The following is a 72089-nucleotide window of genomic DNA, read 5'->3' on the forward strand; positions in this document are numbered from 1 at the left end:
TATCTGAAGATTACAAAAAAAAACTTTTTGTGAGCATAGACACAAGGCAGGTGAAAGTGTGTGTGACTATATTGCTGAGTTAAGTACTTATTTTCATAGATGGGTGAGTGGGTGTCAGGTCACCATTTTTGAAGAGCTGGCAGACCTTTGGGGAGGGAACAAGCCCTTAGCACTTTGCCTGAGGACATGACAATCTGGTTGACAGACTGAGAGTGTAATTCTTTAGATGAGCTGGGGAAAAAGGGTGATCTATTCTTAGCAAGCAGGGCATCACTGCACAGGAAGGGGATACCCAGTGCTGCACATGGATATAAAGGAACCCATGGTGGGCAGCCTAAATCACCCCAACAGAGTCCACCAATAACAAGGGAAGCCACTAGTTCAGGTACATGGACAGGATCAAGGGTTGGACAGGATCAAGGGTTAAATGTTTTAAATGTAACCAGTGGAGCCATGTATCATTATAGATGTCCATGGAAGCAAGGTGGGGAACAAAAGGCAGGGGAGCCAGCAAGTGTAAATAGCAGTATACCAGTGTTAAGTTGTCTATAGACAAGAGGGGTACCAAACTATCACCAGAGTTCATAGCCAATCTTAATGGATGGAAAACAGACCACTGCTAAGAGAGACACAGCCTCTGATATAATCATTTTGAAGCTTGTAGTGGTTAATGAAGAGCAGTACTTGTTTGGGCAGTCCACTTTAGTCAGATATTTAGGAGGGACCCCATTCCAAATGCCTTTGGCCAGGGTTCACCTTAAATGTGAGGGTGGAAAAGGAAGTAAGAAAGTAAGTATGTTTGAGGATATCCCTGCAGATATCTTGACAGGGAATGATTTTGATAATGAAGTACATTCTGTGCATGCAATTACATGCAGTCAGGCTTTAAGACAGGCATGTGGGGCTGGTAGCCTGGGGAGGCCAAAACAGACTCTACACCTGAAGCCAGGGCTGGTGAGGTAGCTATTTCAGAAAGGGGGTTACAATGCAGCAGTGAGCCTGAAGGTGAGCCAAAGCTGCTGGTAGGTACTGATGTTCCTTTGGACAGAGTGACTGTAAGGACAGAAGTTAGTGGTAGTACTGAGGCTCACATTGAGACACCACTGTTAGAGGATACCAGACTTCCTGTGGAAGGGAAGCTGGGCAGAGTCACACATATAGAGTTGAGACAGGCTTGGCTGTCAGACCCTACACTAGGAGGCTTGAGGGAGGTAGCTAGGGAGGCATTTGATTCTCATAGAAAAGGGAAGTCTGTATAGTGGAACAAAGGGTTAGTGTACAGGAAGTGGACACCTGATGGAAGGCTAGAGGGTAAGGTAATACAGCAGTTGGTGGTGCCTATAGCCTATCATCTGACACTTCTAGCCATAGCCCATGACATTCCTTTTGCAGGTCATATGGGCATAAAGTGTACCAAGAGACGTATTATGTAGAACTTTTATTGGCCTAGGATTGCAAGGGATGTAACAGGGCACTGCAGGATCTGTGAGCAGTGCCAAAAATAGGAAAGGCAGGAGACAAGGTCAAGGCTCCTTTGATGCCTTTGCCTGTGATTGAGGAGCCATTTCAGAGGGGAGCTATGGATATTGTGGGTCCTCTGAATACCTCAAGTTCCACAGGGAAGAAGTATACCCTGGTGGTAGTAGATTATGCTACTAGATACCCTGAGGCAGTGACTCTGTCCTCCATTAAAGCAGAGAAGGTGGCAAATGCTTTGTTAGAGATTTTCAGCAGGGTAGGTTTCCTGAGAGAATTACTGACTGACAGAGGTGCCAAATTCATGTCATACCTGCTGGCTTGTCTGTGGGGCCACTGTGGGGTGAAGCACCTAAAGACCACCCCCTACTACCCCCAGACTAATGATCTTGTGGAGAGGTTAAACTCTACACTAAAGTCCATGCTACTGACATTTGCAGACCAGTTTAAGAGAGAATGGACAAATGTTTGCTCTATCTGTGTTTGCAACAGAGGGGCACCCCAAGAATACACAGTTTTTTCACCCTTTGAGTTGCTGTATGGGCATAGGGTGAAAGGGCCTTTAGATTTGATTCATGATGAGTGGGAGGGTAAGTGTGAATCCCACAAGGAGTCTGTTGTGGCATATGCCCTAAACCTCAGAACAAGACTCAGGGAGCTCATAGGCTTTGCCCAGGAGAACCTAGCATGAGCCCAGTAGCAGAAAAAGGTCTGGTATGACAGGAATGCTCAAGCCTGAGAGTATGCTGTGCGACAGTGGGTTATGTTTCTCATTCCTGTCAGACACAATAAGCTGCAGACAGCTTGGGAGAGAACCTTCAAAGTGATATGGAAGGTCAGTGATGTAAACTACATGGTAGAACTGCTAATCTTAGGATGGGGCACAAATTGTACCCTGTTAACATGATGAAGCCTTACCATAACAGGGAGGCCCTTGTGCTAAGTATTTGTGCAGTAGATGGCAGGAGGAGTCTGGGGGGGGGGGGGTCTATGGCTACATCGAGCCAGCAAGCAAAATGCCCAGTTATTAAGGTAGAGCCTAGGGTCGCAGGCATATGATATGACAGTGCAGCACCATAGTGGGGTTAGCAATGCCAATGCAGATGGGCTGTCAAGACAGGGTATGAGTTAATTTACTTTATTTATTTTATTTATAGTTTGTTTTCCAGGATAGTCCACTGGGCCACAAAGAACCCATTTTCAATGGAGTCCTGGGGAGAAAACCTCCAGAGAATACGAATACATAGTACAGAAAAATACAAGTCCATATTACACATTTCAAATAAACATTTCTGACTACAGAAATAAATATGATAATAAAAATAAAAAAAATGTTTCCATTTACTAAATACATTGATTAATTCAAATAAAAGCAGAAATAAAAAAATGCATTTTCCCCTGAAATAATAATATAAGGTAACTGTTTTAGTAGTTGGTCTAATACATCACTAGGGATGTAGAACTATAGGAGGCTGTGAAAGGCACAAAATATGTTTGGGAGACTAGGAAGAAAGTGTAGTAAGAATTAGGTAGGATGGGAACAGGAGCACTTCCATTGTGAAGTAAGGTGTGAGTGCAATGAGGCTTTAAACAAGGAGAGACTGCTAATGATTCCCAGCTATTTGTGGGTTTATGCAATTTAATTAGTTTTTGGGAACTGGATCTTAGGAGTCAATCTGGTTTGTGCATTTCAAAGGTATTAGCTAGGGAGGGGCAGAGAGAGGGATTGTGAATGAGGCTGTGTGCTTGGATGAGTTGGGTATAAGTGAGGAAGGTAGGTTGGGTTGATGTATTCCCAGACAGACTCATTCCTCTCAAGCAACGTTTCTTGAAAAACAAGCTTGAGTCTTCAAGGGGAGGGGGTTAGAGATGTGATGATGTGAGATATTGCCAGCTATGCCAGGAGAAGTAGGGCAATGGATGTGTAACATATGCCAACAAGCTAGCTGGAATTTTATAAAGAATTATATGTCATTTGTATATCGAACTGATTTGTACAGATGAGTGTGTTGAAAATTTTATTTGTAAAGTTGCTTGTGTTAAAAATGTACCAACAGTGGGTCCTGACTGTATTGTAACTGATTAAATGTATTTGTTTTAACAGAGGATACTGGCAGAGAACAGGTTAATCTCAGTCCAGCTAACTTTGAAAAATAGTAAGAAATTAAATTACTTAATTTAGGCCATAAAGATTTTATCTTAAAGTTCTGATTGCAGCCAGATACTAAATATATATGCCAGAGAATGGTTTATTAGCTCCTGTAGGAAGAGTGGAAGTATTTTAGGGTTTTATAGTTTCCAGATGCTATAACACATCTCAGCAAAGCTCTGCCTATGTGTATGGTAACACATGTGCTAAATTCTGGTTCAGTTTCTAGCAATAGGGTTAGCATGGGAATCAGAAGTCAGATGACCAGATGTAGGTGATGTCATTCTGTAATCTAGTGCAAAAATGATGTTTTAATACCAGATGAGAGAGAAGTCTCAGTGCAGTCTGTTTCTTGGAACCTGACATAGAAGGATATCTGATCCACTTCATCTTGTCTTGCTCTACTACGTGAACCAGGGAATTGTAATTTTTTAGATCAGTCAGAAAAATTTAGTGACTACAGATTTTCTGTATCTGTGTGAATCTATTCATCTGTGCTATTTTAATATTTCCTGTAATTGAAACTCTGGTGTTTATTGTAACTAGATATTCTGTATTTTCATGTTCTTTTATTATTTATTATTAAATATATTTAAACTTTTCATTGTGGCTGGTCATTTAGAGAATATTTTAACTTTGGAGAGTACTCATATCTATTTGTTGACTCTGTGGCCATTCCTGAAAGCCTTACTGCATTGACCAAAATACTACCATTTGTACTAATATTAATTTCACTTAGTATAATTGGGTACCCTTGTAAGAGCCTTAGAATAGATGGCTTTGGAGTGTCTGGTGGCAATAACTACCTTATAGTCTAGCAAAAGAGGGCATAGCTAGTAAATCTGTGCCAGCCCTTTCCAGGTATGTCTGCATGTGTGAAAATCAAATCTCAAAGAGTGTGTGTGTTTCAGCTGCTTGGAGCAGGGACACAAAGCACTGGTTTCGCATAGAGGGTGCTAGAGGACTTGGCTTGGAGACTTGGATGAGGACTCAACTCTATAGCTGTCCCAGTGGAGAATCTTACTGGGGACCCGGAAGAAGACAGAGAAATCCAGACCCAGACAGAATGTGTTCCCCATGTGCTTTTAAGGGAAATTGTGCTTCATGCAGAGACCTGCATCTGGAAATACTATGTGTATCCATTTTTGTTCCAAGTGAATGTCCCTCTCCAGTGTCAGTGGTGAGGATTTTGGCTCCTTGATTACAGGCCCAGACAGGGGACATCACAGCCCATGTGGTTGTTAATGACTTGAGACATAAATCCCTTGACTATATGAAGCAAGACATGGTTGAGCTCATTGATTATGTGTCTCAGGCAGGCATGAGACTAGCGCTGAGCAGGACGCTACCTTCTCCAAGGATGATGCCACAGTACCAACAGAAAATTATTGATTTTAACAACTGGCTTATTTCTTGGTGTCAATCCAAGGGGGTACAATATTTAATAACTTGGGAGGACATGGTTGACAGACCATGCAGCTTTGCCAGGAATGGTTTGCACTTATTCCCCTTAGGCTTTTGGATATTGGCAAATAACTTTTCTACCTCCATAGTGCCTTTTTTAGTGAATGCCAAACTGATAAACCTCCTGACCTAACTGAACCTATGAAGGAATAACTGAAGGTAGTACTGTTCAGTGCTAGAAGTCTTAACAAGAAACTCCACTCCCTGCAAGCCTTCCTTTCTCTGGAGAGTGTAGACATCTGTGTAGTAACACAGACATGGTTTAAAGTCATGGAGAGTACCCCAGCAGTGCAAGGTTATAATGCCTTTCACACCTTTAGACCAGCTACTGCACAAGGGGGAACTAAACAACCTCACATCCAGACTACTTAAAGTTTTTGACCCACTGGAACTCATACATATGCAACTAACCATAAACAAGGTCTTGTACCATATCATTGCAAATTATAGGTCCCCCTCCATGTCCCAGGAAACCCATACTACCTAGGTCATGTACCTTCACTATTCAACCCAATAAAATCATCATGGGAGTTCTCAACTATCCCTCCATAGACTGTGAATCCTACACCACTTCTAATGCACAAGCCCAGTGATTCTTAAACTGCATTAATACTAACACCCCAGAACAATTCGTCCATTCTCCTACCAGGGGTACAAACATCCTTCACCTTGTACTCATGAATGTGGGGGAGCAATGTTCCTCACCCAATGTAGTGCTTTCACCCATCAGCTATAACCAGAAGGCAGTATTGTTTGAAATAAAAATTAAATCCGGGGACCCATCAAAACCAAAAACCTTTAGGAACTATTCCAAAGCTAACCTCTCTCTACTAAGTGATGCCTTAGCTAAATTCCAAACACCACCAAACCCAGTCAACACCATAGCATATGCTGAGCTATTTACAAAATCCCTGTGCAGCCATATTGATAGCTGTATACAGTGAGCTGTGCCCACTCATATTAAGAATGAGACAAGCTCAAAAGATAAGCTACACTTTTGGAATCACAATATCAAATGGTTATACAACAGAAAAAAAATAATCTTGGCCAAACATAGGAAGATCAGAGCCCAACATGCTAAAAGATCCTAAACAATATAAACAGGCAGCTGAGAGGGTTAATTCATGCTTCAAAGATTAATTTGAAGAAAAAATAATGTCTCAGGCAAAGAACAACCACAAAGCTTTCTATAGCTATGTCCATAACCTCAATGGAAATACACAACAATGTGTAGAACATATTGTATGTAGCTCCCACTGTATTTCATTGTAGAAGTAATAGACAGTAGTTTTTCATTACACCACATGGTGGAGCTTTTTTCAGGAATATAAAAGACAATTTCGAAAATGAAGGAGGAGACTGAAACATTAGCTGAAGGAGGGAAGACTGAAACAGGGAGCTGAAGGGAAAAAGGGCATTGCATCACGACTGGATTTTCTTTTATAGTGCTTTGTGGACAGGGAAGTAAAGTAGCAGATTTTGTCTGTCTTTTGCTGAAATCCTGGGTGATGGTATTTTGTGGAATCAGGAGAGAAGTCTGAAACCAGTAGTTCCATACCTGCATATGATTCAGCAAGAAAGGAGTTCCTTTGGGACTAGTACAGAGAAGCCATAGATGATTACCAGAGTTCTGGAAGGTGATTTTTCTACTTTTCTCATCAGAGGAACCACGGTGCTTGGTCTCTAGGATTTTCTGGATGGATTGGCCGTCATTTTATATTTTTTTAAGATTGTGGATCCCCCCCCCCCAAATGCTTTGAGAATTACAAATAACTGGGATCCATATGAGCTACAACTTGGGCCCCATCATGCCGGCAGCAAGACTGTAATTAGCCACTGGCCAGTGAACAGGGTATAATAGAGTGTTTCATAGTTGGTCTTTTTAAAATTGATCAAGGGGGTTGAAGGTGTTAGTACTGCTCAATGACATTGCATTTTCTCATATCTGTATTGCTGTATTATAACTCTTTTATTGCTTAATGACATTGCATTTTTCTCCCGTGTTTGTATTGCTGCATTATAAAGCTTTACTGCTCATTGATATTGCCTTCTTTGTGCATGTTTGAATATCAAGACCTTTTTCTGTTGAGTTCTGGGGAAGAGGGTGGATGTATGGTTTTATTGCAAGCATATCTCACCTTACCTTATTGCTAACTGGTGCACTGATGAAATAATTTGTTTGTGGATGTGCTATTGCCCTTTAAACTAGATGTGTCACCTAGAAAAAAATCTGTCATTATTGCCACCTTGGTGTGTTGGGCCTAATAGGGGTGTCACCAGAGTCAGGTAGGAAGGAACCCATATCTACTTCAGCTACACCTGCAGGTGTGCTACATGTAGATGGCATTACCCACACTGAACTGAAGGCCCTTGACAACCTTTTCGCTGATAGGTTTGCTTCAAATTGCTCCTCTCACTCCCCCACCCCCACCAGTCCAATGAAGTGTCTCCCCAACCATTACTAGGGAGTAGGTTATCAATGCACTTTCTAAGGCCAAAAATACTACACCAAAGGGCTCTGATAGCAGCCCATAACGCTTACTAAATAGCATGAAACATGACCTTTCTGGACTGCTTAAATCACTTTTCAACTGGAGCCTACAGTCAGGTTTTGTGACAAAGGAATGGAAGATAAAAAGAAAACCCACTGGGCTGGAGTTACCATGACCAGTTAAAACTTTATTTAACACACAGATAAGTGTTTTCCAGCATTAGCTCTTCATCAGATCTAAAAAAACCCAGTTAAAATCAACCATATTTAAACAAATAACAAGCAATTAGAATCAATAGCAGAACCTACACCCTTTCAATAAGGGGTTTAAAGGCATACAAGCATTTAATCCAGGTGTAGGTTAGCTTGCAATTCAGCTATCCATCTTAACTCAGCTAATTCAGTACTGTGTACAATGTCACCCTCCTCATACTCACTTGTTGAATGTATAACACCATAAACTGAAATTTATGATCTTTATTTATTTCAGTATGTTGATATAGAGCATTACTTCAAAAACATAATCTGATGTCACTCATATGTTGCAATATATGTTGTTTTAACATTCTATTAGTCTTCCCAACATAAAATGCTTGACATGATGTGCACTGAGCTAAATATACCACATTTTTAGTTCTGCAGTCTGTATGTAATCTAGATATATACTTCCTACCTGACATAGGGTGAACAAAGATGTTATTTTCTTTGAACTATTGACATGCCTTGCATTTCTTACATTTAAAAGTTCCCAACTTCTTCCTATGTGTTGTGGACTTGTTGGGAAGTATGTATGACAAGCTCACTAAATTAGGAATAAACCCTTTTATCACCCACCGAATTGCCAACTGTCTCAATGATAGTATCCATGAGGTCAAAATAGGTGAGGCCACCTCCACCAAGAGGCCAGTCAGTGGTGTAGTACCCCAGGGCTTGGTATTAGGCCCACTCCTTTTTGACATCTATTTCTCTGAAGTGAAATCAAACACTGAAGGTTTATGGTTGACTAAGTTTGCAGATGATTGCAAGCTGGGTGGTATCATCGACTCCCCTACAGACACTAGCATTCTTCAAGAAGGCCTAGCTCTAAAAATGGTGCCAAAGCCATGGTGTTAAACACAATGCTAAGAAATGCATAATTGTACCCTTTGAAGAGTCAATTATCCTGTCTAAATACCACATTGATAATATGCCCTTAAGAGTCAACTTGGTGGTCAGGGATCTGGGTAAGCACATAGATATTAGCCTTACCTTTCGACCACCACGTGACCACAGTAGTGAGGAAATCCTTTTATGTTGCACAGCTTATAAGTATGGACATGGTATCTAGGTCCAAAGAGGTCATTATCCCACTGAACTTTGCCCTAATCAGACCAATCATAGAGTACAATGCTACCTTCAGTATGTACCTGCCCACCATATGCAGCAACTAGAGTGACCTCAGAAGCTCCTTACAAAACGAATCCATGGAGTAACAAACCTACATTGCACAGAGTGCCTTAAAGCACTTTCCCTCTATTCAGTCTCCTATAGGTTGCTAAGGGGTGATCTATGCCTGACTTACAAGGTATCTGCAAACCCCACACTTATGAATCTCCTGCATATTTGTAAGCCAAACAGTACCAGAAATACAAGGTCGAGGGACCTGAATTTTGTCTGTGAATTAAACAGAACATGCTGGATGGAGGCAGATATGTGTTCTAGAGACTGCCCTTCCTATGGAACAGGTATCACATCTATGTGAAGCTGAGTTCATCTATTAACCAATTTAAGCACAACCTTGAACAGTGGATGGGGACTAGGGAATGTACACTGGACCTAGTGCCCATGTCCCTTATAGACAAAGGTAGCTTATAAATGCCTGCCCCTCAAAGTCCTGTTTGGCTACAGGACATCATTATTATTTTGAAAAAAAAGTTGGTTAGGTTTAAAAAGTGCCCCCAAGGTCATTAGCCTAGCAACAATCTATGAATCTATTTTGTTGACTGGGTTAGGCCCACTAGGCTAGTGGTCTCTTTTCAAGGGAGACTCAAGGTGGCATTTATACTACTACGGAAAATTTGACCAGGGCATTGTGGAGCTCCTCTTCTCCTGTTGTTTTCTATAGGTGCTGTGGGATCTTTTACATCCACCTGAGGTATCACCAACGGAAGTAGATGGGACCTCATTTTAACATCTCATCTGAAAGACTGGACGCTTAGGAGTACAGACCCCCCCTCCCCCCAGTGCTGTACTGAAGTGTCAGCAATTAGTAAAAATTAATCACTTGAAATGCGACTAGAACCTACAGCCTTCTGACTTCCAGTGCCAAAAGCAAGTATACTACCTTTTGAGCCACTGGCGCAGCATTGAGATTCTCCCCATTTCATTTGACAAAGGTTCTGTCTTCTGTTTGTACCGTGTACAACCTCAGTTCATTAATTTTCTGCACAACAACACCTACTTTGTCCCACTTATTCTCTCTCTTCTAACTTTAGGTGGTTGCTTTGATCTGGTTTAAGGATAGTTATTAGTTGTGCAGAGTCGAATTTGTCAAGAAATGTTTTGTGTGAAGCTTTGGCTCATTGATTATTTTGTTTAACTGAGTTGTATACAATAGTTTTACTTTTAAGTTTTGACTCTCCCAGTCTGACATTATTTGTCTGCCAAGTATAAGCTGAGAAGGGCTTACTCCTGCGACATTGTATATATCAGATTGATATCAAATGAGAGCTCTTTGAGGATCTGGTTCCCTTTTTAGTTGTTTGCACTGCCCTCTCTGCAGTTGCATTCATCTACGGATAGTGAGGACTTGACGTGTGAGTAAAACCATAGTTGTCAACAAACTGGCGGAAGTCAGTTGACAGAAATTGTGTATCATTGCCTGTTCATAGACTCATAGGTAGGTGCTAGTCTATTGGCACCAGGGCCTATATAAGCCTAGCCAAAAAGGTACCCTGCCTTTCGCCACCCAAGAAAATTATTTTCCTGTGCCCCTGTCAAGCAGAGTCACAGAAGTGATCCAAAGGGTGAATTTCCTATCTCCCATCCAATCATTAAGATTTTTCTTGAAGAGTGCTAACAAGGAGCTTTGTTTGATATAGATAAGTAGTTTGTTCCAGAGTATGGGAAGTCTCTGGGACAGGAATCTATCCCTCCAGCATGTTCTGTTTATTGTGGTGACAATGTTTAGGTCCCTAGAGCGTGTAGCTCAGAGGGATTAGGATTTCTTTAAGTGGAGCATGTCCAACAGCTCTGGGTTTGCCATAGCTTTGTATGTTAGGCAGAGATCGCCTCTGAGTAGGCAGTAAGCGATGGAGTAAAGCTGGAGTTTTTTGAGACAGCCTGCATAGGGCATCTGTTTGAGGCCGATAATCCTCTTTGTGAGGTATTTCTGCGGCCTGTCCAGTTGTTGTAAATGTCTTGTGAGGTACATACCAAAAGGGGCATTGTACTCTATAATGGGTCTAATGAGTGATGAGTAGAGGGGAACAATGACCTAATTTTTCCTGGATGAGAAACCTTTTGTGATGAGGTGTGTCATGTAGAAGGATTTCCTGACTACTATGACAATGTGATTATCAAAGGAGAGACTACTGACCATCTGTGTCCCAAGGTCTTTTATCACACTTTCGGTGTTAAGTAGAATACCACCTATGTGGTAGCTCATGGGTACAGAGTTTTTACCAAAGGGGACGACTATGCACTTTTTGGGATTGAGCTTGAGGCCATGGCTTTGACACCAGGCTTCTGTCTCAGTGAGGCCTTTTTGTAGGATGCCCACATCATTAGGAGTTAAGATTATGGCACCTAGTTTGTAGTCATCTGCGAACTTCGTTAGCCAAAGACCTTCTGTGTTAGCCTGTACTTCAGAAAAGTAGATATCAAACAGGAGAGGACCCAGGACTGAACCCTGTGGTATTCCACTTGTCACTTGTCTGAAGTCAGATTTGGAGTCTGCTACTTTCACAGTGTGGGTTCTGTCAGTAAGTCATTTGGCAACCCATCTTGTGACATAGGGATGTATAGTTTACCTATAATTCCAGAGTGAGGGATGGTGTCAAAAGCCTTGGTGAGATCTAGATAGGCTGTGTGAACCACCTTACCCTCGTCTACGGATTTGGTGACTGCTTCCAAGAAGTCAATCAGGTTTAGGAGACATGATCTGCCTTTTACAAACCTGAACTGGGTGGATTCCAGAGTTTGGAGATTACCAATGTCTTTGTTTATAAGTTCCATGATGATACATTCCATGGCCTTGCAGACCAGGCTTGTTAGGATAATGGGGTGGTAGTTTCTGGGGTCCATGGTGGCTCCCCCTTTGTGGAGTGGGATAACCATTGCTGTGTGCCATTCAGTGGGCACAAAGCGTGAGGTGAGGTTATGATTGAACATGGTGCTTAGGTGGGGTGCCAATTCATTCTGTATTTCATGTAGAATGCAGCCTGTGATGTTGTCAGGTCCCATGGATGCTGTGTTCTTGACTTTGGAAAGTGTGGTTTTTACCTGTGCAGCCGTGATTACAGGAACTTTGCATTCTTCCGGTATACAGATGGGCCCTTTAGGGGGTGAGAAGGGGGTAAAGTTAGCACTGAACCTATCTGCCAGGATGTTGGCAATATCAGTTGGTTCTGTATATTTAGTGCCATTGTGCTGTGACTCAGAGGGACGGCCGCGGTGGTGCAGTGGTTAGCATTGCCACCTCACATCAAGAGGTTCTCCTGTTCGAACCTCAGCTGGGGTTCCTTCTGTGCGGAGTCTGCATGTCCTCCCTGTGGTTGCGTGGATTTCCTCCGGGTGCTCCAGTTTCCTCCCACATCCCAAAGACATGCTAAATTGACCCTAGGTGTGAGTGCGTACATGTGTGTCCCTTCTGTGGAAGGTTGGGCACTGGGATGGCAACTTGACACCGTAAAAACTCCACTGCCAATCATGAGCAGACAGGTGATCCGCTGTGGCAACCCCTAACTAACTGGGAAAAGCCAAAAGAAGAAGTGCTGTAACTCAGAGCAGATCTGAGTGTTGCCATTGAGATTCTTGACATAGCTATAGAATGCTTTGTGGTTGTCTTTAGAATCAGTGGCAATGTTTTCGTAACTAGCTTTGGAGGATTTTATGAGGGATCTCAGCTTCTTACAGAGGCTGACCAGGGAGTTCCTTCAATCATGGGATTTTACTCTTTCTTGCAACAGTTTATTTCTTCATTTGTGGAGTTTCTTTAACCAGATTGGCTGCCTTTTTTTTGGAGGATAGCATCTTGGTTCTGTTAGGGATAGCACAATCCATGCACTCATGTAAGTGTTTATAAAGTGCATTTGTGTAGGATTCAGCAGTCGTACCTCTATTGTCCATCTGCATGGGTATTGTGAAGTTTGGTATTCTGTCTTAAGAAGCGTGAAGCTGGCTTTGGAGACATTTTTTACGGTGGTTTCCCTAAGGGGGGGGGTATGGGTGGGATATGGATGTCTAGGGTGATTAGCTTGTGGTTGGATCTGACCAATGAGGAACTGACCTCTGGTGTGAGACATCAGTCTCTCATGTTGGTAATGACCAGGTCTAGGATATTGCTGCCCCTATTGGGGGTTTGGATAAGTTGATCCAAGGCATTGGAATTTATGAATTCCAGAAAACGTTGAGCAAAAGAGTTGGTACATGAGTAGTTTTCCCAGTTAATGGTGGGGTAGTTGAAATCACCCATTATTAGGGTGTTGGGTTGTACCCTAATGTTTTCCAGTGTATCAAGAAATGAGGAGTGGGAATCCTGGGGCATGGTGGGGGATCTGTAGCAAGTTACAATTTGAATTGTGGTCTTGCCCAGAGTTAGTTGCACTTGGATAATCTCAGATAGAGTATGCTGAGCAACTAGCCTGAAGGTGTTGATATCCTTAATGAATATGGACACGCCTCCACCTGTAGTGTTTCAGTCCAGGTTAGGTGGCCGAAAAGTGTGGTATGAATTATAGCCTGGTAATGCAGGGGTGCTCTCTGAAACCTTGAACCAGGTCTCTGCGACCGCACAGATGTCGATGTTCTCCATTTTAAGGAGTGCCTCGAGTGAATGCATTTTGAGGTTTAGACTTCTAGCATTGAGTAGCATCACCCTCAGATTTTGTATACTTGTACCTGTTACAGTGGTGAATGTGTCATTTGAACCTTGCCTAAAAAAGGCACTATAGGGGTAGGAAGAGCCTTAGCCAGTATCCAGAATCCCAAGGGCAACAGGTGCAGGCCATCACTGGCAAAGCATCGTGGTCTGTCGGTCATGTCATCCCAGGCAGACATATACTGGATCCCCTTTTTTGTCCTTGTACTGTGGTATCATTCTGGGTGATGGCAGGATGCTACCTAGGGCTAGGGTCATACTTGTCTGGGCTACAAGATTGGAGAGCTCCTCCATATCTCTTTTTATGTAGTCCAGAGAGGTACGTCTCAGGTCATTCACACCAACATGGATAATGACAGTGTCATATTTGTACTTGTTGTGGAGTGACCTGAGTGCATGCATTATGTGCTGGATCCTGGCACCCGACAGGCAGCTGACAGTAACTTTGTCCTTGTTTAGCCTGGTGAGTGGAACATCAGTGTGCCTGACTATAGAGTCACCTATGAATAGAGTGTTGGGTACGTTGTTATGCCTTATGAGCTGTGGTTGAGTGGCACACTGAGTTTGTGGGCTATGTGCCATTTGAGTTGTGTTGGGGGGGTGGAGGTTGTTTGTGTTTCTGCTTTGCAGGTCTGTGTTGCTTGAGCATATTTTTATTGAGAATCTCTGCAAATGTAGGTGTGTGTTTTATGTTGCTATGTGTGTGTTTTGGTGGTGTAGGTTTTGAGGGACTATGTGATGACTGTGGTGTGGTGCAAGTGTTTACCTTCTCCTCCTGACTGTCTAGTCCAGTCTTGGGTGAAGAGAGCTTTTCTTCCAGTTTGGCTATATAAGTGCATCTCTCACAGGTTGTAGTATTGGGTGGTAGGAGGAGAGGGTTGTCTGTGTAGATGAGGCAATTGTTGCATTGCCCCAAGATGCCCAGATTCATCAGGTAGACAGGAGAAAACACCGGTAGCTGACTCTTAGACATGCCTGGATAAGTGCTTATTTATTAAGTACTAAAAACTGTTTTCCTTTAGACAAGTGAGGAAAGTTGAGTGCTGTAGTAATTTGTAGCTTATTTAGTGCTTACAGTGAGTTCCTAACAAGTGCTGAGCTCAAAGAAACAGATATGAGTGCTAAAACTAAAAAAATGGCTAGTTCTCAGGGAAAATTTGAAGAGCAGACTTTATGGCACTGGGAATACTTTAACCCTAATGAAGTGTATTTTTTTAATGTAACAGTAGCAAATGAGCAAACAGATTTAAACAAATTAACAAATTAACCATAAAAAGCTAAAAACTGAGCCCTGTTTCAGCAGTCTTCGATTAGACAAGTTCTAACTGCATACTCCTGCCACTAGGGTGCAGGGGAACCTTCTCCACAAAAGATGGTCTGGATTAGTGCTCAAGTTATACAAACAAAGCTATATTCAGCAGGCCTGAATTTAGTCTATGCTACTGCAAACAAGCTGTATCAATTTCAGAAAGAAACAGTTCAAATAAGCAGGCACAATAAGCCTTTAACCAGAAACTCCCAGCTCAGAAGGGCAAAATCTACCCTCTCATCCCACAAGAGTGCAGAGCACACTTTCTTAATGTAAAATAACTAGCCCGAAGGCCAAGTGCTTAAACCAGAACTAATAAACTTTTAGAATAACAGACACTAAGCCTTCAATCATCTCCCAACTTAGAAGGATGTAAGCTACCTCTTCTGCCACAACAGTGCAGACCACAAACCGTCTTAATGTAAAACAACTGTCTGAAACCCAAGTGCTTCAACCAAAGGCTTAGAATAACATTTACAATTTAGTCAGGTTACTGACAAGCAGTAATAAATGCAGCAGAATAAATGCAATAAAGTAGGAAGAAACACAAATACAGTAAAAGCTGATGAATAAAGTGCATTTTTTATATAACAATAGAAAACTAGCAAACTGATTTAAACAAATTATGGTACGGCAGTAGCGTTGTTACCTCACAGCAAGAGGTTCTCCCATTCGATTCTTGGCATGGCTTGGGAGTGCCTTCTGTGTGGAGTCTGCATGTCCTCCCCGTGGTTGGGTAGTGTTCGAAAGACATGCGTGTGTAAATGGGCATGTCTTCTTTGAAGGTTGAGCGTCGAGCTGGCACCTCGGCATTTCGTAAAAATCTACTGCCAATCATTAGCGGACCGGAGTTCCGCTGTGGCGACCCCTTACAGGGAAAAAGCCGAAAGACAAACAACAACAGCAACAACAACAACCCAATTAACTAGTAAAAAAGCTCAAAACTGAGCCTTGTTCCAGCAGTCTTCAATCAAACAAGTTCTAACTGCACACTCCTACCAGTTCTGTGTAAGTGTTCTATGTCTTCTGGATGTTGTCTTGAACCTGGCTATTATTTGTTGGCTAGTCATAGTTGGTACATGCATTATTTCTATGTCAGGAGAGTAACAGTCCACATCTATGAGGTAACTTTTGCCTTCAAACTCACACAAGTCAGTAGCAGCGATCCTTTGACAAGGACCTTGTGGTAAGCGTGTCAGTATTTTGAGATGGTTTACATATAATACAAAACTGGCACTTTGACATAAGCTCTCGGATGTCTTGGTTGACCTTTGGCCACCATACTGACTGCTTATCTCTTTCTCAACACTTTCTGAGACCTTAATGCCTGTTGATTTTTTGACATGACATCTTGCCACATTGTGATAGGGGTACTATTATTCTGCCTTGATAGAGCAGCAGGCCTTCATGCTCTGATAGTTGCACTCTTACTGTGTAGGACTCACATATAAGACATTTTGCTTGTGTCTGACAATTTGACTATCCATCTCTGACATCCAAAACAACAGTTTGTAGCTCACTATTACTTCTGGTATCTTGATTTTACTTTTCTAGTCTCGTGGTAGTCACAGATCTGATTGCCATGATACTCTGCACATAGGTGGCAGTTGGTCATATGTAGGATTCCTGATTAACATATCTAATACTACCAATTGTTTTTTAGGTACAGGTATCACTCTGGCATTGAGCCTTCTTAGTCTCATTAACAGTATTTTGCACCTGAGTGGCACTTTGTCTAAATCATAAGACATAATCAGTATAACCAATAGCTTCTGGTCAGTCTGAAGTTGGAAACTCTTGAGCCCTACCAAATATCTAGAGCATCATTCACATGCCAACACACTTATAAGGCAGTCCTTTTTGATCTGTGAATATCCCTGTTCAGCATCAGATAGCATTCTGGAGCAATACGTAGCAGGACATAACACTTTTTCATCTGTTTAGAGTATTTTGGAGCAATAAGTAGCAGGACATAACACTTTTTCATCTGTTTACAGTAATGTTGCACCCAATCTACAGTTACTACCATCAGTACTCACAGTTGTTAGTTTAGTAGCATCATAGTATGCCAGTACTGGAATTGGCATACCACGATGTTTCAGCATGCCAGTACTGGAGCTGGCATACTATGATGTCACATTATGCCAGTACCGGAGCTAGTATACAGTGATGTCACAGCATGGCAGGACTGGAGATGGCATACTATGATGTCACATATGTCAGTATTGGAGCTGGCATACTATGATGTCACATATGTCAGTACTGGAGCTGGCATACTATGATGTGGCAGTATGCCAGTACTGGAGCTGGCATACCATGAAGTCATAGCATGGCAGTACTGGAGCTGGCATACTATGATGTCACATTATGTCAGTACCAGAGCTAGTATCAGTGATGTCACATCATGGCAGTACTGGAGATGGCATACTATGATGTCACATATGCCAGTACTGGAGCTGGCCTACAATGATGTCACATATGCCAGTACTGGAGCTGGCATACTATGATGTGACAGTATGCCAGTACTGGAGCTGGCATACCATGAAGTCATAGCATGGCAGTACTGGAGATGGCATACTATGATGTCACATATGTCAGTACTGGAGCTGGCATACTATGATGTCACATATGCCAGTACTGGAGCTGGCATACTATGATGTGACAGTATGCCAGTACTGGAGCTGGCATACCATGAAGTCATAGCATGCCAGTACTGGAGATGGCATACTATGATGTCACATATGTCAGTACTGGAGCTGGCATACTATGATGTCACATATGCCAATATTGGAGCTGGCATACTATGATGTCATGGCATGCCAGTACTGGAGCTGTTGATAGAATTTTCTTTTACTCTCCTGAAAGTTTGGGCTTGAGCATTTTCCAGTGACCATGGTACATCTTTTTTTTAACAGGTTGGTTAATGGAAATAATAAAGTTGAACTTGCCCAATAAGTTAATCATGCCTAGGGCCTGTATTAATTCAGTAACACTAGATGGATTTTGTAAGTTGGCTGTTGCTCTTTTGGTTCCACTAGCACTTATGATGTGACCAAAGTAATGGAGCTTAAGGTCTTTTTAAAACATCAGTTGCTTTGGTTTAACTTTAGGCTAGAATTCTTAATAGTTTGGGGATCATCACCTCAACTCATGCATCTATTCATCTGGACGAAATATCAGGATGTCATCCATAGCAACACCAATACCATCATGTTCTTTTAGCAAGACAGTTATTTAATACTGAAAGATTTCAGGTGCTGAGGATATACTGAATGACAACCTCTTGAAACAGAACCTTCCCACTGGAGTTATGAAGGTTGCTAGCTTTTAGCTTTTTTCCTCAAGGAATATTTGCAAAAACCCATTGGAGGCATCTAATGTGGAAAATCCTTTAGCACTAACTAACCTGGGTGCTATGTCTTCTAGTGTAGGCAGAATGTACCTTTCTATCACAACATCTTCATTTAGCCTCTTTAAATGAATACCTACTCATACACTGCCATTTGTCTTTATTACTAGGACCATGGGTTCATACCATTCATTTGGTTTAGTTACATTTTCTATCACACCAAGACTTAGCATTCTTTTGAGTTCTCCTTATACACTATACACATTAGGAAATGGCAGGCACTTGGGTGTAGTCAAGGCATTCAGAATAACATTCAGTTTTAATTTCATCTTTACTGGTTCACTGTTAAGCAGACCACCTTCACCAAACACACACACACTAACTTCATTTTATTCTGGCAAACAGGCCCATCTCACATGCCACAACTCTGCTGAGCAGATTATTTTTGTACAGACTATCCAGCACACAAACATAGAACTCAAACTTGTGTCCTTCCCACTCAGATGTGGTTAGACATTTACTAATGCACTTGAGTTTACTTGCCTGATGGAATACATATTTCTGTAATGTCTGCCTCTGCTTCATGCAGCTGTGGATGCTTAAAAACATATATATAGGTAGCATGTGGCATCACAGTAATACAGGCCCCTGTATCAATCTTGGAACTCATTTGAGTTCTGTGAATAGGAGGTCTCACTTGTCAATGAATAGGCAGTCTTACTTGTCAATCTCCTTCTGTATCAGACATCAGTCTCCTTCTGTATCAGACATCAAACATTGTAGCCACTGAATCTAGGAAAGATGCTTTCTAAACATTATTTTTGTTTTTATTGTCAGAAGCCACTTTTATAATTTTGTCTAACAAATAGCACCAAAATCAGCCCATCCTTTTCCATCTCTTATACCTTCTGCCTTGTGCTGCACACTGTTCTGACTCATGCATTTGCCAAGCTTATACTTACTTACTCATGTTATGCTTACTTTGACCAGCATTATAACTCGTTTTTAAATCTGACATAATGAAATTAACATTTTACTTTTTTACCACTTTTACCTTTCTGGCAATTGGTATATGGCCTTTTCTAAGGTTAAATTCACTACAAGCTGTAGCCTTTGAAACACCTTTACTTCTGCCATTCCAGTAACTCTTGTCTTTATTTTGCTTATTATTTGTGCCATTAAAACCAGAATTTTTAGCCAGATCATAGAAACACCTTACAAAATCTTCAACACATTTACCTTTGGCTTATAGAGATTTGTAGAATCATGCCCTTTCATGTATAATATTTCTTTTTGACACAAAATGTTCATTGAGTTTACTAATTACTGACTTGTATGTAATACTCACGCCCTCTGAGTATGAGATGGAACTATATATTGCCTCCACATCCTTGCATATGAGGTACAACAAAGTGAGTTTCTGAATTTATTCTCTCTCTCTCTCTCATTGTCTAACTTAATTGCTCCATACTGGCTAGGTAAATGCCTTCAAGAAGCCAAATGGCACTGGTGGGTTAAATTCTGTAATTTCTGACAAAGAAATAAAAAATTAGTTTTCTAGGCCTGAAAGAATTGAAGTAGTACAATGGCTCTTGGATTATTGTTTTGTCTAAAGTAGTACAATGACTACTCTGAGAGATAAAAAACTACTTGTTTTCTGCAAAACATCTTATTTTCAGCTTGGTGGGTACTACTTGGCTTTTGGCACAGTTTTCTGATAAGAGTGATGCTCTGTTTTTTATTGCTTGAAGAAGATAGCCTGACGAGCCTGATCTGCAAGGCCATGGAACGTATCATCATGGAACTCATAAACAAAAACATTGGTAATCTCCAGACTCTGGACCCTACCCAGTTTGGGTTTGTAAAAGGCAGATCATGTCTCCTAAACCTGATTGACTTCTTTGAAGCAGTCACCAAAGCCATAGATGAAGGTAAGGTGGTTCACACAGCTTATCTAGATCTCACCAAGGCTTTTGACACCATCCCCCACTCTATAATTATAGATAAGCTCACTAAACTAGGTATAAATCCCTATGTCACAAGATGGGTTGCCAACTGGCTCACGGATAGAACCCACACTGTGAAAGTAGCAGACTCCAAATCTGACTTCAGACCAGTGACAAGTGGAGTACCACAGGGTTCAGTCCTGGGTCCTCTCCTGTTTGGTATCTACTTCTCTGAAGTACAGGCTAACACAGAAGGTCTTTGGCTAACAAAGTTTGCAGATGACTGCAAACTAGGAGCCATAAATCAAAACTCCTAATGATGTGGATATACTACAAAAGGGCCTCACTGAGACAGATGCCTGGTGTCAAAGCCATGGCCTGAAGCTCAGTGCCAAAAAGTGTATTGTCATCCCCTTTGGTAAAAACTCTGTACCCATGAACTACCACATAAGTGATAGTCTACTTAACATCGAAAGTGTGATAAGAGACCTTGGGACACAGGTGGACAGTAATCTTTCCTTTGATAATCACATTGCCACAGTGGTCAGGAAATCCTTCTACGTGGCACACCTCATCACAAAATGTTTCTCATCCAGAAAAAAAGAGGTCATTGTTCCCCTCTACTCATCACTCATTAGACCCATTATAGAGTACAGCACCCCTTTTGGTATGTACCTCACAAAACATCTACAACAACTGGAAAGGCCACAGAAATACCTTACAAAGAGGATTACTGGCCTCAAACAGATGCCCTATGCAGACCGTCTCAAAAAACTCCAGCTTTACTCCGTCGCATATCGCCTACTCAGAGGCGATCTCTGCCTAACATACAAAGCTATGTCAAACCCAGAGCTGTTGGACATGCTCCACTTAAAGAAATCCCAATCCCTCCAAGCTACATGCTCTAGGGACCTAAACCTTGTCACCACAATAAACAGAACATGCTGGAGGGATAGATTCCTGTCCCAGAGACTTCCCATACTCTGGAACAGACTACCTGTCTATGTCAAACAGAGCTCCTCATTAGCACTCTTCTAGAAAAGTCTTGATGATTGGATGGGAAATAGGAAATTCACTCCAGGGATCACTTCTGTGGCTCTGCTCAACAGGGGCACAGGAAAATAATTTTCTTGGGTGGCGAAAGCCAGGGTACCTTTTTGGCTAGGCTTATATAGGCCCTAGGGCTAATAGACTAGTACCTACCTATGAACCTATGATCCCTCCCCCAGTTCTGACACCATGTTATGATGCATAGCTCTGGTTATCCAGTCTTGTTGAACAGCAATGCAAGTAATTTCATGATACAACACCATTTCAATAAAAACAGTAACTTTTACTCTGTACAAATAGGCAGCACTTATGGTAACAGTTCACTCATCACAAATACCCTGACCACTGGCACTAGACTCAATCCATTATGGGATACAGTACTTCTAAAAATGGCAACTCTATACATTTGTCTTAAAGTGACAATGTTATATGCATATTTATAATCTATCCAGAAACTTATAGGAGCTCTACACACTTATCATCACAATGTTTGAATAAAAAGGGGGGAGGGGTTCTAGCTGTGAATTTAATTGTATTTATTTCAATGCTACACATACATAAAGACCAGAAAAGGCTGTACTGCAGACATTAGAGCCAGGAAAACAACGTTTATTACAAAATGCCATCTTAGCTCCCCCAGTGAAGTATTGAAACAAATGATTTGTAATTGATCAGTACCCCAAGAACAACTCTTTCCAGAAAATGAAGGCAAAAGACACATGCAGTATATACATATAGTGTGTGATCCGTGTTCACAGCATAATAGTGCTTGAAATAAATTTATGATAACACCTGTCAGTGAATGTTTATGCAGCCATAATCTAGACTAGCAATACAGGCAATATATTTTTTCCCTTTTTTTTCATGGTATTATGAGATCAATGCATGGGTACACAAAAGTGCTCTACATTACTCCTGATAGAGATATAGCTAGTGAAATTATTAGGTAGTCCATTGACTAAAACAGGCATGGTGATAAAGTTTGGATAGGGTCCTAATGCCTGATTCATATATATTAAGAGCCACAGTTTTTAGTGATTAATTATATTTATAACTCAAACTCATTTCTGCTTATTTTACGATTTCATTAATTAAAAAAGCAGACATTCACACTTAAGTCATTTATGCATCATGCATTCATATTGCACTGTGTGTATCAACTATGTACAATCCTGCTGACTAATCAAACTTTGGCTAAAAATGGTTTAACTTTGTATTCCTGCTGGTGGCATCCCTTGATGCAAACAGCTTCACCTCTTCACCTTCTTTGATAATATATTCAACACCAGGGTTCTTGCATCTTGTGGAAATAATAGTTTATTCCATTCATCCTTGTAGTGAGACCTTGTTCAAAAATGCCGTCCATGTTCTAACTTGTCTACATTTCATATGCATACTTTAGATTTGGTATCATAGTCTTGAATTAATAGCAAATAGTATACTGATATAGAATCTGCAGCCTGTAGTGGAAACAATTTTTTGTACTATTAGATTTGTGAAATTTAAATGAGATAGAAAGGACAAGAAATAATGACTGATGCTAAAATCTAGGAGGCTGTGGAAGGGGAGGGCAAAGGGAACAGTAAGAAATGATCCACATTAATGGAATGTGTTATCGGTGAGTATCTTTCTTTTATGGGCAGATTGTTAGCTTTGGTAGACCATCTGCTGTTAAACATGCATAAACTTTTGGCACACCTCCCTTATAGACTGCTAACCAAAATACTGTCTGAATATTTGGATGTATATTTAGATCTTAACCAACACTTACCAGAGCCAAGGAAGTTTAAGCCATAGCAAGACGGAGGAAGGATGGTTATTTGCCACCATGAATGCAACCTCTTAATGTGGCAGATTACAGGCCCTGTACAATCAATGGAATTACTAAATTCACCTTTAGTCATTATGAAACAAACTCTCACCAAAAATGCATCTGTATTGTGTGGTAACAATAAACCAGAGGTACTGCCATTAACTCTTCTCTACCATAATTTTGTATATGTTGAATTGTACATGGAGTGTTTGGTGGAATGTTTAATTTATCATGGCCAAGTGAAGGGTTTCATGGAATGACTAGAATTACTGAGTTGCTTCATGAGTGATATTTTTTTCCTGGAATGACACTGCAGCTAATCTAAAGCAATTTGTTGATCGTGTAAATTTTGATGTTCACTGCTCTTTATAACAGAAATTGATTAATGTTCTTGACATTAGGCAGAAGTACAATGTAATGGCACACTAGGAGTTGTTTAGAAAAAATACAGACCCACAAAACGTGCAGAAGGTTGATAGCTACCTACCACCCATGCAGCTGGGTAAAATAATCTCATATCTGTTTCTAAAATAGGAAGAATATTTTACCATAAAGAAGATATGAAAAACATGCTGGGATCCTGAAACAAAATATTTTTATACATGGGCTAGGAGGCAGTCCTTAAATATTCCAGCAGATGGCAGTAAAATCATAGAAAATATGGCTCAACAGAACACGTTTAACACTCAGTGTCTCAATTCATTCCAATTTTTTTTTTTTTTTTTGCTCAGAATCCATTTAAAGCAATTCTGTTATTTATAGATAATTGTTTTCAAATAAGGATAATTTAAATTAAAAAATGTGTTAACTGGGAGACACAGAGCCTACAGTCTAAAGAGGAAATAATAATAAAAGTACATCAGGCAAAGAGTTCTGCTTCTGTTTCATTTGATAACTGGAAATTTCTCCTGGGAACTGGAAATGTCACCAGGGAAATCCCTTTTTCAGTGTCTGGGTATGTAATACAAAAGAATATAATAATAGTAAAGTAGTTTTAACTGTACAATACATAAGTTCAGTTCCATGACAAACTAAACTGGTTTCACATTACTAGAAATAAAATAACATCTATAATATAAGTATAAACATATGAATATATTGTAAACTAACTTCACTCAGACTGGGAAACAGAAATAGATACATAATTTGAAATTACAGTAGTTTTTGTTTAGAGATAGTATGGAATAATGGAGATTGCTATAGCATATTCTGGTGCATTTACAAAGTATGATTTAGAACTTGTAGAGATATATTCAAGTCTGTTTGGAGTTGTAAGTACTCTATACGATGAAAAATTATTTGTGTGAAGAGTAGGAGAGTTTATGTAATGGTAATGCCACAGTTGCATAACTTGCGTTTGCAAACAGTTATTAGCAGGGATTTGAATTAATACTTGCCTTTTGTATTTCTTTTTTTCTGGAGACAGTTTAGACTAGAGTTTTTCTACAGACGCTAACAATGAGGAGTCATCATGCCTGTTGACTGCTACTTGGATGTGAACTTCGTGACATGAAGATTCTATGAACACACGAGGCGGGGCTCTTCAGGTTATTGTGCTAGCTATAGGATGGATAGACGGGTTTGGACCAAACATCATAGAATAGATGTAAAAAAGTGGTGAAATTCACCCAAACTAATGTTTTGAAATGAGATGCAGTGGTAGGTTTGACTGTTGTCTCCTGAAGCAAATCAGGCTATTATGTTATAATATTGTTTGACCTTCTTTATTTTGAAGCCACAGTGGTGCAGCGTAGCATTGTCACCTCACAGCAAGAGGTTCTCCCGTTTGATTCTCGACTGGAGCGCCTTCTGTATGGAGTCTGTGTGTCCCCCCCGCAGTTCAGTGGCGTTCAAAAGACATGCGTGAATGGGCGTGCCTTTGTTGAAGGTTGTGCGTCGGGCTGGCACCTCGGCACCGTAAAAATCTACTGCTAAACATTACCGGACCAGAGTTTCGCTGTGGTGACTCCTAACCAGGAAAAGCCGAAAGAAGAGGTAAAAATTGTTTGACCTTCTTTAGAAGAGGAGAGGAAAGATTAGTCCAGAGGTAGGAGGTGTACAGGAAATGGAAGGAATTAAGATATGGGTGTAACAAGTCTTATTTGTATGTTAGGAATTTTTCTCTTGTGTTGATTCCTCACATTGTGAGCATGTCAGTCTAAAACTGTTTAGCTCTGTACTGCTGTGCGAGTCCCTTCCATATTTAACAATTCACAAACTGTAATATATTTTCATAGGTTCATAGGTTCATAGGTTCATACTAGGCTATCTGCCCAAGGGCATTTATAAGCCTAGCCCATAGTTATGTGGCTTTCGCCACCCCTTTAGTTTGAATAAAAACTATGCCTATCATTTTTCTGTGCCTCTGTCAAGCAGTGACACTGAAGTAATCCCTGGGGTATATCTGCGATCTCCCATCCATTGGTCAAGATTCCTCTTGAACAAGGCCAGCGAGGTGCTCTGCCTCACATGTACCGGGATTTTGTTCCACAGCATAGGGAGTCTCTGGGTGATGAATCTGTCCCTCCAGCACGTTCTATTTATAACCGTGTCAAGGTTTAAGTCTCCGCCCTTGTGGTTCTGAGGATCTAGATTTTTGAGGTGAAGCATATTCATCAAATCTGGGTTTGACATGGCCTTATATGTCAGGCACAGGTCACCTCTGAGCAAGCGGTATGAGACTGAATAAAGCTGGAGTTCTTTCAGTCGGGCAGCATAAGACATATTTTTGCGACCCTTTATCCTTTTGGTGAGGAACTTTTGGGGCCTTTCAAGCTGCATCAGGTGTCTGGTCAGATACATTCGAGCGGGCATTGTACTCAATCATAGGTCTAATGAGTGATGAGTACAGGGGACGATGACCTCCCTTGATCTAGATGTGAATCCCTTCATGATCAGGTGGGCGATATAGAAGGTTTTCCTAACTACTTTAGCAACATGAGTGTCAAGCGAAGACTACTGTCAACTTGGGTCCCCAGATCCCTGATGACTTTTCTGTGCTCAGTGGATTGTCACCTATATGGTAGCTAGGGGTAACCTTGTTTTTCCCGAAGGGTATGACTATGCATTTTTGGCGTTTAACTTCAGGCCATGGCTCTGGCACCAGTTATCCATTTCTGTGAGGCCCTTCTGGAGGATATCTGTGTCAGATGTGTTTTCGACTATGGCGCCCAGTTTGCAGTCATCTGCAAACTTTGTCAGCCATAACCCTCCTGTGTTTGCTTGTACTTCAGAAAAGTAGATGCCGAACAAGAGTGGACCCAGGACTGAGCCCTGTGGGACACCACTTGTGACAGGCTTTGAGTCTGACATGGCTCCAGCAACTCTGACCCTGTGGGTTCTGTCACTTAGCCAGTTTGCAACCCATCTTGTGATGTATGGGTTTACATTCAAGCTGATGAGTTTTTCGATGATACCTGAGTGGGGTATTGTGTCGAAGGCCTTTGCCAGGTCGAGGTAGGCTGTATGGACTGCCTTTCCTCATCAATGGCCTTGGTGACTGTCTCGAAAAAGTCAACCAAGTTTAAGAGGCAGGATCTGCCTTTGACAAAGCCAAACTGGGTTGGATCCAAAGTCTGCAAGTTCCCTATGTCTTTATTTATGAGTTCCATTATGATCCTCTCCATGGCTTTGCAGATAAGGCTTGTCAAGCTAATGGGCGGTAATTTCCAGGGTCTGTGGAGGCACCGCCCTTATGAAGTGGGACCACAGTCGCCGTCGCCACTCCTTGGGTACGTATCCTGAGGTGAGGCTAAGATTAAACAGCTGTCCTAACTGTGGGTTTAATTCCTCGTTGAGTTCATGAAGCACACAGCCGGGGACACCATCCGGTCCCATGGATGCTGTGTTTTTGCCTTAGTGAGGGCAGTTCTCACCTGGGCGTTGGAGATGTTTGGGGGCTACAATCCTCTGGAATAGATATCTCTCCTTTGGGGGAGGGGAGAAGTTTGCACTGAACCTGTCAGCCAGTATGTTAGCAATGTGTGTAGGTTCAGTAATTTTCACATCATTTTGAACTAATTCTGAGCATATCTGGGAGTTTCCTCCTAGGTTTCTAACATAGCTAAAGAAGGCCTTATGATTGTCTTTAGAGTCCTTGGCGATTTTTCTCTCAAAATTTGCCTTGGATGATTTTATGAGAGCTCTTAGTTTTTTACTTATAATGATCAAAGGTGTCTTACCTTTCAAGGCTTTTGCTCTATCTTGTAGTAGCTTCCTCCTTTTGTTGTAGAGCTTGTTTATGGCTGGGGTCCACCAGACTGGACGCTTGCCTTTGGTACAGAGAGTCTTAGTTTTGTTTGGGATTGCCTGATCCATGCAGTCCTGTAGGTGCTGGTAGAAGGCATTTGTAAGTGATTCAGCGGTTTGAGTAATGTTTACCACTGGCTCAGGGGCCTTAAAGGAGACCACACTAGTTTTTAGAAGTGTGAAATCGGCTTTTGAGAAGTTTTCACTGTGGTCTTTTTTGTTTCAGGTGGGGGCGGGATGAGGACCTCCAGCGAGATTAGTTTATGATCTGATCTCACCAGTGAGGGGTATACTTCCGGTGTTGAACATTTTGATCCCATGTTCGTGATGATGAGATCAAGTATGTTTTCACCTCTTGTGGGGATGGTGACTAGTTGTTCCATGGCATTTGAGTTTATGAACTCCAGGAATCTTTGGGTTAGAGTGTTCGGGCTTGAGTAGTGTTCCCAGTCTATATTATTATTGTTTAGATGGCAATAGCCCTTTGTGGTGTATTAATTTTAGACAAAACAAAAGAGATTCAGCATCTAAATTAATGAGCATTATCTGACATTAAACCAAAAAGGAAAAATGTATTACATTGTATTTAAAGTTGGGTTTCAAAGACTGCAGCTCCAAAAGGCCAACGCACTGAGAATTTATATGTAGACATTCACTTAATAGGCTGGAAAATACACTTAAAAGGGGCAACCTATTTATTTATTTATGTGTGTATTTATGTATTTACTTGTTTGTTTGCTTGCTTGTCTGTTTGTTGGGAAAGTCCAACTGGGGAGAGCCTATTATTCAGGGCAGCCCAGGAAGAACAGCTCCATAGGTTCATAGATTTACAGGTAAGTAATAGGTTAGCTGTCACATGGGCCATTTTAAGGCTAGCCAGTTTCTCTTTTGGTGCTTGAATGAACCTATCCCATTTGGTGTTAGGGTGGCCTTACCCATCCCATGGTCGGTAATTATATATTACCCCTAGTTCGAATAACTGGAATTGCAGAGCAGATAATTTGAGATGCATGGGATAAAGCATTTAGGAGCTGTCTCAGTCCATTAATAGTACAGGAGGCAGTCCTGGGGTAATTTTTTTTATTATTCAGCCATAGATCCAAATTGTGCTTGAATATGGACAGGGATGAACTTTGTTTTATGTGGATGGAGAGTCTGTTCCAGAGCAGTGGAATCCTTTGTGAGATATACCTGTCCCTCCAAACCATTCAGTTGGTGTTGCAGAAGAGGTTTAGATCTTTAGGCTAAGTATTTCTGATGCAATTTGACTTGTTGATGTGCAGTAGGTCAGTTAGTACTGGGTTGGAGGATGCCCTGTATGCCAGACATAGGTCACCTATTAGCAGTCTGTAGGATACCGAGTATAATGACAGGCCTTTGAATTGGTCAATGTAGGACATATTATTTAGGCCTTGTATCCTTTTAATAAAGTTTCTCTGTGGGCATTCCAATTGTTGCATGCATCTGGACAGATTCATGCCAACAGGGGCATTATACTCAATGACTGGCCTAATGAGGGCTGAGTAAAGGGGGACAATGACATTCTTAGATCTAGACACAATCCCTTTGTTTATAAACTGCACAGTATAGAAGGGCTTTCTTATGACAGTGGACATATGTTGGTCAAAAGTTAGGGCACTGTCCACATAAGTTTCCATATCCAGTGTATTGTCAATGGGGTAGCTTCTCAGGGTAGATGACTTCCCAAAGTGTATAATGATGTATTGTTTGACATTTAGTTTCAGTCCATGATTTTGGCACCAGTTATTTATTTGGGGCAAGCCTACCTACAGGATCGCTATGTAATTTGGGGAATCATCTGCAAACTTAGTCAGCTAGAGCCTTTTAGTACTGACATTTACTTCAGAGAAGTTAATGGTAAATAGGAAAAGTCCCAGCACAAAGCCCTGAGGGACTCCATTGGTGCCTGGTCTCTTTGTGAAGGTAGCTTCCCTTATTTTGATCTTCTGTGTCCTATCTGTGAGCCACTTGGCAAGCTAGTGGGTGATGTTGGGGTTTATTCCCAGTTTAGTTAGCTTTTCTGTTACACCAGAGTGGGGGATTGTGTCAAAAGCTTTGGCCAGGTCGAGGCATGTGGTATGTACCATTTTGCCTTCATCCATTGCTTTGGTATCCTTTTCAAAAAAAGTCCCCCAGGTTGAATAAGCATGACCTGCCCTTGATGAGTCCAAACTGAGAAGCAACCAGTGTTTGGAAGTTCCTTATGTCCATATTGAATGGTTCCATGATAAGTCTTTCCATGACTTTGCATATGAGGTCGGTTAGACTTATGGGCCTGTGGGAGGTCCTTCCTTATGCAGGGGAATGACACTAGCTATTCTCCATTCACTTGGTGCAAAACCTGTCTGGAAGCTGAGGTTGAACAGTGTTGTTACAGCGGTGGCTAAATTATGCTTCATGCTATTTAAGATGCATCCAGGGATATTGCCAGGACCCATACATAATAAAGAACACCCACATTTATTGAATATATTACAACAATCATAGATAAAGATATAGACATTTACAATAACAACAAAATTAGAAAAATAGGTTAATACAATGTAAAATTATGCAAATACAAATGCAGCTTATAGAAATAAGAAGTAGAGTTTCAGATATTAGAAATATTTCTAAAGGAAAACAAATCATTCAATAACCAGATATTAGGGTGACGTTACATTCTTCTAAAAGTATACAATATGCATTGAATATAACTGATGGCAGAGTATATTACATGCAGCAATACAATAAACCCATGCAATGAAATATAAACATGAAAATGTATATTGTATACTACAGATAGTATATATAGCAGATGAAGAGAGATAGGGGAGAGTAGGGAAGGAATTAAAAAAAAACAGGAAGGGGAAAGGGAAAGCCAAATTCCAAGGGGAAAGCATGAGGAACAGTAACACTCAGAGAGGAGTCGATGTAAATAAAACGTGAGTATAAACAACAAAGAGAAATAGTGAAGAGGGAAAACTGAAGAAGAGAATCGATGGAGGTGGAAAAGAATGGATGGAGGTGGGAAGTGGGATTAGAAGTCAAGGTTCAGGTAACCACGCAGCTACTTTTACAGTCATGTTGGAAGTCATCATAGCTGGTTGAACTCATAGCAAGATGAAGTTTATCTGTTGTGAGCCAGCAGATTATTCATTAGGTTTGTGACAAAAGGAGAAAGCAAGGTCCTTATACCATGTAAAGGGGTTACAGGAGATTGGCAAGGTCCTTATACCATGTAAAGGGGTTACAGGAGATTGGCAAGGTCCTTATACCATGTAAAGGGGTTACAGGAGATTGGCAAGGTCCTTATACCATGTAAAGGGGTTACAGGAGAAAGCAAGGTCCTTATACCATGTAAAGGGGTTACAGGAGATTGGCAAGGTCCTTATACCATGTAAAGGGGTTACAGGAGATTGGCAAGGTCCTTATACCATGTAAAGGGGTTACAGGAGATTGGCAAGGTCCTTATACCATGTAAAGGGGTTACAGGAGATTGGCAAGGTCCTTATACCATGTAAAGGGGTTACAGGAGATTGGCAAGGTCCTTATACCATGTAAAGGGGTTACAGGAGATTGGCAAGGTCCTTATACCATGTAAAGGGGTTACAGGAGATTGGCAAGGTCCTTATACCATGTAAAGGGGTTACAGGAGATTGGCAAGGTCCTTATACCATGTAAAGGGGTTACAGGAGATTGGCAAGGTCCTTATACCATGTAAAGGGGTTACAGGAGATTGGCAAGGTCCTTATACCATGTAAAGGGGTTACAGGAGATTGGCAAGGTCCTTATACCATGTAAAGGGGTTACAGGAGATTGGCAAGGTCCTTATACCATGTAAAGGGGTTACAGGAGATTGGCAAGGTCCTTATACCATGTAAAGGGGTTACAGGAGAAAGCAAGGTCCTTATACCATGTAAAGGGGTTACAGGAGATTGGCAAGGTCCTTATACCATGTAAAGGGGTTACAGTAGATTGGCAAGGTCCTTATACCATGTAAAGGGGTTACAGGAGATTGGCAAGGTCCTTATACCATGTAAAGGGGTTACAGGAGATTGGCAAGGTCCTTATACCATGTAAAGGGGTTACAGGAGATTGGCAAGGTCCTTATACCATGTAAAGTGGTTACAGGAGATTGGCAAGGTCCTTATACCATGTAAAGGGGTTACAGGAGATTGGCAAGGTCCTTATACCATGTAAAGGGGTTACAGGAGATTGGCAAGGTCCTTATACCATGTAAAGGGGTTACAGGAGATTGGCAAGGTCCTTATACCATGTAAAGGGGTTACAGGAGATTGGCAAGGTCCTTATACCATGTAAAGGGGTTACAGGAGATTGGCAAGGTCCTTATACCATGTAAAGGGGTTACAGGAGAAAGCAAGGTCCTTATACCATGTAAAGGGGTTACAGGAGATTGGCAAGGTCCTTATACCATGTAAAGGGGTTACAGGAGATTGGCAAGGTCCTTATACCATGTAAAGGGGTTACAGGAGATTGGCAAGGTCCTTATACCATGTAAAGGGGTTACAGGAGATTGGCAAGGTCCTTATACCATGTAAAGGGGTTACAGGAGATTGGCAAGGTCCTTATACCATGTAAAGGGGTTACAGGAGATTGGCAAGGTCCTTATACCATGTAAAGGGGTTACAGGAGATTGGCAAGGTCCTTATACCATGTAAAGGGGTTACAGGAGATTGGCAAGGTCCTTATACCATGTAAAGGGGTTACAGGAGATTGGCAAGGTCCTTATACCATGTAAAGGGGTTACAGGAGATTGGCAAGGTCCTTATACCATGTAAAGGGGTTACAGGAGATTGGCAAGGTCCTTATACCATGTAAAGGGGTTACAGGAGATTGGCAAGGTCCTTATACCATGTAAAGGGGTTACAGGAGATTGGCAAGGTCCTTATACCATGTAAAGGGGTTACAGGAGATTGGCAAGGTCCTTATACCATGTAAAGGGGTTACAGGAGATTGGCAAGGTCCTTATACCATGTAAAGGGGTTACAGGAGATTGGCAAGGTCCTTATACCATGTAAAGGGGTTACAGGAGATTGGCAAGGTCCTTATACCATGTAAAGGGGTTACAGGAGAAAGCAAGGTCCTTATACCATGTAAAGGGGTTACAGGAGATTGGCAAGGTCCTTATACCATGTAAAGGGGTTACAGGAGATTGGCAAGGTCCTTATACCATGTAAAGGGGTTACAGGAGATTGGCAAGGTCCTTATACCATGTAAAGGGGTTACAGGAGATTGGCAAGGTCCTTATACCATGTAAAGGGGTTACAGGAGATTGGCAAGGTCCTTATACCATGTAAAGGGGTTACAGGAGATTGGCAAGGTCCTTATACCATGTAAAGGGGTTACAGGAGATTGGCAAGGTCCTTATACCATGTAAAGGGGTTACAGGAGATTGGCAAGGTCCTTATACCATGTAAAGGGGTTACAGGAGATTGGCAAGGTCCTTATACCATGTAAAGGGGTTACAGGAGATTGGCAAGGTCCTTATACCATGTAAAGGGGTTACAGGAGATTGGCAAGGTCCTTATACCATGTAAAGGGGTTACAGGAGATTGGCAAGGTCCTTATACCATGTAAAGGGGTTACAGGAGATTGGCAAGGTCCTTATACCATGTAAAGGGGTTACAGGAGATTGGCAAGGTCCTTATACCATGTAAAGGGGTTACAGGAGATTGGCAAGGTCCTTATACCATGTAAAGGGGTTACAGGAGATTGGCAAGGTCCTTATACCATGTAAAGGGGTTACAGGAGATTGGCAAGGTCCTTATACCATGTAAAGGGGTTACAGGAGATTGGCAAGGTCCTTATACCATGTAAAGGGGTTACAGGAGATTGGCAAGGTCCTTATACCATGTAAAGGGGTTACAGGAGATTGGCAAGGTCCTTATACCATGTAAAGGGGTTACAGGAGATTGGCAAGGTCCTTATACCATGTAAAGGGGTTACAGGAGATTGGCAAGGTCCTTATACCATGTAAAGGGGTTACAGGAGATTGGCAAGGTCCTTATACCATGTAAAGGGGTTACAGGAGATTGGCAAGGTCCTTATACCATGTAAAGGGGTTACAGGAGATTGGCAAGGTCCTTATACCATGTAAAGGGGTTACAGGAGATTGGCAAGGTCCTTATACCATGTAAAGGGGTTACAGGAGATTGGCAAGGTCCTTATACCATGTAAAGGGGTTACAGGAGATTGGCAAGGTCCTTATACCATGTAAAGGGGTTACAGGAGATTGGCAAGGTCCTTATACCATGTAAAGGGGTTACAGGAGATTGGCAAGGTCCTTATACCATGTAAAGGGGTTACAGGAGATTGGCAAGGTCCTTATACCATGTAAAGGGGTTACAGGAGATTGGCAAGGTCCTTATACCATGTAAAGGGGTTACAGGAGATTGGTAAGGTCCTTATACCATGTAAAGGGGTTACAGGAGATTAGCAAGGTCCTTATACCATGTAAAGGGGTTACAGGAGATTGGCAAGGTCCTTATACCATGTAAAGGGGTTACAGGAGATTAGCAAGGTCCTTATACCATGTAAAGGGGTTACAGGAGATTAGCAAGGTCCTTATACCATGTAAAGGGGTTACAGGAGATTGGCAAGGTCCTTATACCATGTAAAGGGGTTACAGGAGATTGGCAAGGTCCTTATACCATGTAAAGGGGTTACAGGAGATTGGCAAGGTCCTTATACCATGTAAAGGGGTTACAGGAGATTGGCAAGGTCCTTATACCATGTAAAGGGGTTACAGGAGAAAGCAAGGTCCTTATACCATGTAAAGGGGTTACAGGAGATTGGCAAGGTCCTTATACCATGTAAAGGGGTTACAGGAGATTGGCAAGGTCCTTATACCATGTAAAGGGGTTACAGGAGATTGGCAAGGTCCTTATACCATGTAAAGGGGTTACAGGAGATTGGCAAGGTCCTTATACCATGTAAAGGGGTTACAGGAGATTGTGTACAAGGCTGGGTGCTTTTGAAATAAAGATCTAGTTAACCAAAAGCACAAAGTCATTAGCAATGGTAGAAGTATGAAGGAAGACTGGAGTCAATGACTCAATTTGTTAGAAGCAGAGTTTAATCTAAAATGAAGGCTGTGCAATTAACCAGCAACCACAAGATTATACTTAGCATTGCTATACATGCTTGATGACTTCATATTCGCCTTTATATCATGGGTAGATGACCCTTGGCAACAATGTCACACATGTACTGTAATGTTAAAATGTACACAGTGCCTACAAGCATACACATTAAAGCCTTAAAATAAATAAATAAATAAAAAAACACAAAACTAGTCACCTCTGGCCCTGTCACTCATATATTGTTGAGCAATTAGTTTGTTTTCCTTTTAAAGAAAGCAGCTTGCAAATGGCAATCCACACGGAAGTATATACACATCTATAGCTATTTTCTCAAATAATTAAATCTTTAAGATGCTCTAAGACCTACCACAAATGTTTTGGCTTATATACTGAAACAAGCTTCAGTTGTTCTAGATCTCAATAAGAAGGTTATTACTATTGCATGCAGGGACATATGTATATGTTTTGATCACAGTTTTTAGATGATAAAATGGTTTAAAAGTGATTTAAAACATATTGTTTTAGTATGTGCGGTATACATTTTAAATAACAGATACTATTTGCCACATCTGTTAATAATCTATGTCTCATTTGAGACTGTCATCTTAACAAAAATATATAAATTAAATCGAAGAGTCAACAGTCCACTTTCAGTTGTATATATTTTGGGGCTTAAGGTTCAGTCAGAACAAAGTGAGTCCAAATATTTGATCTCTCATTAAATATTATGTCATTCTCAGCTGGAAGCAACAATACAATATTTTTTTTCATGTGTGGCTTACAAACTCTATTAACTATGCAGGACTGAAGGACTGAGTGCCAATTTTAAACACAGTTTCAGAGAGATCCAAAACATGCTGGAAAGACCCATTTCATTTAGGTGCCGAGCTTAGCTGTGAGTAAGTTCTGACTGACACGCTAGTGCATTCCTTTTGTTTTTAAAAAGTGAGACCGCAGTACCTCAGTAAATTCAATTTTCTTCAAGATGCACTAAACTAGATAATTGGAGCCATATGAGCATTTGATTAAATTATTTCTCTGCATCAATTTATAGAAATGAATGTTAACTCTTTACATCACTGATTTAGAAATTTGTTTCTACATTACAGTGTTTAACTGAATGACTTGACTATGGCACTTCTCTCCTGTTCTTTTATGTTTCTTTAACATATACCATTATTTATTTATATATTAACTTTTGTTTACCAGGAAAGTTCATCTCAGCACAGGTACCTCTTTTCAGCAGAGGCTAAGGGTAAAAAGCTCCAGGATAACAGTGTAAAACAATCTATATTTACAATAACAAATTTTATAATGCAGTTTCAGTGAATTCATAAAATAACAGTCTGTATAATAACATTTATGTTGATATTCACAAACATTAATATGCAAGCATTGTACTGAGAATTTATAGATAGAAGAGGTATATAAGCTAGGTGGGAGTAATTTAAGAAATACATTAGAGTTTTGTTTGCAATGTATCCTCCGAGTATCTAGATTCCATATTTGTACTCCTGACAACAATCAGTAATGTTGTGAATGGAATAATTTATGTAAAATGCTGGATAACTCTAAACTTTCTCTGGTTTCATTTTCTGTAAAGAAAAGCTCACAAGACAGCTAGATGGAATAAGGGTCATTGGACCAGTGTACTTATCCAGTTACCAAATGTGAAATAAATAAACCATCATAATTAATGAAAGACCATATACATGTCGAACCCTGGTAACTGAAGCACCAGAAAGGGCCATATTCACTGAAGGAACCTGTCTTCGAACACTCACACTCATCATCTGATACAAAAATATGTAAAAAAAAATTCTGCAGAAGGTCAGCTCCCCCCCTGTACTCCCTGTGTGGGGATGCTGATCCCCCACACCCCTTCTACTTAATATATATTAATTCCATATGGTCACACAAGCATAAAAAATGTGAAACTGTGTCTAGCATGTTAGACTGTTTCCCCTTCTCTATGCTTGCATATTCTGCAAGGCAGGAAGCAAACTGTGTAAGAGACAACAGTGTATTCAGTGCCATGGAGCTCGACTAAAGAAACTCCAGCTGTACTCGGTTGCATACCGCTTACTCAGAGGTGATCTCTGCTTGACATACAAGGCCATGTCCAACCCAGAATTGATGGATATGCTCCACCTAACAAAAAACAAATCCCTGAGAGCCACACACTCTAGGGATATAAACCTTACCACAATGATAAATAAGATGTGCTGGAGGGATAGATTCCTGACCCAGAGACTCCCCATGCTTTGGAACAAGATTCCAATATACATCAGGCAGAGCCCCTCACTAGCACTCTTCAAGAGAAACCTTGATGGGTGGGTGGGAAACAGAAAATTTACCCTGGGGATCACTGCAGTGGTTCTGCTGGACAGAGGCGCAGGGAACTAATGGCTCTGCTGGTCAGAGGAACAGGGAACTAATCTAAGGGGGTGGTGAATGCCAACACACTCTGGCTAGGCTTATAAATGCCCTTGGGTAGATAGCACAGTACTTACCTATGAACCTATGGACCCAATTAATTATCCTTTACTCAGTGTCAGTGGTGCAACAGGTAGTATACTTGCCTTTGGTATAGAAGGCTGTGGGTTCTATTCCCACAGCAGGTAGGTTGATTACTGACACTGCAGTGTAGCATAATGGGGTGCTGCACTGCTGAGCATGCTGTCCTTTGGATGAGATGTTGAATTGAGGCCCATCTGTTTGAGCTGCTGGAAGTCAGGTGGATGTAAAAGATCCTGTGGCATCTATTGAAAAGAGTAAGGTAAGTTCGTCAACGCCCTGGCCAAATCCCCCCCTAGCAGTATAGATACTGCTTTAGGTCTCCCCTGAAAAGAGGCTACTAGCCTAGTGGAAATAACTTGGTCAACAACGATAAATAAATAAATAAAAATTTGTCTGCAACTGAGTGTCATGGCCCCCCTCTCAGTTTCTGTAACTGGATGTTATGATCCTCTACAAATACAAATACCTGATCATAGGGGATCTAAATACTAATACTGCAGCCCATATGATCGAAGCCCAGCTCACTGGTAATACTGTCCCACCGCCTGACTAAAATCCTGCAATAAAGATTTAAATGGATTCAGTTTTAAAGCACCTTTGCAGGAAGCTACGCATTTGGCAATCTCACAATGTGAGAAACCCGTCCTGCACTATCAGTTTATAAATATATATCTTTGTGGTCGCATCAGCTTGGAAAAAAAAGGAAAATGTATCTTGGTGATCTAATGGGCTGCAGCAAACTCATTTTTCATATATGGTTTGCTTTAGTAGGTTGAAGTAGACCCTTTAAATGTTGATTATGCCACTTGCTTGTTTCTGACAGTCACTTTATGGTTATTACATGTACTATTGCACTCTGCTGTGTCTTAAGTACATAATTATATGGCTGCCCATGGATGTTAGAATAAAAAATGTGTCTATTATTATTGAAGCACATTACTTTTTGCTTTATAATATTTATTTGCTTGTCCTGTCATTACAGCTTCAGTTTCTTTTTTATACTTTTATTTATACTTTAATTTTATTTTAATTGGTTAATCAAAGTGGAATGTTGAACCAGATGGACCATTTGCAGGTTAACCCTGGAAGTATACAATAAACAGAATTGCTGTATCAAACAAGCTAAGATAAGATAATATTGCTGAAACAAGAATTACAAAGATCCACAACTTATCATGATGCACAAAGCCATGCAGGTGAAGATATATAGCGTGGCCCACAAAACGTACTGGTGTCATTGCAGTACTTTGCAGAGAATTTCAAATGTTCATCATAATTACAATATTTACACCAGTGCTTCTATAGGAATATATACTAACTAGTAGAAATGAGGAACAGCAGAAAGGTGAATTAAGTTACTTTGGGTAAATAGTTATCGATGGGGGGTTAACGTGAATTATGAGCTGTCAGGAGTTATTGTGATAAAGTAATGTGAGAGTGTGTGTTTTATGGCATGCTGCCCACTACAAGGAATTTACATAAGGCTTCATTAAATATAAATTATTCTTTGAGTTGAGTATGGAATTTTTTGGAATGAAGAGATGGATTTAAAATGCACCAGTAATGATTCCCATAAGCATGGGACCATTGCTAAAAATGTGTGGTTTACACTGTGAAGTTTGATTAGAATGGTGTTCAAAGATGGGTGGCAGTTTAGTGGGATCTCACATTATAGGTGGCAGTCTATTTTGTCTGCCTAATTGTAGAAAAGGGGAAAGATTGCAAGTTTATCAGTTTGTACATTAGAGACGCTTGCAATATGTGTGCAGCTTTGCTTTACTGATAGCATTTTTTTTAGTTAGTTAATTCTGAGTTGTGATACTGTCCTTGAAGGGTCAGATGAAAAATCTACAGATGTTGTTGGCAGTTGCTTGATTTAGGCCATTTTTTTCTTAGCTATATTACTTCCATGGGGTAGGCCATATACAAGCTGGGTGAGCAGAACCCCGGTCCTTCTAGGGATAGGACGTTTGAAAATGTTTTTTGCCTCAGAATGTAAATTTTTGATTTTTGGAATTAGTTAAATTGAAATGGTGTTGGAAACGGGTGGAATGTCCAAGGCATATCCCATGATATTTTAATTGTGGGCAAGTTCCAATTCTCTCTCCCTACTGTTGCATAGTATGCCCTGTGCTGGGGGAACTAATGAAAGATTTTGTCTGGTCCCAAAGGTCACAGAGATGCTTTTCTCTATATTTAGAACAAATTTGTTTTGTGTAAGCCATTGGTCTAGCTGGAAGAGATCATCCTCTAGTTTGTTCATGATGGAGAAATCAGACGTCTTCGCTCTATATATGGCCATATCATCTGCGTATAAGGCAATGGTGTTTTGTGGCAAGTCTGCAAGAAGTTTGTTGAGAAACCGTGTGAATAGTAGGAGTGGCATAAAGAAAACAGTGTGAATAGTAGGAGTGGCATAAAGAAAACAGTGTGAATAGTAGGAGTGGCATAAAGAAAACAGTGTGAATAGTAGGAGTGGCATAAAGAAAACTGTGAATAGTAGGAGTGGCATAAAGAAAACAGTGCGAATAGTAGGAGTGGCATAAAGAAAACAGTGTGAATAGTAGGAGTGGCATAAAGCAAACAGTGTGAATAGTAGGAGTGGCATAAAAATGATCCTTGAGTGACACCTTTAGCGAAGGTGGAAGAAAGAGAAGTAGTGGTTCGTGATTGAACTGTGAAGCGTCTCTTACTAAGGGAAGTTTTGAATGAAGACAGGGAGTCTGCACTTATTTTTATCCCAACTAGTGAGTTCAGCAACAATTCACAATCTCTGAAATTGAAGGCCTTTGTGTCTTCCCATTAGGAGATCATTTTGCATATTTTGAACTATGTCATCAGTAGGAATGTAAAGGGCTGTCATTATGCTGTGGCCTGGCCAAAATCCACAGTGATGTAGTAATAGGATATTGCATTTCTTAATGTATTTTGTGAGTTGTTTGAAGACAAATTTTTCAAAAACCTTTTACAGAGTTTGTTCTGAAGTCTTTTGCATATTTTGGTTTGGCAGGCTTCAGAACTGGCTTAACTGTGGCTTACTTCATTCTTCGGGCATTATGTTTTTGGTGAATTGTAGAGGTAGCAGATGGTGAGAATAATATGTTCTTTGCACAATACAATAAGCTGGAGCAATAACCTTCTTGCTCTGCGGGAGCATTTGGTGGTGTGCCCACCATCATTTCCATGTGTTTGGTTTTAATTGTTCTGCAGTAGAATGGAAGTGTGTACAGAAGTGGCTCTGTTTGTGGGATGGTTGACAGTGACAGATAGAAGTGTGGAAAATAAAAAGTCTAATGAGGAAAAGATGTCAGATGAGGTGTTAATTCATCCCTTTTAGTGAGTCTTTACATTGCCAATGGCCAGTGATATGGTTAGCAAAGTCCCAGACCTGTTTCTGATATTTTTAACTTTATGGTGATTGAAGGAAGCTGTATTTATGCCTTCTAGTAGCTTTTTCACAATTTTTTTAAGCGGGGGAATGAATTTCTCTCTTTTTGTCAGCTGTAGGGAGATGCTTCCCTTGATGCCAGGCTGCAGTTCCTATGTCAGTATAACAGTCATGAGTCATCAATCTCCCATCTATCAAGTTAAATATAAAAAAATACATAAACTGTTTCTGCATGAGGACTTGCCCCCAGCATTCCCACATCCCTGCAACTTTAAATATATTAATTCTGATATCACACAAAGGGAGGGTGGCATAATTTTAGATCTTAACCTAACAGATACATAATACATGGTTTGATTCTGACCTGTGGTTATAGGCTAGGCTTGTAATAGTCTACAGATTAATAGCATAATATTTACCTATGAACCTATGAAAAACAGTGGGGATAAGCAAACATTTCTTTATTGCCACTATTTGTTTTCACTATGGAAGACTAATGCATTCCGATGTACTATACAACATGGTCAGATCCTAGTGGTGATGCATATAGACAGCATATTATGGTAGAAAAGTAGTAGCTCTATATAAAGTGACATGGTAATGTATTATTTAAAAGTAAGGCATGTAGCCCAAAATGGCAGAGATATTGTGACTGTCTTGGAGAGGGACCTTTTAGGACAAGGAGTAAAGACTTGTGGTGGAGAACTAAACAGAAGAATCATGAACTACTGGTAGCCTAATTATGGAATTCTAACCCCGCTATTTTCATAGCCCAGAAATAGGAAGTGAAATATTCTCACTGAGAAACAAATTATTTTTCTGAGCTTCAAGGCAGATCAAATTTAATGCAGCATCATACTGAAACTGTATCTGGAGAGAAGGTAAACCTACAGCTATACAGGGTACCAGATTGGCAACAAAAAGCAATGAATGGGGAGGTACAGAAAATGCTTAAGTTTTGAGTTATTAAGGAACATCAAAGTGAATGGAAGAGTCTAAATATACTGCTCTCCAAGTCAGACTGCTCCATAAGATTTTGTAATTATTTCTGGAAACTGAATCACTGCTGTGATCAAATGATACCAACTCTGGGTAAATTCTGCATTTCCCACAGCTGAACATGAGCTATTGCTAAACAGTATTGTTTAAAATGATATCTTCTAAATAATACTGTAAATATTGCTGTATAGAAAATATTGTGCATTCTTTTCAGAAAGACAGATATGCTGCTGGATTACAAGGTCCTTTAAGTGGTGCTGGTAATAAACACATACCTTGATCATATGTTCATAGATTTATAGGAGGTTACTAGGCTAGCGGCCCTAGAGCCTTTATAAGCCTAGCCAATTTAATCCCAAGTATCCCCATTTGTTCTTTTTTGGGTAGTTCGCAGAACAAATTTATGAAGAGAGCGAGTCTGTGATCAACACAGGCTACCCCTGTCTATGAGGGACATGGGTACCACCCTGGGGTGAATTTGCAGTCTCCCATCAAATTATCTAGGTTGTATTTGAATTGGGTCAATGAGGAGCTCTGTTTTACGTGAAAAGGGAGGCTATTCCAGAGAAGCGACAGTCTCTGGGAGACACATCTGTCTCTCCAGCATGCTCTGTTAATGTCACAAGCTAGGTTGAGATCCCTAGAGCGAGTGACTCTTGAGCCATTTGACTTGCGGATATGCAGCATTTCCTTTAGGGCAGGGTTGGAGATTGCCCTATGGGCCAGGCACAAGTCACCTCTCAGCAGCCTATAAGATACAGAGTAAAGTGAAAGTGCTTTCAGCTTGTCCATGTAGGTCATGGTTTGGAGTCCCTGTATTTTCTTAGTGAGAAACCTCTGAGGTCTCTCCAGCTGCTGCAGATGTCTGGTGATATACATGCAAAAGGGTGCATTATACTCTAGTAGTATAATGCATAAAACAGGAGGGCTATGACCCTGGGGATCAGGGGGAGTTTGTCCTTGGAAGTGTGCTGTGGAAGAGAAGAGACAACCTTGAGGAGTCTGGATGTAGTGGTCTGAATTTATTTTAGGAGTTGACCTGAGCTGGTATGAAAGGTCACAGAGTGTGTTTTTATTGCATTTCCTGTTACATAGAAGAGTTTGCCCTACTACACTGTTATTTTGCCTCCTATTTTAATAAGACCCATTATTTTACAACCAAAATGCCTCCGGTGCCTTAAATTGGCAAAACTCCGACACATTAAGACCTCCATTTCTCCTTACTCCTAGTTCCACCATCATTACCACTCACCACGGTGTATCCCAGGGGTGGTATATTGAAGGTATAGGTAGTTGCCGTCCCAGAAGCTATGGCAGCTATAGCTCTCCCATCCCCATTGTTTAACCTGTAGTAATGTCAGTGGCACATGTAGATGTTTTTTGCTTGTACGTTCATCCATTCAGTGTGCTGCATGCACTTACCGTTCATGCATTCAGTGTGCTGCATGCACTTACCATTCATCCATTCAGTGTGCTGCATGCACTTACTGTTCATGCATTCAGTGTGCTGCATGCACTTACTGTTCATGCATTCAGTGTGCTGCATGCACTTACCGTTCATGCATTCAGTGTGCTGCATGCACTTACCGTTCATGCATTCAGTGTGCTGCATGCACTTACTGTTCATCCATTCAGTGTGCTGCATGCACTTACCGTTCATGTATTCAGTGTGCTGCATGCACTTACCGTTCATGCATTCAGTGTGCTGCATGCACTTACTGTTCATGCATTTAGTGTGCTGCATGCACATACTCATTTATCAGTCATGCACACCTTTTGTCACGCTTCCACCAGAAGGTGATAATGCACAGGCATATGGAATAAAGCTATCCTCCATTGGTGAGGAAGGTCCTTGGGGGTACTCAACTCTCACATTGCAGTCAGGCTCCCAGCTTCCCATGCTTAATTAGAACTCTAGGGCATCAGTGACAGTGATGGGTGCTAAGTTGGGTTGTTTATGTAGTTTTTGTTTGTTTGTTCATCGAATACATGAAATGATTCACTGATGATCCCTTTCAGTCATTACCTAGACCACCAATGCAAGTGATGCAATGGTCACAATCACTGCAATACACACACACACACACACACACACACACACACACACACACACACACACACACACACACACACACACACACACACCCTGTATATATAGTCAGTTTAGCTATGTATCATATTTTGGGAGATGTGACAGAAAGTATGACTAGATGGAGAAAGTCAGAAAGTAACAGGGAGAAAATGTCAACTTCACTCTGTCAGCCACCAGGAGTTAGGCCTGAATAAAGATTTTGCAGCTGTAAAGTAGGAACCTTAGCTACTGGGTTGTCATGCTGTCCACCTGGCTGGATTAGCTAATGGAATAGTAACCAATAAAAGTCAACTTGATTTAAAGAGCACTCTTAAATTAAGAAAAAAATGTAAATATTTGGAAAAAACACAGTTAAGTTAGCCAGACAAGCATGCACACACACCATTTTGAGTATAGCTGTTTTCTTGTTAATATTTAAGCTGTAGCTGATTGATAATTTTATTATTTTTTGCAGATGTGTAACTCACGCAGTTCTTCCTCCATTACAGTTCAAGGGTAGGTACCATGCCAGACATTAGTAAGAGATGACCTGCAGCAGATTTCAACAGGACAGCTGTTCTAAGGATGACATTACACATCTTTGAGCAAAGCTTAGGCTCACAGGGCAGAATCACTTTTCTGGCATTCTTGCTTGATGATCAACTGATACCTACCAAGCTGTTTTGCTGAGACTGGATAAAAAGGGACTATATACCATCTTCCACAATCCCAGAGTGTATTACAATTTCCTCAGTGAAAGTGGTACCGTTTTGCACAGCAGTATAACTATGCTGGATTAGTATTTGGACAACAGTAAGGTACATCAGACTCAGGTATCCTGAGGCAGCAGCAAGGAATCAGGATGGCTTACTGCTACTGAACTAGAAGTAAAATTGAAAAACAATAAAATGATTACATATTTTATTTCTTAAAGCTTCCTCTAAGGAATCATTTTATGTAAAATCTCTGCTTTAAAGATAAAAATTGCTCAGCCTGTTCCCATATCAACAGTGAGGTACTTGGAAATCAAGGACGTCTGAAACAGGTAGATAATGTCTGTATACCTGTTCTTACTTAGTTTGCTATTTGCTAAACTTGTGATCTGGGATCATGAGTGATAGAGAAGACAGCAAGGTTAGATAACTGAGAACTGACACATTTTGGGCGTACAGACAGCCATAGCCTACACTAGAGCTGTAGAAAAGGCATGCAGCTGTGATCCTCACATCATATGCTCAAAACCTCTACAAATCTGGAATGTTGGGACCACCATAATGGGTGAGATATTGTTCCTATTTATCTTACAGAAAGACATTTACTTAACTCAGTCTTGGGGCAAGGCTGGAATTTGAACACTGTAGCAGAAAACTTCTGACATACACAAGAGATTTCGAGACTACAGTTCTATAATTTTAACATTTTCAGCAGCTCCATGATGTATTATTGCCTTAGAAAAAGGCTACTCAGTACATTTTACTTCAGTGTTAGGAATAAACAGTACCTTAAATTGCACAGAACTATTTTCAAACACAATTTTTTTTATTGTATTCTCATGCAGACCAGTAATTTCTGCCTTAGAAAAGATTTAGGAATGATGCAAGGAAGATGGAACTTCTGATATTCTCCATAGTTCATTTTCTCAAGGACATACAATCTGCTCTGATGGAGACCATGCTCTGTGGAACAGTACAGGAGCTTTTCTGATTTTCCATTCAAATCCCCCATTGCCCCAATATTCCAGGTCAGTGCTGAAAAATGGAGCCATGAGTGTTGCATAACCAAATGCAAATAAAATTAAAAAATATAAGATGCAAGGAAATGGACTACAATTGATTCAAGGTTGTGACAGCATATTTGTAGCATGATACGGTTAGACACAAAGTATAAGAAGAAATTATAGCAAAAATGGGGAAGGATAGAATACTCTGGTAACTACTAGTGGAGAGTAGGTGGGCCTGGTAGGCCTTATTCAACACAATAACCTTTGTTTCTCGTTCTGTATCTGAAACTATTGTTTAGTACCACTGTCATACCTCTCACCCTCTTAGAACAAGAAATCTGGACAAAGCCATAAATAAAAGTGGGACAAAGGTCCAAAAATATTGACAATTTTTAACTATTACTCTTACAAGCTTAAAAAGTTGAAAGAATAACAGGTTTTGTTTAGCATGAATTTTCTGAAGGGTATGAAATCTGAAACTCAAATGTCTGCCATTATTTTCTAACTTCAGTCTTTAATGATTTGCCACTAATTTGCCAGAAAAACCACAATTTTATGAAAAACGGACCAAAAATATGAGGCAAAAATCTAGGCATTCTGCGAAAATCTGTACAGTTGAGAGGTACTGACACATGGAGCACAGGAATAAGAACATCAGCACAGCATGCTATGAATGAAATCTCTGAGTCCACAGTTCTGCTACATATCTCACTAATGTAGGGAAAACTAACTTGTAACAAGCAAAGAGAAGGGCACGTTAGACTTACATTTGTGTCTATTAATCAAAATACTCTATATAATTCCTGCGTTTGCAGTTTTGATCACAATACACTTTTAATTGAAGTAGGTGTGTTTTGCAAAAAAAAAAATAATTTGGATGAATGTTAACACTGCGATACCAATGTAGCTGATTAGTGTAAGCATGTGTGTACATGTGTGTGGATAAGGGAGGGGACGGAGTGGTTTCTGTAGATATCATGAACTTGCTTTCTTAGGTATAAATGATTTTTTTTTTGTAAAGAACCATCTGTTTGTTCTGGCAGCTGGCCAGCTGAGAAACAAACATTTCACTCTATAATGAAATAAGGGCGAGGAGGGAAGGAATGGTTCACAGGGTAGTTATAATAAGCTGCTGAACGTGTCTTCCTAGATTTATAAAAATGGTTTCTTCACTCATCACCAAGCTCTCAACTTGCATTTAGCAATGCAAAGTCAAACACTGAACAGCTGCTGTAGAAGTTATGACCCGAAACAAAACATGCACTTTGAGAAAGTTGGTCAAACACAAAGACACAGGATGGTCACAATTTCTTTTTGTAATACTAATCTAATTTTATATTTGTACCTGTTAGCACAACTTAGCATTTTTTTTCAAACAGAAACAGTAGACTCAGACAATTTTGAGAAATTAGATTTTCTCAAAACCTGATCAAGTCACAAATATACCAATTTTTTTTCTCTGCTTTAAAGATACACATTGTTCAACTAATGTGCCTCATTCATGCTGTGCCATAGTTCATCAGTGATTGGCTGCTGCATTTATTCCCCTATCCCTATACCCCCTCCCTCTTGTTTTCTCTTTTTGTTCACATTGCCCTTCATCTTAGCATGATTTTTTTACTGTTGTGGTATTCTATTCCTCTTTCTGTTGTGTTTTTTTTTTTCATTTTCCCCTCCCCTCCTTTCCTCATTCTAGATGGGAAGGATCCCCTTGATCATCACCAGAGCACGTCTCCTTTGGAGACATTTTGGAGATATTGAAGCAAATAGGTGGTTTGTCAGCCCATACTTCTTCTCCTGAGGAGGCTGTGTTTTTGGAAGCTTTCAAGGCGGGCCCATCTACATCTTGGGTGATCCCCCCAGCGGACGAACTCATCGACCTTGTGTCCTGCCAGGCCTGGAAGGAACCACACATGATAGAACATATCCTGAAAAAAACGGACAAATTTGTCTTCCCCCAAACACTAACCACATTGGACAAAAGGTATACCAGTTGATGCCATGGTTGTAGTGGCAGCTACCAAGAAGGACAGAGAGTCCAGTACAATGGACAGATTTGGGAAGTGTGTTTACGCCTCAGCCACCTATTCACTGACAGCATTAAATTATCTGACACAGTTTACCTGGTTGCAGAGAGACCTGGTCAAAGAGCTATCAGAGGCTGTAGCAGAAACCATGTCAACAGAGAACTTTGAGAAAGTATCTCCCTGATTGGCTACTGTTTCCTCCCCATCTAATTCCTCCATGAGGCTCATCTCCCGTTCCTCAGAGCATCATTTGTTAATGCCTCCTTTGATGGCTCTTCTTTGTTTGGGCCTTCCATTAAAGATACCCTTACCTGCAGTGAGCAAGAAGGGAACACCCTGTCTCCTGTTGGGGTCATGTTTTCTAGCTCTCAGTGTACCTTCTCCAGAATTCAGCGAGGTGGCAAGAAAACCTGGTTCTAGAAATCCAAAGGGTCTTTCCAGGATCGACGTGGAGACACTTCCTCTAGAAGCAGAGGGAAAGGTTTTAATGGGAGATGTCACCCTAGGGCAGAGGGGGACCACAAAATCAGGGCTTCAGAGAACCTTTCTCTGATTACCCTTTTCAGCACTTCTGAAATGCTGCCTGATTGCTTAACTCTGGAGGCAGTCTGGTTTTGTTTTTCTTTGCACCTAGATGCCTGGACGACTCTAACAAAAACAATTTGGTGCTAAGAATCATATCCAGAGGTTATTATATTACCTTCTTCCTTCAACCACCAAAGACTCAAAAGAAACTAGATGTGTGCAGAACAACATAGCTTTCAAGTATTCAACTTAAAGACATTAATATGAGACTTGAACTATACAAAATAATAATAATAAATGAAAATAGGAGGAAAAAATAAAAATGAACAAAATAAATACAGATAAAAAGACATTACTGGGGTCTGCATAACATCCAAGATAGCATAATAAATAAAAAGTCATAAACCATACCCACTGTGTGACTGACCAGGAACTAAAGCAAATGGAAGCTATGGGTATAATCATTAAATAAGTACAGACAACCAAATAAATGAATATCACAGCAACAGCAGTCAAGCAAGACAAGCTTAGAATGTGTACAGATCACGAAGACTTACACAAAAAGTTGATATTATCAGTTTCAAACAATCAAATAAGTTGTTGCAGTAATACATAATGCTAAGTTGCTCTCTATGCTTGATGCCAGTCAAGGACTGGGCAAACTGGGCTTGACAAAGCACATTTGAAGCTTTGTACATTCAGTGCCCTACTGTAAAGAGACAGGTTTCTATCTGTCTTTTGGAATATCATCCATCTCAAAAGTGTTTCAAAGAGAATTAGATAAAGTGACTGAAATGCTAAAAGTTGTTAGTGTAAATGATGATCATCTAATTTGAGGAGCTATTAAACAGGAACATAATTCCTGACTTATCAAGTTACTGAACAGAGTGAGGTATGAATGCTTGAAAATGAATAAAACTAAATTTTACATTTCTGTGTCTACTCTCAAGTACATGGCATATAATTTGACTTCTGAAGATATCACATCAGTCTTTGATAAGGTCAGTGCCATAGAGAATGTGCAGAAACCTCATTTGTCAGTCATAATAGTACCACATAGCATACCTCTCAGCCTCTTAGAACAAGAAATAAGGACAAAACTATAAATAATAGGGGGGACAAATGCTCAAAAATAGGGACATTTTTAAATATTGCTCTTACAAGCATAGAAAGCTGATAGAAGAACATGTTTTGAATTAGCACACATTTTCTGAAGGGTATGAAATCTGAAATTCATATCTGTCATTATTTTCTGACTTTGGTCCTCAATGATTTGCCAGAAAACTAAAATGTTATGAGGAACAGACCAAAAACTGAGACAAAAATCTGGACATTCTGTGAAAATCTGGACAGTTGAGAAGTATGCCACACAGCAAGCTACTACAGTGTGATGTTACTTATGCCTACTGACAGGAACAAGATAAAACAAGAGTTTCAACTATGCTAAACAAAGTTATTTACTCAGGCAGCTATTTAGAAGTTCTGTAGTAGATACTAGCCAAAAGGGCTGAGAGCAGATTAGCAGAGCACAGGCCAATGGCTTTGACTAATGTTTGACATAATATGCTGAAACAGACAAATAAATGATACACATATGCTGTAGTTGTCAACATTTCCACTATAATGTCTGTGGTAAATTAGGTAATGGTGGAGTCAGATCATAAGCGACTACACATTATATTCAAAAAGTATTTTCACAAAGCACTGGCTGGAATTCAAATAATGTTAGTGAACCTTAGAAAAGTATAAATGGGCATGTCACTACACACCAGGTAAATTGATGTATGCGGTTGATACACCTGGCAGAGAATAGTTGCAAAAGTGCAAAGGAGACTTACTGTAGAATGATTTGGAAGTTCCCTGGATTACCTCCCAATCTGCCTATGTTTCTGGAGAAGAGCAAAGAATCTATATAAGAAATAAAAACGGAAATGCAACAACTGCTATGAGATGTAATCATGAATGAGTGAGCAGACAGTGTCATGCTACTGTATAAATGCAGCAGAGTACACTTTCCATATCATGATGACCATTCATATACAGAAGGCTAAAGGTTTAAATATGGCAGATGCCATTCCTACTCAGCTAAGCACTGCAATGTAATACAAGATCCAGAGTCATTTCTAGGAATAAGCAAATGTAGAGAGAGATCACATGATATTATTTATTTGCTAATATGTCTGAGTAGATTGAACAGATGCTTCACAGAGTTGTGAATGTTAAAATATGTTCATAAATCAAAATGAAAAAGAAGAAATGTTACCACATGTAATGCCAGATCTTCCTCGGGTGAAATAAATAGACTTGATTTCATTTTAAAGATGTCTGTTATGTTTTTCCTTGACTGTTGTTAAAAGTACCTCAAAGTAGTGGAGTTGCATTATACTAGTAGTTATAGTGTTATTAATCTGAAATCTGTCTTTGCTGGAGATAGTACACCCAAACTGGTAGAATTAAGCAGATAGTACACCCAAACTGGTAGAATTAAGCAGATAGTGCACCCAAACTGGTAGAATTAAGCAGATAGTGCACCCAAACTGGTCGAATTAAGCAGATAGTACACCCAAACTGGTAGAATTAAGCAATGGTTTTCAGTTTTAGAGTAAGGAATTCTGTACTTTAGCTTTTTTTTTCCCTTTAACGTCCATCAAGCCCTGCCCTGTCATCACTCTATAGTAGAAGCAAACGAAAACTGGATAACGCTGATTAAAAGAAACTGTTTACTGAATCACTCTATAGTCTCATTCTTTTCTCCCGTGGTAACAGCCTTATGGCCTATTCATTGCCTTGAGTCAAGAGCCAAGTATTCCATGAGTAGGTGTCATCAATCAGGTGCTAGAGGCGGGGGTTTGTAGCTGATCTCTAATGTCTTGTATGCATGCCTGAAGCATCTGAGGGGTTGCCATGAAACAGGTCGCCTCAATATATATACACGCCTGTGCATGTAATGTAATTAAATGGCCTTGTCCTCTTTCTGGACAACATCTCCACATGATCAGATTGTATCACAAAAAATTCCTCAGGCATATGCCTCATCCCCTCCCCCCAGACAGAGGTGATCAAGCTTATTCTTGTCATTCCTTTCCTTCCACACAAGGCCTAAGAGGTACATGGCTCACTAATCGATCAACAATCACCTGCTGTCATAGTCAGGGCTTTCTCCCGCTATACCAGTGGAAATGACAAAAATTCTGTACTTGTGCAACAATGAGAATTTAAGCTTACTTCTTCAGGTATTAGATATCCACAAAGCAATGGAAATTTGACAATTCTGAAAGCTCAGATTGCCATCTTTTATTTCTGGAATACAGACATATCTTTACAATCTGGTTGACTTTCACCAGCACAGTTCCTAATGGGAAGATGTCATAAAAGCTGAACCACCTACGTTAGATTCATCATTAGTCCATGCAAATAAGAAAAACTGAATTGATTAATGAAAGGAAAGCAGTACAGATAGAAATGTTACTATGAAAGTTTATGAAGGACTTTTGCTGAATTGCAAAGAGGGGAAAGAGGGAAGATAGGTGAAGTTTTTGATCTTAATTTTTAGAAAAGGAATATACCCACTACAGTAATAGATCATGTGGATTAGCCAAGATCATACAAAGTTCAAGGTTCAGATATGCAGATGTAGAGAAGAAATAGAAACCATTTAATCAATCAATCAATCAATCAAGATTTGGATAGCAAGGTAGATGTACATATTGATTATGATCCTAGTGTGACTTTTGATATTTCAGCCAGTTGCTTCTCATACCAGAGGCATAGTTCCTTCCTAAACCAGTATGATTCAGTATTGGAGCTATAGAAGGTTGATTACAAAGTCAGAGCAGTGCAGTAACTCAGGTTCATATCACGTTATCGAAAGCCGATAACGTCGAATGCCACAATGTTGAACACTATGCATCGAATGTTAAAAATAGCGAAGCTGCAGAACATCTAATTTTTTCATAGGCCAATAATTTGGTTGTCCGTTTCTGTGGCTTCACTATTTTTAGCACTGTGGTGGAAAGTTACGGGTGTGTGATTGTGTGGACGTTAGGTTTAGGTTGCGGGTTACGTGAGTTAGGGTTAGGGTGCTGATGAGGTGAGTGTGCGATAGTGACAGAGTTTAGGGTTAGGGGTGGGTTAAGTGAGTTAGGGTTAGGGTGCGGGTAATGTGAGTGTGCGATAGTGACGGACCTTAGGGTTAGGGTTGGGTTAAGGTAAGTGGATAGATAGTAGTGTTTGTATAGTTTAGTGTAGGGTTAGACGTATGATTTTAAGTGTAAGTGTGTGGATTGCTGTTTTTTTGGTGTGCCTGTGTTGTGTGAATGTGTTTCAGAATAGCAAATTTTTTTCCCTGGGAAAAAATTTGCTGTTATGAATGTTCGATATTGTGTGCTTTAGATTATTTAGGTTCGATTAAATGGTGTTTGGTGTTTTCGGCTTTCGATAATGTGATATAAACGCCAGTAACTCTACTTTTTATGTATAGATTCTTTTTGAATTTTGAGTTATGTATATCACCTCACATGCACAATATGATATATATATATATATATATATATATATATATATATATATATATATATATATATATATATATATATATATATATATATATATATATATATATATATATATATATATATATATATATATATATATATATATATATATATATATATACATATATACATATATACATATATATATATATATATATATATATATATATATATAAAATATATATATATATATATATATATATATATATATATTTTTTTTTTTATATATATAAAGGTTTACTTCACAAACCCAAAATCTCACTTACCCGACTTTTGAAAGACCGAGATGACAAAACCAAAACACCAGAATACCAACATCCCAAAACACCAACATTTCATTCCATGTAAGTAACCACTTGGCCAACATGTTGACCTTTGCCCCTTACCCCCGAGGTAGTGCAATCTCAGAGTTGGTATATTTAGTTGGGGGGGTGTGGGGAGTGTGGGTGGCAAAGCTCCCCACATGGGTAGGTTTTCTTTGCTTCAGTTTTGACTTGTTTTCCAGGTTGGCCAAGCGGTTACTTGCCTGAAGTTGAAAGTCGGTGTACTGGGCAGTTGGTTTTCTGCATTCTTGGCTTTGTCGTCTTAGTCTTTTAAAAGCAGGGTAAATGAGATTTTGGGTTTGTGAAGTAGACCCATACATATATATATATATATATATATATATATATATGGGTCCACTATGTAATTTTGAAATATTGAAATCCCGAAATTCAGTATTTTGAAATTAGATAGCTGAAAACCCAAGCACAACTCACAATTCCGAAAACACACAACCGCGAAATTCAAAATGCTGAAACTACTCTACACATACAGTACACACATAAACAAACTCAATACTCCCCCCACAATCAAATAAATGCATCTACACTATAGATAAGCAGGGGGGAAAGCCCCCCCCACACCCTCCTACTTATATATTCTAACTCCGAGATCACACAACAGAAACACAAACAAAAATCACACACACATCTTACAGTCCTTCACACACACACATCACAGTCACAACACACACTTACACACACTAAAGCTCCTAACCAACACATTTACACAAACAAACTTACCTAAATTCAACCAAAATATCCACACATCGCACCAGCGGAAGCAGAAATTCAACATCTCCGTACTTCGGGATTTTGAATTTCGCACTTCTGCCGGTTTTGTAATTTCAAAATAGTGGACCTCTCTCTCTCTCTCTCTATATATATATATATATATATATATATATATATATATATATATATAGTCTTTGTATTAATTGCAGCTTAAACATATTTATTGCAATTTAGGGGGTGATATGTTGTGATGTCGTTATAACACTGTAACTGTATCTTTAAGGGGTAGTTATCAGTTATTGGTCTGTGTGCCATGAGATGAACTCTTCATGGATGCACGTCGTGTAGAAGGCCTCTTCATTTCATCATCCTGACTATATGCATGCTTTCAGGTATATTTATGCTACAAGGAGAATTTAAAAATATCTCCTAAATCCTATCAGATGAAGACCATAATCACTGGTTCTTGTCTCCCTTTCCAGTTGTTCTAGGATGCTGAGGCTCAGCAGAGAAAAAGGACTAATAGAGAATTGGGGCCTGATGGTTGCAGTGTTAGCTGGGACAAATTAATTATTAAATACAATAAAATGCAGTTGTATAAGTTGGACTTACCATAATAGCAGATGTTTGAATGGTCACTGTTGCTGTAGCCTTAACTATATAGGTTATATCCTGCCAAGGATATAAAAGCTGTCCAGCTTCCAAAAGTTCAGGGCACCTTCCATGCACCCAAACTGACAAGCAGCTCAAGAGGAGCTGACTAAAAGATAAGATTGGGTGCAAAGCCCTTCAGAACTTTCCTGTCCTTCCATCAAAGAGAGGGTGGCTGAGCCCTGACAGGATAATGCTAGGAATAAAAAAAAAATAAATGTCCACACCCTGACATAAAAAATACACCAACAAACAAAGGGGGAGTGGAGGTAGGGAGTGGCAGTGGTCATTCGAACATCTGCTGTTATGGAACGTTCATCTTACACAACTATTCTATGTTCTTCATTTTGATCACTGCTGCGATAGCCTTAGCTATATGAGTAGATTACCATAGCTTACTACATTTGGGAAGGAGAGGGGTCCACAAGCCCCTGGAGAATGGTCCTAGCAAAACTTGATCTAGACCTAGAGAAGGAATCAAGCTTATAGTGCTGTCTAAAAGTATGCAAGAAGACCAAGTAGCAGCTTCTAGAATACTTTTAGAATCCAACCCTTTCCAGAAACCCACAGATAAAACCAAGGCCCTGACAGAGTGGGACTTGATCCTGCCTGGAATAGATTTTTTATGGTGAGTGTAACAAAAGGTAGCAGCCATAGACAACCATTTGGAAATAGTCTATTTTGACACAGGTTGCTCCTTCTGGCCTTCACAAGAAATGAACAATTGATCCAAAGATCTGAAAGATTTAGTTCTGTCAAGATAGCACCTGAGTTGTCTGTGGACATCCAAGGTATGGCGTTCATAGGTTCATAGGTTGGTACTAGGCTATCGGCCCTAGGGCCTATACAAGCCTAGCCAAACAATTCCACGGATATTTTTTCCCATAATATTTACTTCCCTGAACCCCTGTCTAGCAGGGTGACTGACATGATCCCCGGGGTGAATTTCCTATCTCCCATTCAATTGTCAAGGTTCCTCTTGAAGAGGGCCAAGGAGGTGCTCTGCTTGACATGTATGGGCAGTCTATTCCAGAGTATGGGGAGTCTCTGGGTGTATCCTCTTTCCCTCATTTTAGGTTCAGAAAAGAAAAATGAGAGATGGATAATTTGGCTTAAAGTAAACTCAGATACCACTTTAAGCATAAAAGAAGGATTAGTTCTCAAAGAAACCCTGTCCCTATGGAAAATTAGGTAGGGTTGACATCACAAGAGTTACTCTTCTTGCAGAGGTCAAAGCAATCAGTAAAACTGTTTTTCATATTAAGAACCTCAGGTCAATCAGATTAATTGGTTCAAATGGAGCAAGTGTTAGCTTCTCTAACACAAAATGAATATCCCAAGGAGGGGCCACCAGTTTACTTGGAGGCCTGTTACAGAAAATCCCTTTCAAGAACATTTGTACATGAGACTGTCTTGAAAGAGAAGGATCCATGTGCAGACATGCTGAAATAGCTAATAAATGCACCTTGATAGAGGAATAAGAAAGGCTATAGGATAGTAACTCACACAAATACTGTAAAACCACATTGAATGGGTGCTGGCTATATTGTTGACACCAACTAGAAATGTTTTTCCATTTACTAATAAATGATTTTCTACTAGCAGGCTTTCTTGTCTCCATTAGTACCTGCTGCATATCCTCAGAAAACAGGTGACAAAAAGGAATTAAGACCCTATCACCCGGGCAGTCAGCTGAAGATGAGTGCTGTCAGGGTGTATCAAACACCCATGTTCTTGTGTGAGTATATTCATTCTGGCCATTTCCAAAAGAAAGCAGAACCACAGTTGCCTGGGCCAGAAGAGAGTCACCACAATGATCTTAGGAGATTCCTTTGGAATCTTCAGAATTACCCTGGATATCAGTGGAAAGGAAGAAAGGGTACACATAAACATTCCTATCAAGAGAAATGAAAAGGTATCTGTCTTCCAGGCCTTCTTCCATGGAGTCCTGGAACAGAATTTTGCCAGTTGATTGTTGAGAGAGGAGGCAAAGATATTGACTTCAGGAACTCCTCATAGGTGGATCAATTCTTGGAAGAGTCCCTGATCTGGTTTCCATTTATGAGGGTCTGCCCTGTTCCTCCTCAGCTTGTTTGCCACACAATTTTGCTGTGATGGAATGTAGGATGCCTGTAGAGTGAGATTGTGTTGTGAAGCTATATCTCAAGCTAACATGGCTAGTCTGCAAAGGGGGTACAACCTTGTTCCCCCTTGCTTGCTTGTTGATGTGCTAACCAGTTGGAGAGGTCCAGGGACCAAAGATGGTAAAGAAAGTTGAGTGCCTTGATCAGGGCAAGCATTTCCTTGATATTTATGTGCTTGCATTTGTCCTTGGTGTCCCACACCCCCTGCACTTTTATCCCTACAGAAATAGCTCTTCAAGCAAAGTCTGAAGCATCTGTGGTGACTGACAGCTTTGGAGCAGGGATGGAGATGGAGAGACCTGGATTTAAGGATATCTGTTGCTTATATTCTGTTCTGACAAACCACAGTACTGGGATCTGGGAACAAAGAGATTTCATATATCCCTGTATCTTTCTCAGTTAGAGTCTTGCCAGGGACATCATGAAAATCATAGGTGCCACAAGACACAACATTCTGAGGTATTCCCTCCCAGTGAATGAAGTCTGAGTGGAGAACCTTAGAAATAACCTAGATAAAGATCTATTTTTTTTTACCATGGAAGAAAGGCTGTTTGAGCTGAGGTGTCTAATTAACATCCCAGAAACAAAATACTGTGCGAGGGAGTCAAGAAATAATTTTGAATGTTCTCTTGGAGTCCTAGCTTGTGCAAGAGATCTCTCACCCAAGAGAGGAAGACTCCTGACATTTTGAAAAAGACTCTGCAAAGATAAGCAATTTCTCTACATTATGAAAACTGTGGATAACATGTAGTCTGCAATGAGCTATAGCTGGAGCTGGACAATTTATGAACACTCTTGGTGCATTGGATAGTTGAAAGGATAAGCCAGAGAACTGATAATGTGATCCCGACGCACAAAACCCAACACCTGAAGTCTGGATGAATAGGGATGTGATGATAAGCATCTTTTAAGTCTAGTGTTACCAGGAAACTTCAAAGTGGAAGAAGAGGTAACAGGTTATGAGGATATAGTTTTGAATTTGGGCACTATAACAAACAGGTTTAAGAAATAAAGATACAGAACTGGTTTCCAAGCATTTTCTTTCTTTCTTTGGCACAAGAAACATTCTTGAATAAAATCCCATCTCCAGATAAGAAGGAATAACTGGTTCTATCATGCCTTGGGACATTATGTGATGAAGAACAGGAGGAAATAACAGAATCTGATCTACAGGATGAGGAATGATCCCTGGAAAGGAGGAATTTCCTCCCACTGCCATCAGTGATGAATGATTTGCTAAACAGAAAAATGGAGATTCAGACTTTCTGGAAGAGAATAGGGGCCAGGGTAGGAAGGGATCACAAGGTCTCTTGAATAATCATTCAGACTTTTTGTGTCCTTGGTTTTGGGCGTTGGAGACTTCTTTTGGAACCCTGTTGCCACTTTTCTTAAGTGTCTGTTTACCTGAATCCTGTTGAGACTGTTTATTCTGTTTTTTTTTTGCCAAAATTATTGGATGAGGAGAAAGAAAATCTTTTGGACAATTTGGAGAAGGAGGGCTGAAAAATCTTAGAGATTTCCTGAATCAGGTTGCCCCTTTTGTCTCACTTTTTGATCACCTCTGTAGCAGAGCAGCCAACTAGCCAAGCACTAAATCTCTATCCAAGGAAGAATTAAAATCTCATCTTTAAATCATCTGGGAGTTTCTGAGAATGCAGCCAAGCAAACCTCCTTAAAACAGTACCAGTGGCCATAGCCCTGGAAGAAGTATCAACTGAGTCATACACACACACACACACACACACACACACACACACACACACACACACACACACACTGCAAACAATGAGTAGTGACCTGTGCAATAAAAGAAACTAAGTTATTTAAAGCAGATTTTTCTTCAAAGGAATAAACCATAGATAAAACATTCCTCATGTTTTCATAATATGTCAGAAAAAAACTTCAACTTAAGAGTGTGACAGTTTAAAATTCTGAAAATCAGAGTTGCAGAATCAGAGTTTCAGAAGTATACACTTTTTCCTATACCTGTCAATAATTTTCCCCTCCTTATTAGAAAGAGTAGGATTGGAATTAACTAAGTGCTTAGCTGCAGAGGAGTCAACTAAGGCTATAGCTGCTGGGTGAGGTCTGGAAATAGTGTAAACAAATTTAAAAGACTGCGGAACTTTATACATCCTATCTGCCCTTTTAGGGAAAGTTGGCTGACTATCAATAAATTTGTAGGCAGTAAGACACACATCTTCTAAAGCAGACAGGACAGGAAGAATGGGTGTAGATTCTAGATAATCCTTCTGTAAAAACTCATAATATTTTGAAAACAATGAGACAGTCTAGCAATAATCTCAGAGAAAGAGAAACCCCAACAAAAAGAATGAGAAACTGAGCTCTCGACTGAGCCTGAATCAGAAATCTGAGGACTAAGCCCTGAATCCATCCCTGCATCTTCCTGTTCAGATTTACAATCTCTTCAGGAAAATTGGCATTCCTCTTTCTTTTACCAGGAACTACTCTACAAGAAGTATCAATAGCATGAATTAAACCCTTTGTCAGTCCTGGTAAACTACTCCTATCCAAGGGAATATGAGGAGGAGTAGATACATGTTTGGTTTTCTGTTTCTTTTTGACAGGAAAAATGGGGTCAACCATATTACTAAAGGCAGACTCTGCTTCCCCAGGGATAGGCACAGCATTCTGACATAACAGGGACACCTTCCCTGTTCTCTCTCTCAAGACAAACAAGAGTGGCTCTCCTTTGTCCACTGAGGGGACCACAACAGCTGCAGAGGATGTGGCTAACCTCCCCATCCATAGTAGCTATAGGTGCTACACCAGAAGGATTCAACATAAAAGATTAATGGTCTGAGGTACAACAAATGGCCACAGCAGAGTCACTCACCTGTGGCCAAGGCAAATTGCTAGTCTGCTGTGGTGGCAAAGGTTGTTTCTTAACTTTTTTCTTTTTGAGGCTGGAAGAAGGACTGACAGTGGGCCTGACAATCTGTTGTATGGTCAAGCTGAAAATGGTACCTCTTTCCCAGGGAAGACAAGCAGGAAATGCCTATAAAACTACCAGTCCACAGAAGTTGCTTTTTGACAGAAAACAAACACAGTAAAAAGCACTTTCAAACACTATGGCATCTCCACAACAGAAAAATAAACACAAGTCACAGAAAATATATTATCAGTTAGTTTATACTATAAAACTGACAGAAAAAAATACGTGCTCCATTTAAAAGTATGTTACAGCCTTGAGACAGTCTGTTAAAACACAACACTCCTAGATTTAAAATAACTTTCCTTAAGAGAAAAGTAATAAAACATCAGTCATAAAATTACATCCCCTTTTCGACATCACAAGAAACACCTAAACATAGAGAAATCTAGAGCTATTTATAAGTCCACATTCATCGAACAATTTACACACAATATACCCATCCACTATGGTGCAACGAATATCTCCCTTAGATATCACAAACACATCTCTAAGCTACTAAACACTCTTGTTAATATAGCTTCCAAACATATGATAATATGATAAGCAGAGACATATATCCAAATCCAGGTCCCAAAACTACCCCCTGCCAATAAACAAACACTCCCGTCAGTCACAGAATATATATAATCTATCTCATAACGATTCAGATCTACTACTTCTTAACTTAAACCTCAGAAGTATTGTTAATAAGGTTTAGGAACTTCATGCCACCCTCTCACTCTACACAACAGACATCACCATCTTAACTCAAACCTGGCTTAAACCACATATTAACGACAATGAGATGATTCCTTCGGGTTACAATATTCTTAGGGTAGATAGAAAAGGGAAAAGAGTTGGAGGAGTAGCCATAATGTTCAAAAAAAATCTCATACTGCAACTGCTAAATCAAACTTCACCATTTGACAATACTGAGATACTTTTGACCAAACTTCTAATCAACCCAAACAAGCACCTAGTCATAATTCCTACCTATATCCCACCAGGAAACAACCTTGCTACCACAGAGCATATCCTCCACTGGATTTCAAAAACCATAACTCATGAAACCATCATAATCAGTGATTTAAATACAGTTTGGTTCTTATGTAATTCCCAGACTGCTAGCAATCATGTTAACCTCTATGGCTTCAGACAAATTATCCAAACCCCCACCAGAATAGACAAAAAAATCAAACAGACAGACTATTCTAGACTGGACACTTAGTAACAAACCCTCCCACTCCCAACACTTCGGTTATCTCCCTGACAGCCTCAGTGATGACATGCCAACCTATCTCTTCAGGTGACGTATAAATCCACTCAAACATTCCAATTATCTCCAAATCTGTAATAAGAAAAACTTAACTTCCATACACTCTCAAACAATATAATTAGACCACCCCCTTAAGATCATGCCCCTAGATTCAGCTAAAGAATACTTCAATGAGACATTCCTCACAATTTTTAGTAATATTGCACCACTTAGAACAGTGATGGTGAACCTATGACATGTGTGTTAAAGGTGACACACCACAGCGTTTTGGGTGACACACCGGTGTTCACCAACACCCAATTTACCAAAGAAACTGAATGAACAAAAATACAAGAAGTATGTGACTCAGCAAAAAGAAAAGTCATTAATTGATGTTAATCAAATCAAATGCAATGTGTTCCATATTTTTTCAGTTCAATTCAAAATTACTATTAAAAGTAGGGTAATTTTTGGTGCGCTATTTTAACCCCAATTATCAGTGCACATATTGTTTTCTCTATTGTAAGTCACTGATTTTTCTTTTACTTTTAATACATAGCAGTACACATGATCGGACTGTATTTCTGAAATAAATTAATATGTAAAGAATTGTTTCACTTTTGCCGGAGGAGGGGTGACATGCCAGCAGAGTCAAGACATGCATTTTCAGAATTTTTGGCACGCCAAGCCCAAAAGGTTAGACATCACTGACTTAGAACAATTTGTATCATAGCAAATTATAATCCATGGCTAACCAACGAAACAAGACCCCTCAAACTAAGAAACAAATCCTGGGACCTATGGTACAGTCACAAATCACAGCCAAATTGCTTAGCATATTAAAAACTTAGAAACTAAGCCAAAAGCCAAATCAAACAAGACAGAAAAATTACTATGCTAATATACAGCAGAAACATCAAAGAAATCCACAAAATGTTTGGTCAACAGTTAAAAAGATACTCCATCTAGTGCAAGCATCAACACCACCACCTTCCACATCAAACAACCCAGGCACCACCGCAAAACAATTTAATAAATATTTCACTGAGAGCATTGTATCACTCAAAAATAGTTGCCCCAATCAATCAACTACATCCACTACAGCCAACAATAACAATAATACCTTCTCTTTCCAACCTATCCCCAGAAACACCATCCAAAAACTACTTAGAAAACTACAGCCATCAACAATAGCAGCTGCTAACCTGCCATCTGTCTTTCTCAAGATAGCAGCTGATGCAATTGCTTACTCTGTCTCAATACTTATAAATCGCTCTATCTCTGAACAATATGTCCTACTGATCTGGAAAATATCACACATAACCCTTCTACACAAAGGTGAAAACTCAACTGAACTCTCCAATTATAGACCTATTGTCATCCTATCCCCACTATCCAAAATCCTGGAAAGATGTATTCACTAAAAGTCCATACAGGATGCACGAAAGACCGCTGCACGGCAAAGACCCATATAAGTCCAAACAAATGAAGCCAGCAGCCCAAGGTGTCAGCATAAATAGATTTAATACATAAATCTAGAGGGAAAAATCCCTCAGATAACAAATATACAGACCGGTTTCGGCTCAGCAGAGCCTTCCTCAGTGACACAAGTTTTTTGGAAAAATCAGTTCAGTACTGATTTTTCCAAAAAACTTGTGTCACTGAGGAAGGCTCTGCTGAGCCGAAACCGGTCTGTATATTTGTTATCTGAGGGATTTTTCCCTCTAGATTTATGTATTAAATCTATTTATGCTGACACCTTGGGCTGCTGGCTTCATTTGTTTGGACTTAAGATGTATTCACTCACAACTTCTCTGATATCTCTCAACTAATAGGCTACTAGTCAACTCTCAGTATGGATTTTGACCCAACCATAGCACCACAACTACCCTCCTGAGTTTTTCCAACACCATTAATCATCACAAAAACGAATGTAAAACAGTTTCATCAGTCTTCCTTGATATGTCCAAGGCCTTTGACACAGTATCTCATCCCAAGCTACTGACTGCTCTCAGTAACCTAAATTTCAGCCCCTCTGCTATCACCTGGTTCCAACGCTATCTAACAGAGTGCCAACAAGCTGTGAAATGGTTACAAGACCTCTGCCCCCTTCTCCCAGTCACATTAGGAGTCCCACAAGGGTCCATACTTGGCTCCCTTCTTTTCAGTATATTTACCAGCAATCTTAGTTCAGCCACATCTCTAGCCTCTCTGCTCCAATATACAGATGACTCAACACTCATATGTGCTGCCCCTACCATACAACAGCTCGAAGACATTACGCAAAAATCCTTCACTGCAATTGAATCATGGCTGTCAAACTTACAGCTCATTCTAAACCCCAGCAAGATCAAGCTTATGATCTTCCATCAAACCAGAGCTTCAGACCCCCCCTCCTACATTCTCCATCCCTGCCATAAATAACATATTAATTATACCAGAATCCCAATCAAAACTATTAGGAGTGGTACGCAAACAGTCGAGAAGGCATTAGGAAAAAAACTGGGAAACTTATATAGAAATAAAACATTCCCAACTAATATTACTAGGATAGCTATCACTAGAACCCACCTCCTATCTACACTCCTTTATGCCTCTCCTATACTTATCAACCTTAAGAATACAGACTTTGAAAAACTTTAACAAGATAGCAAAGTTTGCCACAGACAAAGCACAAGTCACACCATTGCCTCACTCTAATAGAAATCTCTCGGTTAGAATTGCCTCAGATTGACAATGGCTCATGAAATACTTCACCAGCCTGAAAAATCACCAGCTATCCAGAACATAATAGTACCTTATTCCAACAACCGAATGCTATGCTCCATCAATAAATCTTTACCAAATGTTTCCAGGGCTATAAATACTGCAGGAGATTTTCTTTTTACTCCAGTCATGTAGCAAAAATCTGGAATGCACTTCCAGACTCTATTAGATCCACAACAAACATTATTCATTTTAAAAAGCTACTCAAAAATCACTTATCAAACTCATAACTCTGTTCATGCAATACTCCAGGTTAACTTTATAGGATTTAGAACACTACCCCTTGACCCAGTATTAGAACAATACACTAAACTAGCCACATTATTGCGCTACTACACGTTTCTCTTACCTTACAAAATACTACTAACATCCCATCTATAATCAATTCCTACTACTAACCATTAAGAATTACTTTCCCTTCATCCTTACATAAAACAAAAAATATCTCGAAAGGCTACTACTTGCAAATTCTGACTGTATAAACAAAACAACAATGGCAAAATCTGTATACCTAACTGCAAGAAATAACTATTAACATAGTCCTAATATTATACTTATGATTTATATGTGTTTTCTGTTCTGTTTCTATTGCCAGTCAATGTTATGTTACCATGTCTTGTATTTATCATTATATAATTTAAGTATACAAAAATTATAATCATACTACGATCATGTCTATGTGCACTATTAGTGACTTGTCTGTATGTGGAGCTTTTCTCTCTGGGCCTCTGCTGAAAATGGGTGCCTGCCCAGTTGGACTTTCTTACTAAACAAATGTAAAATAAATAAATAAATGAATAAATAAAATGGAAGTTTTTTTTTTCCCCAAGGAAAACTTATCTGCCCAACAAAGGAAAGCACAAGCCGATTGTCGATCCTCAAAAGCCTCAGAGGAGCGTACTCTTCAGCAGCAATAAAGCACTGAAGGGCTTCGTGCTCAGACTTGTCTTTTAGTCAGTTCATCTTGAGCTGCTTGAGAGTTTGGGTGTGTAGAAGGTGCCCTGAAGTTTTGTAAGATGGCTGGCTGTTAAATCCTTGTCAGGATGTAACCCATATAACTAAGGATACTGCGACAGTGAGCAGTATGAAGAACATCATTATATACCTTCCAGTGATTTATAAAACACAATTTAAAGATGGATTTGAAAGGAAAAAATAAATAATATATAACAAGGGATCATTATATGATGCTAGAAAGTGATGAAATATTTTAAAGCAAATATGAAGGAGGATTAATAGAGCAACTTTGCACTGGAAACACAGTGGGTAAAAGCAGCAGTGAGATACAGACTTGCTGATTAACCCCACCAGTAATGACATAAAGAGGACAGACAGGAAAAGGGTGACAGAGACAGTCCTCAGTATTAAACAAGTTTTACTGCTTACAGAACTGCAATAAGAATGGATAGATTAGACATTATAACCTCTATCTGATATCATTCTTTATGCTTCAGTGCTTTAACCATTGGAGAAATACAAATGCAGTAGCACTGAATTATGAAACTTGCATTTCTGTGACATTCTAAAATGAAATACCTGTTTGTTTTCAGTTGTGTATGCTCAAGCAATGACTCAGAAATGTGATAAACAGATTCAAAGGTGAATGACGTGACAATACTGTTGACTGATTTTATGCTCTTCTCTGGAAATATATCTGGGTATAAACTTAGTGGGCACAGGGTGATGCTTTCACGTTCATGTTCATGTCAATATATTTAGCATGGTGATGAGTAAAAGATTAAGTGCAACAGAAGTTCTGTTCTTTGCTGAGATAACTGTTTCAGAACCACACTGCACTCAGGCTGGTGTATTTAGGTGCCTTCTTGGGTGTGGTGCATGTATGTTTTGTGTGTCTGGGGGGCATGACTGTATGTGTGCACATGTGCAAGTGTGCTAGGTTTGAGAGCAGTGATGGGGTGACATATTATAACCCCACAGCAGTCCCATGACGGGAAGAACATATTTGAATATTATGGTCAAAATAGAGCGAGTTATCAACCCAAGTTCCTAGTCTCTATGTCTACATTTTTGTTCTGTATTGGTATGTTGTCTATACAGTCCTAACTAAAATAATGAGCTGACTAACTAAACAATCCTACCTTATAACAAACTTGGTGCATAGTACAATCATATTTCTGATATCTCAGAACTAAAAGCATTCCCAAAATGATATTGCAATCTTTTATAAACTCGACCCCTTCTATCACGCAATTCTCCTTCCTAAACTCTATGCACAAACTTTCACATTTCCTTTTGTTTATGCTGATATCTCCCTTTCTTTTTCATTCACCTTGCACACTGTCAACACTCTTACTACATTCTGTTGACTTTTAACTAGTACATGCAAATCATCCACATAAGCTTAAACTGACGAGGGTCCAGGATTAAGAGATTTTCAATATCCAGATTAATGATTTCTGAGATAACATATTCCATAGCATTATGTATGTGGTTAGTGAAACCAGAGTCATAATTGTCTCATCTTGCACCTGGTGCTGGTCCCCAATCTAGAATAGTCCACTCCCACATTTCGGTATACTCCACACGACATTCATTCCCCACCTCCATCTCCTCAAAAAAGATAAGAAAAAAAAACAAACAAAAAAGGGACTTCTACTTTAAAACTGTAGCAATTTGTTTGCTGCAGCTTAGCACACATGAAGTGCTGGTACAGAAATGATTGCAGGAACTGCGTATACTGATCATAACTCCTAACACCTTGCAGTAAGGGGGCTGCTCCTTTCAGCTGACTGTTATTATGCTTCGGAGTGAAATTAGTAGGTTAATAGTTACTGGGGTCTGTAGCTTGGCCATTCCTTTGTAATGTTTTTCATACTTCAGGAATGTAACCATTAGAGAGACATATTAAACAGGCTAAATAAGGGTTCAGATAGGCCATATTTGACACTGATAATCAGCCAGCCTGAGATGTTATTAAAGACTATAGAAGATGTGTTTTTAGCTTCCGAGTGGACTGACATGTCTTATACTCATAGCAATTACAGTCATACCTCTCAACCTCTTTGCAGAAGAATTCTCAACAAAGCCTAAAATAATAGATCACAGAATCATAGAAGATTACTAGGTTATCGACCCGAAGGTCATTTTAAGCCTAGCCATTTCATCCCAATGTAATACCATGAAAATGCTAGTCAGTACCCAAGACTGCATTTAGTGATGACTGCCCATGTCCAGGAGGGTTGTGGGGACTGTCCCCGGTAAGAATTTATGGTGCTTCATCCACTCATCCAGGTTCCTCCTGAGCAGTGTTATAGAGGTGTTCTGTTTCACATGAAATGGCAGCCTGTTCCAAAGGTGTGGCAGTCACTGACAGATAAATCTCTCTCTCCAGCATGTCCTATTTAAGTCAAAGGACATATTTAGATCCCTGGAATGGGGGGGGGGGGAGACAAAGGCACAGAAAATCAGGACAGATTTTAAATATTGCTCTTATAAACTTAGAAAGTTGCTAAAATAATAGAATTTGTGTTAGCATACATTTTCTGAAGGATATAAAGTGTGAAACAAGTGTAATACTGAAATGTAGGTCATTATTTAGTGACTTCAATCCTCAGTAATCTGCCAGAAAAACATAAATTTTATGAGGAACAGACTAAAAATATGAGGCAAAAATCTGAACAGTTGAGAGGTATGATTACAGTAGGTTAAGGTTGCCACCCGTCCCGTTGTCAGCGGGACACTTACGGGTTGAGCTGCCTCATCCCGTTGCCCGCTGTGGAAAGTAGTGGGACTTGAAAAGTCCCGCTTTTCAATCGCACTGAATTGCCGTGGAAAAGCTGCAATTACTTCCGGCTTTTCCACGGCAATTCAGTTACGTCACCAACCCGGACCTGCAGGCAAAGCTGCTGCCTGTTAGGTTCGGGTGCTGTAATTCGTGCAGCAATTGGCTGCAATTCATAAAAGGGGTGGGGATTGGGGCAGGAAGAGCCCTGCAAAGATCGCGGCTGTAGGAGCACTTTGTTTTAAGCACTTCTACAGCCGCTAAAAAAAAAAAAAAAAAAAAAAACAAGATTTTTTTTCTAATGAGCCAGTCAGTCAGCCATCCATTCATACAGCCATCCATCCATTCTTTCAACCAGCCAGCCATCCATCTATTCATCCAGCCAGCTATCCATCCATTCATTCAATCAGCCAGCCATCCATTCATTCAACCAGCCATCCATTCATTCAACCAGCCAATCATTCATGCAGAAAAAGTCGTGACAAGAGATCTGTAGTAGCCTTTTAAGGGTTGTATGTAGCAATGTATTTTCATTTTGTACTCACAGCAAACCTCATGTTTAAAACCTGTATATTTCTCCAAATGCTGCTCCTCGGATACTGAATAAAAAATCACATTTTAAAGTCGTTGTCCTTTCCAGCAGTAAAAGTAGTCTCTTTCCCAAATGGGTATATTTTCTAAGCAGGCTATATATAGAGAACTTTGTAGGTGTTAGTCTGGATACCTTTTAGCAACATCTGACCTCTGTAAGCCATTGCATTTTCTAATTATCGTCCATTAGAACGTATTCACTTGAGTACACTGAGTATGCCTGGTTACAACCTTTTTTCTGTTCTCCGATTTACTGACAGCTACATGTACTCTTGCACTAAGCGGTCTGAGCATATTCAGTTGGTTAGGTTTGATCTGTGCTCTACTGCAGTAAACAGAGTTAAATAAATAAATAAGATCAGTCCTGAGAGTCAAACTGTAAAACACATTACTATCAAATACAGTACTGTCATTCAGCTAGCGTGTAATATGAACTCAAGTTTTAAAACGTAATTTAAATAGTGTGGAAATTGTCTTTTCCCCATGACTCAAATCATTTTGTGGAACTGAAACGACTATCATTCTTTTAAAAATAATGCAGAATTACTTGTACAAACAAAAAAGCAATAATACCAATCGTTAAAACAAATTTTAAGATTCATAGTCTGACGGCATCCAAATCATTTACATAAATATTTATTCAAGTTTTCATTTAATTTCCTAGTTGCAAACCAGATAAGTAAAAAGTACACATACACACACACACACACACACACACACACACACACACACACACACACACACACACATACATATATGCGTTTGTGTAGAGGCAATTAGAGCATGTTATCCATCCATCCATCCATCCATCCATCCATCCATCCATCCATCCATCCATCCATCCAGCCATCTATCCATTCATTCAGCCAGCCATCCATCCAGTCATTCATCCATCCAGCTGCTACTCCCACCAACCAGCTAGCCACTCCAGCAACTGGCCAGCCAGTCAGCTAGCCACTCCAGCAGCCGGCCAGCTAGCCACTTCAGCAGCCGCCCAACCAGCCACTCCAGCAGCCAACTAGCCAGCTACCTAGCCACTCCAGCAACCATCCGTCATACCCATAACAGCATCTCCTTCACCACTCCGGTGGTGATGTCATGGTAGAGGGTGTGGCCAGTGTCGTATTGGCCACACCCCCATGTCCCACTTTGGCTTTCTGAAAAGGTGGCAGCCCTACAGTAGGTGGCTAGGACTGTGGAATCTGGAAATGTTATAAGTGTGGGTGGAGTAAAATTTGCACTAATTTGTTAGGTAAGATATTAGCCATTCCTTTAGGTCAGAGTGGTCAGTATTATTATAGGCTAGCTGTGAACATTACTGGAAGATAGTTACGTTCCTGACATATGTAGTTAAATAAATATCAGTAGTGAGATTTTCGGTCAGTGGCTCCCTTAATTTCATACTTAATCTTTTTAATGGTACCCTTAATATTATTGCTAGTTTACTTACTTGTGCTCTTAAGGTGGGTAAAATGAAATGTCTTATAAGCATTAAGTAATTTTCATTTTCTTGTTATACAGTTTATGAATATGGGTACTCTACTGTATGGTTTTATTTTTAAATTTCTTATTATAGTAGTTGCAAATAGGGACTGTCATGTCAATATAACTATCTATTTAAGAGTAGACTTCAGAGATACAGCTATCAGCTTTAGCAATGGGGTCTATAGGGGAAGGATTGCAGTGAACTTTATTAGAGCATCTAGTAATTGAAAAAGGTTTGCTTTTGAGAAGTCTTTAGATACAGAGGTGTATGCCTTTTACCTTCCTGGACAAAGACATCCAATAATAGTCTAAATTAATCAAATACACTACATCCCTTCTACCCACATTTTAAAGTTTACTGATCAAACTTAAGTAACTACCCTACCAACCATTTCTTAAAAGTTTTTTAAATGACTTTCAGATGCAAACAAATAAGCCCCAGTTGTATATATTATGTAGGTCCCCCTTTAAAAAGAAACAGGACTGTCCACTGTAAAAAGTCATCAGCTTCCTGGTCTAAAATGCACTAAAAGATTTCCACCAATTCATCATTAATTGAAAGCCACAAAAACGTACATGCTTCGTACAGCAAACCATCCTGCACAGTAAACTTCCCATTATACATATCTTTAATATCCTTCCATATCCGCTGCGAAGATAATTCTTCCTACAGGCTGCACCGGTGACACAGAGAGATAAAGCCCTGACTACAGCCTAGCCAACCCGGGTTCAATTAGTGGCATGGGTGACTGATGGACCGGCAGTGAAGGGATGGGTGTGCGCATCCCAGGTGGGAGGATGCTCACTGATGTGCTCTGTAAGGGGGGGGGGTGGCGTGGTCCAAAGAGGCCCAGAGCACCATCAGGATTCCCAAATGGCCCCAACAAGAATGTAATAAGTTCGAGGTAGGGTGAGATTAGCCAGTAAGCATGGATGTTGGGTACTGGAGGCCAAGCCAGTAACAATGAGGTCTGAGGGAACAAAAAGAAGAAGAAGGAAACGATAATTCTCTGTACCGTAATGTTCTTTCCTGCACGTTTGCTCTCACATCACATGCAATCACTGTCATTAAAGATTCGTGCTATATACCTTAAAACATACTCAGGTACACAGCCGGGCTCCCCTAATCAGCAAATCAGACAATCCTTCATCATCTCTCTCTCTTTTCAGTCGCTACAACTTGAAAAGGATGTACACCCCATGATGCATCATACCCTTGCTGTAGCACCTTCAATGTTCATTGGTGTATTTATTTATTTATTTTGCATTTGCTTACTGGGAAAGTCCAACTGGGTTAGAACCCCTTTTCAGCAGAGATCCAGGGAGAAAAGCTCCAGTTAAAACAAAGATATTGCAGAAACATTACAAAGACATTACAGGAATACAATATTTAAGTAAAAAATAAAGGCAGATCCCTCGAATAACATAAAGTATCACAAACAAAAAGTTACTAAGTTAAAAATACAGAGATCACTTGTGTACAGGAGTTTATTTATTTATTTATTGATATTTGTATAGGGAGGTGGAGTAGAGTATTTAGAGGTGACTACTATGGAGTAAATTATTAGTGTGATTACTAAGCTAGAGGTGGAGAAATTAGTTTGGTGTTAAGGAGGCAGTAGTAAGAGAGAGGAAGAGGACCAGGAATATTTGGAGAAGCAAAAGTAAGGTTGGGATTAGCCTGGAGTTATACAGGAGCAGAGCCATTTATTTAAGTGAGATTTTTATTTATTTAACATTTATTTACCAGGGAAGTCAAACTGGGCTGGTTGCCCATTTCCAGCGGAGGCCTGGGGAGAAAAGCTCCACATAAATCTCATAATAACACATAATAGCACAATACAAAGAGTAAAAAGCTTCACATTAAATCTCATAAGGACATATAGTAGCACGATACACAAGTTATCAAAGACAGCAAAGTTATACAAGTCATAGAATTTAGCATTGTATCCACTGGAATTGCCAGACAGTAATTTTTTGTCAACTAACATTTGAGGAGCTACAGTTAAATTTTGTCAAAGGACAAGTTAATTAGTTTTTCTGAAGTTCTATTTATGACAGAGATAATGCTGAGTGAGCAGTATTGTGGGAGAATATGAGCAGGAGAAGTAGATTCAGCCTGGTGAAGAGCAGGAACAGATCCAGTTCCATTTAGGTGACTCTTTAGGAGGTTTTTGAACTGAGTTGGGCTGGATGTGTTTAGAATGCACTCAGGGATAATGTTTCAAACTTTGATGATGTTATTAGAATATAGAGAATCTCCAAAGCTGTTGCTGGATTTTGTAACTGATAGCAGTAGTTTATCAGGGGATCTTAGCGCCCTGCTGTTGTGGTGAATTTGAACTAAGTTCTGCATGGCTGGGCATTTGTCAGGGAGGTGAACTATGGTGTGGGCTAGGGAAAGTTGGTTTAAGGTTAGGAGGTTAGGAAGTTCTAGCAATTTGAGTTGTTTCAGAGCAAGACAATGATGGGTTCTGCAGGGCAGATTGGCGGCAAATCTGGCTATCTTGTGGTAGCATGTTTTGAGCTTGTTTAAGTCAGTTTTCTTGATGTTTGTGAGTATGGGAGAAGCATAGAACAAGGTCATTAGAAGGTGGGTCCTGGCAAATGCTTGCCTGGAAGAGTTGGTTAAGTAAGGCTTTATTCTATAGAGAGAACCTAACTTGATGTTGGTCTTTTTGATGGAATGTGATATGTGTTGGTCAAATTTTAACTTATCATCTATGATGACAGCTAGTAGCTTAGTTTCTGGGATGGGTTCAATTAGGGTGTGATTGCCTGAGGTGATTTTAAAGTCTTGGTTAAGGGAGTCTGTTTTGTGGTAGTTGTTATGAACCAGCATTAGTTTGGTTTTCTTGGGATTTAGGATGAGCTGGCATTTGTCTAGGAAGGATTCAATGGCTGTAAAGGATTTTTGGGTAACTTCTTGTAGTTTTGGTAGGGTGGGTGCAGAGCAGCTGATAGTGGAGTCATTTGAGAAATGTATAATAGTAGCATGGCTAGTTGCTGTGTGCAGGTTATTGGTGAGAACTGAGAAAAGTAGAGGTCCAGGTATTGACCCTTGTGGCACACCTACTGTTATGGGAAGCAGAGAGGAGAGGTTGTCATGCCCTTTGAGTGCTTGATGGTGATCAAAGAGGTAGTTTTGGAACCAGGTGAGGGTAGTTTTAGATATGTCAAGG

This window comes from Protopterus annectens, chromosome 4.part1 (genome assembly GCF_019279795.1).
Source record: "Protopterus annectens isolate FY-2018-M chromosome 4.part1, PAN1.0, whole genome shotgun sequence".
NCBI lineage: Eukaryota > Metazoa > Chordata > Ceratodontiformes > Protopteridae > Protopterus > Protopterus annectens.